This window comes from Hesperophylax consimilis, chromosome 30, assembly GCF_061612785.1.
Source record: "Hesperophylax consimilis isolate HC1 chromosome 30, BYU_Hcon_1.0, whole genome shotgun sequence".
Lineage (NCBI taxonomy): Eukaryota > Metazoa > Arthropoda > Insecta > Trichoptera > Limnephilidae > Hesperophylax > Hesperophylax consimilis.
This window is the reverse complement of record NC_142865.1, coordinates 18,668,408-18,740,496: the sequence shown is the minus strand read 5'-3', so window position 1 is coordinate 18,740,496 and position 72,089 is coordinate 18,668,408. Positions and strand designations below refer to the sequence as shown.

The window sequence follows — 72,089 nt, the reverse complement described above, 5'->3', positions numbered from 1 at the left end:
CATATGGACAATTTTAGCAGTTGCAGGGGATAGCTGACAATATTTTTAGTGCACCACCAATTTTTCTGAGTGCTAGCCGCCATTGGCCAGGCAACGTCTAAACAAAAAATATACTCACTTGGTTCATCAGAGCATTTGTTGTACCAACGCATGGAGCAGCGATTTTTGAATGTCCTGTGATAACCTGCATCATTGATGGCACAGAACGGTGCGTAAACATCCACGCAATAGCTTCCGCAGACGGTATTGAACTCCAGGAATCTCGTGGAGAAGAGTTTATCTCCGGCTGCGGCAGCTGTTTCACCTTCTGCCACCTTCTCATTGGAGTTTACTGAGTCGCCTTCCGCTACTCTTTCGTTGTTCTCAGTGGATTCATCTTGTGGGAGCATCTGTACTGTGGTTATTTGTAGAAACAGGAAACCTTTAGGAAAAACAGAGATTTTTAAGGAACTCATTCGACCGAGTATTAGACAAGGTGTAGAAAACATTTATTAAAAGCAAAATGGAACATGGAAGAAAGATCAGAAGAATGGCTTTTTACATTTTGTTGGTTTGCACGGAGCAAATTAGTCGTCCAGCAAGTTTGTCTCAACGCACAATATACTAGGTTTGTGATGATCAATTTTCAAACATGAATTTGATACACAATCTTTTAAGCGGGACCTCTCGCAAACTCTATCATTAACAATTTAATCATCTATATTTCGATACCCATTGACCAAATTAATCATTTTAATTCAATGAAATTATTGGATTTAAGTGACTCATCTTGCAGAAGAACTACGACCGTTTGGGTATTTCATTCAAATTACTAATGGCTTAATGGATGCACTTGACTTAACTAAACTAATAACGTTCCGAGTATCAAATCGTAACAAGAGACTTCCTGAGTTGTTCTTTGTTCATTAATCTGAAACCAACTATTTTATTAATTTCCCTGTCGAAACGCTACATTAACTTGGAATTAAATTCAGTTCCGTTGATATTTTCTTAGGAAAAGTATGTTAAATCCCTCGGCTGGCTAAGTCCTCCAACATTTTCGGCTTACTGTGATGGTAAAAGGAGATTTTCAAATACTGTAAGGTTATTAGTGACCTGGGAATATTTGTCTTCCTTTAAAAAAAATACTATTTGAAATAATAATTTGCCGGATATCGAGGCGGCTTATAAGAAAGGAAACAATTCAGAACAGAGGCATGAGATCTATGTTGTGCTCTAGCAGATATACTAGGATAAAAATTATGCAACGCCAACGCAATCTTCTAAGTTTTTAGTTTATAGTGCCATTGTATTTACTCGTGGGCTTATCTCTACATCTTGTAATGCGATGCCTTTTAAGGCTTGGTATTGTCCGATAAAATTCGTGTCTCAACTGCTTCCAACCATCTGGAGCCAGTGAGACTATGGCATTCCCAATTGTGGTATGTTGGGAAGCTAAAGGTAGTGCGGGGGAATGAGATTGGGAAGAGAAAGATGGGGGAGTACTTCGCTATTCGGATCTGGTCTCCAAACATGGCTAAACCATTTCAAGCATTTTTTTTTCAATTCTGAATGGTGGTTTTACACCAGGGCGATAATGAGAGTACTTTCACTGTGGAAAGTTTCGCAAGTATACTATATATTATTTTAACTGAATAAATTTTGAAATAACTCAAATTTATTAATTAAAAATTTACTTGCACACGAAAAAATGGCAGAAATATGCATTAATGACGAAAATAGACTCCAATAAAAGCGCTAAAATGCAAATGAGAATTATACGATGTCCAATTATATAAAGTAAATAATCTCTTGTGAGAATTAATTTATTTGATTCTAAGATCAAGAATTATATCGTGGTAGTTAAAACGTTGGTACGGTGTTGATTGCTTTTTGTTTATATTAACTAGCTAGCTAGCAAAACCTGTACAGTACACACAGCTTCTGAGAGGTTAAATTGACTCAGGCTTCCATGGAGCTGATCACTTAGATGTCCACGTGTGTGTACGTGATTGCCACTTAAAGTTGACTGAATGCAATGTTATCGACTACGAGTCTGTTTGCAAAGTTTCAGCTTGATCGGATAACGGGAAGTGCGTTAATTTCAGCTTCCAAGATTACTATTCATTCATTACCGAAAACGAACTCGAAATTAGAAAGTGGCATTATTTTAAATACATGATTGTAATTTGGGAAGCTGTTTTGGATAGCGCCGTCCTGGGAAACGTTTATTGGATAACCAACACCTCTGCCATAGGTCACCCCAAGTGGTTTGCTACGTTTGGTGATTAAGCAGGGGTGCCCGCGTTCATCGGGTGAGGTGTGTTCAGGATGCACCTGCCCACCAGCTGCGTGGCGTGCCAGATTGGTAGCGGCTGGTTTGGGAAGACCCTTTGACCTCTCCAACTGGTATCTCGACTCATCGCCTTGCGCCGCAGTGGGAGGGATATATTCATATACCCGTCACTCCTGGACACACTGATCCCTAGATTCCTACCCAACCCTAATACCCTTTTCCCTCCCAGAACTTCCTCTTCTTCCTTTCCTCCACCTCCACACAGAATGCAGAAAGATGGCATCCTGTGTGGAGTAAATGTAAAAAAAACTGTATTTATAAATGCCCCTTTTAAAAAAATTGTTGCTCTACTTAAAATCTAATAAAATATGAGTTAAGAAAATTAAGAGATTGTTGGAAGTCGAAATTGCAGTTAAATATGACCAAAGGAAATACACTCATTATAATTTAAAAAAAAAAGGATTATCTCAGTGGTAGAACAAAGCCCCGGCAAGGCTAAGGACCTGGGTTCAATTCCTACATGTGAAAGTATCTTTTTAAAAATTTCGTTTGCAAGTCGCTAATATTGCCTTCAATGATGAAATATTAAACTTTGAGTTTTTGCTCATTAAGTTATTCCAAAAATGAAATAAAAAGTTAATTTATGAAATAAAAAAATTCATTACCAATAGCGAGGCTTACGATTATCTTCATCGTAAGGATTGAGATGAAAACGTTGGACTAAACGTTACTGCCATAAAAATTACGCTTATATATTTAGAGGACGTATCAAATTTTGGTATGCAGGTGTTTTCATCCCTCGAGTCTACGTAGTATAATAACGTATTCTTTATTTTGTTTTTAAATAACATATCAATTTAGAAATATTTTCGCTTGACACTCAATTTAATTTTTTTAACGTTAAAAACAAGTTATTTAATTTAATTTGTATTTGTTCTTTGTTTCTATTTGATTGTAGTTATGGTAGTGAGTAAGTTTGTACGTGATATAAGAATAATCTATATAAATAAAAATTTAAATGTTCGTTTGTTCAAAATCTTAAATCTCAGAAAGTTCTGCAGCGATTTCCATGATATTTTGACACAAAGTTGCATTCGAATACGTGTGTGTTTTTATAATACGAGTATATTATAGATGTCGAGTAGTAATGTAGCGCCCTTCGTGGCAGCCGGACGCGTCTTAACGCGTCCTAAGCATCAACCGCTTTGTGTTTTTTTTTAGTATTTTCAAGGGAAATGAAGCAACATCCCTTTAAAATTATTTTTAAATCAATCAATCAACATTTTAAATAAACTTATTAAACATTTATTAGAACTTTATAATGTGTGATTTGAGTGCAGTGTGTTAAAATTGAATATTCGGATATTTTGCTCAAAATATTCGACATTCCAAACGAACGTCGATCGGTAAATGCACCCCAGATGTTTTCAACGGAATTCTTGCAAACTCTGAAGGGCCTAGCACGTGTTAGCAAGCTAAGCCCAGGGTAATTTAATATCCCGACCGTCGCCTTTTATTGCGGGCATAATGCACTGCTTCAATAATTACCAAGATGGACTCGCCGAACGTCTATGTGAGGTGTCAGCGCTTTATTAGCAGCAGAAACATATCTCGACAGCGGTGCTGCCATGGTTTGGTATCTGTGAGAAGATATTCTGTCAGCACGTTATTAACAGCAGACATATACCTGGACGGATGACGAACCTCGTGCTGGCACTGTTGGTGGACGAGGTGGACCCTTTCGCTGCAGCAGCTGATCCAGTTTCTTCACTACCTAGGATTCTCGCTGCGGAGTCTTCATCTTCTATCTTCGTGTCACCTGTCCCTGTACTTCATTTTAATTCACTTAATTTTTGTAATATTTATATTTTCTGTAATACCTGCATCAACTGTAAATAAAAACTGAGGAGATATCTCACAAAAGCGACGCTATACAATTGTCCAATAAAATAAATTTTACCTGTGACAGAAAAACATGCTTTAAAAAAACAGCTCCATCTAACGTAAAGACGTATAAACAACAAGCGCTATTGTTTCTGTATCTGCACATATAATATGAGCCACAGTAACGCGTGTTGGGGTACAGCTAGTATAAATATAAATTCTAACATTTATTTTCTGAGGTGGCCTGCATTTTTCACACTTTATTTCTAGTTTTCTTTACACTGTCTGCATAATGTTTGAAAGTTGATTATGCATATGTTAACTTAAGTTTTAACTACATTCATTTTTTTTGTTTGTTTTAGTAGAGAATTATATAGTTTCGTAGCATGAAATTTAATATTTCTCTGTCCGAAAGACGACCCGTTCTCACGAAGACAACATCAACTGAGAATGGGTAATCCACTCGTGACCGTCGAATTAAGGCGATGCACTACGTCGTGTAATATTTTAAATCGAGCCGCTATCAATAACAACCCTTACGTAGATGGCGATAAGGTTTAAATATTTAAAAATTTTTTCGATAATTTTATAAATAACTTAATTTTCCACATCATACAATTAAATCATAACCGAAAATGGGTTCGTAAGTAGGAGATTTTGAACTTTAAAGCAGTTTTCGTAGGCCTTATACATTATTTTTTCCGGGCTTATAAAAAGACTTATCTAAAAATACTCGATTATTTCAAAGGCCAAGATGTATTCTACTCGTAGTATTTTTAAAGCATCTGAAACATTTCTAGGCGACCAAATTTTCAAACCAAAAACACATGACTTTGCATTACTACGTATGGCATCGCCTTAGTGCTGCTAGCTACTTACAGCAGGCCCCATTAAAATGCCTGTATTACAGACTCAGCACGCTTCATTGCGTCATTAGCTATGGCAATGGGTCTGTTAACAACGGATCGATCAGACGGACCGCCCTCCTTTGCACAGAATCAACTATTCTGAAGCTCCAGCCCAGAGGTGGCTTCTAAATTAAAGTGTTGGGCGTACCAGTATTGAAAATTCGTCTATCCCTTTTACAAGACCCTCAGTTTATCAGAATTTTCTATTTGTTTGCGACCCAATTTAAGAAATGTTTAAACTTTTCTGCAAAATTTATTTAGCTCTAATTTCAAAAAATCATTCGCGTTAAAAAATATCAAAATTCAATAAATCTTTTTTTGTTGATAAATTTAAAAACATATTCAAAATAAATGCATTTACGACATGGTTTAATCCGTTTTACTTTTTTGATAAAAACAAATCAGCGTAAACAACAATAAATTGCTTTAACATGACGGATATCGGAAATTTTTCTTTACGCAAGTAATAAATATGATATGTTTAGCAGCCCGCTACACTAGCGACCAATTTATTGTATGCAGTCATATGAATTCTAAGATTCAAACGTAGATCTAAGAGTTGTAGATACTCTCAGTAAAAGAACACCATTCAGAATCGAAACGTTGCTTGAAGTAATTTCAGTCGGGTTTGGTGACAAGATCTGAATAGCCAGGTACTTCCAAACGGTCCTTTTATTCTCTTCCTTTTCTTCTATAGTGGTCAGACGCAGTTGGGATTAATAATAAAAATAATAATAATAATAATTTATATGAGTATGAAAAGGGATGAGGTTTATAAGTATTTAGGATACCCACAATCAAATAGATTAGACCATAGTAGTATTAAAAATGATATTAGGATTAAATTTCAAACTAGGATAAGGAAAATTTTAAAATGCAATCTATCTGCTAAAAATTTAGTAAAAGCAATAAATACTTGGGCAATACCTCTATTAACGTACTCATTTGGCATAATTAAATGGTCTAATACAGATTTAGATAACTTAGAAAGATTAATTAGAACTACGCTAACAAAGTTTAATTGCCATCATCCAAATTCAGCTATAGAACGAGTTAATTTACCTAGAAATTTAGGAGGTAGAGGTATAGTCAAAATAACTTCTTTGAAACATAATCAGGTAGAAATGCTAAGAACTTTTTTCCATAGGAAAGCTCATAGCTCAGAAATGCACAAAATAATTTGCAAGGCAGATAGAAATATTACACCTTTAAATTTATACGATGAGAATGCCAACATTTTTATAAATCCCAACCAGGAATTATTAGATTCCTGGTCAAATAAAATTTTACACGCAAAACACTTCAATTATCTCAACCAAACGTATGTTGACAAAATTAAGTCAAACAAATAATGGTTGAGTATTGGAGAGTTGAGCGCAGAAATAGAAGGATTTATGCTTGCAATTCAGGATAGAGTCATTAATACTAAAAATTATAGAAAGCATATAATCAAAGATACAAATCAAATTGATGATTTGTGTAGAAAATGTTTGGCTTTTCCGGAAACTATAGAACATATTATATCGGGATGTTCTATATTAGCACCGTCCGAGTATACATTTAGGCACAATCAAGTTTTAAAAATAATTCACCAAAATTTGGTAATTAAACATAACTTGATTGACTGCCGTAATGTAGTACCATATTATGAATACGAACCAAATTCATTTTTAGAAAACGAATTTTATAAAATATATTATGATAAAACTATACTAACAGACCGAGCGATTAGTCATAATAGACCCGATATAGTTTTACATGACAAAATTAAAAAAATAACTTATATTATTGATGTTGCTATTCCAAATTCCTGTAATATTCAAAAATCTGTTAGTGAAAAAATAAGAAAATACACAGATTTAGGAAATGAAATAAAAAGAATTTGGCATTCTCAGACTATAAAAATATTACCATTCGTTATTTCGGCTACTGGCATTATACCTAGCTCTCTAATTAAAAATTTAGGCGTATTAGATCTATCAAAAAATTTATATATAAAGATGCAAAAGTCGGTCATTTTGAATACATGTAGGATAACAAAAGATTTTTTAAATATTTATGTTGAGGGATCAGTAGGATTTATAGGCCCTGTTAGAAGTTCTACCGAGCCGAACCCTCTGATATGAAAATATCTGGAGACGGTGAATTTTTTTTCCCATTTGATATCTGGTGATTTGACGTGTTGTTGTTCTTGTATTGTTTTGTATTTATTTTACTTATATAATGCACTTACATAGTGTTGATTGACTAGCTGATCATTTGTGGAAAAGTGAGTGGAAGGGTTAAGTTTTTCCTTTGGGGAAGACTTAACCCGGACAACTAAATCGGAAGTTTAAAAATAAAAAATATTATTATTTATATTATTATATTATTATATTAATATCCCATTAATTTACTATGCCTTAGTTCAATCCACTTTACAATACGCTTTTATTAGTTGGGGATCCGCGTATAAATGTAACCTTCTTCCAATTGAAATTATACAAAGAACAATTATTAAAATTATATTAAAAAAACCCTTTGACTACCCAACAGAACGCCTGTTTGAAGAATTTCAAGTACCTACATTTAAAGACCTATATATTAAAAACTCACTAATCCAAATTATAAAAGAAAAAGATAAATATCAATTTTTAAATGAAAACAGAACGCGTCTTAGACATGTTTTTCTATGCCCAAAACTAAATACGTCTTTTGCACAACATCATTATACTTACCAGGGAAGAACCTTTTTCAATCGTCTACCAGAAGAAATCAGAAGCATTAATGATAAAACCCAAATACTGCTCTCTGTAAAGAGACACTTTAAAAATATTCTGAAAAAAAAACTACTGTCACTTAATTAATCTCACAAATATCCTTAGTTTTCTATAACTTCCTTTCTTTTTTTAAATTTATTATATTAATATATTATTCTTCACTATTATCAAAAAAAATACTACAGCAAACATACATTTATGTACAATGAACTATTTAAGTACTAACTAACAACAACATTTATGTACACTCCCCTTCCATACACAAGCAAATGCTTTCAATGGAAGAGTAGTAAAAACACCCAAGATGTAAAATGAATTATGTACCATGTAAACATATTATTAAAAATAAAAAATAATTAAAAAAAAATAAATAATAATAATAATAATTGGATGACTTGTATACCGCCGTTTTTGTGCAAAATCACCTCAAGGGCGCTGTACAAACTTATAATACATTGCTACAGGGATCTATGTTATAACTTAACTATTTATGGAGATAATATACAGTACAATACTTACCTGGTAAGTCACTTGAGATTAACACTTAATTAACATTATCTTATTGTATATTAGCGAAATTTAGATACAAGATTGAGGACATAATTGGAAAATTGAATATAACTGGACTTTCTCTTAGGAATGGTATATTTAATTTAAGGGTACGACAGCTTAAAAAGGTAAGTTTTTAGTTTAGAATTGAATTCTGTTTTACTTGTTATGGATCTTAGTTCCGGAGGGAGTTTTTTCCAAGCCTTCGGCTCAGATACTCCGAAAGCGCGATCACCAAACTTAGTATTTGGCTTGCGCTTAGGTTCTATCAGTCTGCCTACAGCTGATGATGTTGCTGATCTAAGAGTTGACTGCCTCATACCAGTGTTTTCCGGGACGCATAGTTCAGAGATGTAGGGTGGGGCCATTTCATTGATGGATTTAAACACCATCCAGAACAGTTTGTACTGGATTCTTTCAGGGCACTTGAGCCAGTAAAGGTTACGAAGGTGTTCTGAAATGTGCGAATATTTATAGACCCCGGTTATGAGCCGTGCTGCTGCATTAAACACTGATTGAAGTTTGTCAATTTGATATTTTGGAAGGCTTGTATAAATGCCGTTGCAGTAATCGAGACATGAGACTACGTAAGAGTTGATAAGTAGTTTTTTTGCTTTTGTAGGAAGGTTTCTTCGGTTTCTTTTCTTAGGTGAAAAAAACCGGTGCTTACAGTCCTATTTATTTGACTTTTAAACGAAAATTCTGAATATAAATTGACACCGAGAAGTTTGACTGTTGTTTTTGGGATGATATTGCTGCCGAAAATAGTAGTAATAATTGTGCGGTAATACAAGATTTTTTTACTACAACGCATCTAGTTTTAATAGATGTATTTAAAGAGATGATTATATATTTTTTGGTTTGACTGAGAATTGAACTTTCCTTCCCAGGGACTGGTGTCTGAGACAAATCACGATTAAGAGGAAGCTACAAGTCAAAAATGTGTATATTCTTGGTATACCTTATATTGTATGGTAATAGGCATTAAAATCGCTTGACAAATGGAGTCTAGAAACGTTCGATTTCAAGCACAAAACTGTTTTTTATTTATTTTGTAAATAATTTTATAAGAAAGCAAAAAAGTTCACCAAGTGAAACCGTCACAGATAATCTTAGCTATAATGCTGTATTTTTATTGAAAACAAATACACATTTATATTGAAAAAAAGAATCACATTTTTATTTTTACTGAGAATTTTTTTTTATTATTTGTATTCTACTCAAGCGAAACGATAGAAAAACCTTTAATTTATCTAAATCATATTTTTGATATTCATAATGTACACCAATTCGTTATAAAGATTAATCAAAATAGTGATTTGGCATTAAGCTTCGCCTTAAGTAGGGCCGACATTAAAACATACATTTAATAAAAATACGGGAGTCCATTCTACCTACCCCTCCACCAACCTGTCTTTGATGCTCTCTCCCTCTCACACATGCTTTCTCTTTTCCTTTTATTTACCGTGTAATTTTTCTCTGTATTTTATTTGGTTTATTTTCATGGTCTTGAATAAGGTTCAGAGCAACCGAAACCGACTATAATAAATTAATAAATGAAAAATGAATTCATTAGAAACAGATCTACAGTCTATCGTGTCTAGTATGAACGATGTATGTATGAAGAAAGAGTTAACGATGGATGGAAATAAGTCTTAAGTAATGCCGTTTGAAAGAGAGAGTACGAAAACAATGTGAATATAGTCGTGAATGATGAATACTTGGAGCAGGTGGATGACTTTATATATCTAAGAAGTATATTTACGAGAGATGGGAAGGCTAACAGAGATATTGAAAGAAGGGTAAATGTAGGTAACTCCATTAATGGAGGACTGAACGCATTTAGCGCTAACAAAAAAATGTCCAAAGAAGCGAAGTTAGCAGTCCACAATGGAGTGCTGGTACCTATCCTGATGTATGGAAATGAGGCAAAGAACTGGCAGAGAAAGGATGAAAGTAGATTGAATGCTGTTCAAATGAGATCCCTAGGGCGTATCTGTGGTAAAATCATGTATTATCGTATAAGGAATGTGGAGATCTGCAAAGAGTGCAAGGATGATGTTAGAGTAATGAGTAAGATCAAGAAAGGGACGCTTAGATGCTTTGGGCATGTAGAGCAAATGAGCGAAGAAAAGAGTGTAAGGAGAATGGTTGATGAACTGGCGTGTAAATAACACAGACCACCAGAAAATATTTTATTTCCCTATGAAAAAAATTGAATGATTAATAAATTCACTCTGCAGGAGAAAATAACTTATAACCCAGCCACCAAAAATACATATGAACAGAGGACTCACCAGAGAATACACTTGCAATTGAGTTCGGCTCCTTGATTTCCAAAATTCGGCAGCAGGCAGCAATTAGCACAATAATTATGCATTTGCACTATGAGATTATAATGTCGACAGCCCTCAAGAGAGTAGAGTTATTGATAGATGAATCAGCACATTGGAATTCCACACGTATGTCACATTATTGTCAAAAAAATATTTCAAACATTTCAGTCCTCAATAGACCTCTTTTGACAAATGATCCAAACTGGATGAATCCAACTGATCAATGCAAAAGGCGACTGCAATTCGTTATCACACCTGCAGAGCAAAATCCATCCAAAAATGACCAGAGATGTCTCTTTTGTCCATTATATATATATATATATTAAAAATTAATTAATTCATATATTATGTTTATATTTTTAAAAATAAATTCACATTAACTTTAAATTAAATTTTAAATCGACTGCTTCTCCAGAGAATATATGATGCGAATGCGAATGGTAGCAGAAGTCGGGGACGCCCGAGGAAGATATAGCACGATTGAGTGAATCAGATACTCGAGTCGGGCAATGTCAAGAGTCAGAATAATAGAAGAATATGTATGAGACGATGAATGAATGTGAATGTAACGTGTTCTATTACCCGGAAATGAACTGTAATTCAAATTCACAAGAAATACGACAGTGTAAAAATCTAAATTATGAATAAAATAATTTGGTCGCTACTGTAGAAGGCCTTTAACATCTGTGAAATTCAAACCATAGAAGTGGCAGATTTAAAGAAATTGAAATCAGCAAGATTAATTCGACGTAGTTATTTATCGGTTTGATTGTGTTCTAATGTTCTTGGCGGTCCCCGACTACGAATCCGGAGGTCGCGGGTTCAAATTCCAGCACGCCAGTAAATTACATTTAAATTAAATGGTGGTCTTTCAAATTTAATTCATATAAAAGTTACTTGCAACAAGTTCCAGAGTGGTAGATACTTTGAGTATCGCCCTAATGAAAGACCACCATTTAGCGTTGAAACATTTTTGCTTGAAATTGCTTTAGCCGTGTTTGGTGACGGGATCTGAATAGCCAGGTATTAGTCTCACCTGCATCTTCACCATTTTCTTTTCTTTCCCTTACCCTCCAGTCCCACAAGGGTATGCCTGTAGAATAAAGAAAACACAAGAAATGAGTTATTGATTTTTTTCGTGATCCAAAAGTCTGACCAACCTGGCCTCAAATTTCCAATACACAACAACTGTGTTTCATCATCAATATGAAATTCAAATGTGGGTGTATCGGCACGTACCCGACAAACTTTAACCAGCTATTCCTTAGCACATTTGGAGTAAAAAATGTTATGGGCACTTTGCTGTCCGGTAACATTTTTTTTAATAAAAAAATTACTATTCATATTTTCATCACATGTCACCACTGTTTTATCCTTTGTCAAAGTTTGAAAACCCATCTGGCAATATTTTTTTCGAGTTTCGTTATATAATGTACGTACGTACCTACATTAGCGCGCTTTTACAATCACAACGAAATGGCATGGCACCATGCGTCTCATTTTTAACTATTATTATTTAGTGTGTATGAAAGAGCGAAGACGCTTTTTGACACACTTGTTAATAACAGCTGTTGAACACGAGAAACAATGCCAATGACAGTGACGGAGTGTGGATTTTTTTATAATTTTTTGTTTTTAATTGAAAAAAAATGTTACCGGACAGCAAAGTGCCCATAACATTTTTTACTCCAAATGTGCTGAGGAAAAGCTGGTTAAAGTTTGTCGGGTACGTGCCGATCACAGACATAGGAATTAATAGACGAGAAGATAATGGCGAGGGGTAAAATCAACTGTTGAAGAACGAAGGGGGTTAAGCTGATTGTGATTCGTCAATAAATCAATCTGACAGTAAATAGGCATCTCGCATTATAATATCACCATTTAGTTCTTAAAAGTAAAATCTGCTTTTGAATGAATAGACATTTTTACATGGGAGCGCAAATTACTCGCCACGTTATGAACTAATTTGCGAAGTCCGAATTCGGCAAAGTAAATTTCTTCTGTTTGCAGAGTCGTAGTTAGTTTCAGAGTATTTAGTTAAGACACTTTTACAAATGTTTCATAATTTACCTACCCCAGTAAACAACGATGAGCACACTTGAGAATCGCTACATTGTGATGTGATAGTATATGTTTCTAAAACTGATCCATATAATACGGTGTGAATAAGCTTAAAATAAAGTAAAATAATGCTTACTTATGGAATGTAATACGACAATTGGGTTTATTCTCTTTTTCACATCTATTTTTACAAGTTTTCATATCACAAGTCAACATTTTGCTGTGTTATTTCGTAAAATGAACCGATGATGCCTCGACCATAGTTCGCACAAGAATGATGACGTCACGTTTTCAAATTTCACTTGAGGCCATACACGAGCCCAGCCGGCTCCAATGGAACCGGTATGGGGAGTGGGGATAATACGCTTTTAATCACTTAGGGCAGGTCTACTAATATTCATATGTCTATGGTGCCGATACACCCTGTATATTATAACTAACTAACTCTAAGCGGAATTCTCGCCTGAACAGACTATGAAATAATTACAATAGCGTATGATGTGTGACACATCTTCGGATCTACCGGATCTGCCCTGATGATGGACACTGCAACGCTGTCCGAAACGTTGGCTAAAGGAGTTAGCGCAACACGGCATAACACCCCAAAAACAAACAACAAAAATGCTTTTGGCCGTGAGAATCTAAAAACCTACATGGTATGTATTCTGAAAAAAATGTTTGTTATTGACAGAATATTACCAATTTTAAGAACATAAAAATGGAAAAACACACAGAAAATCAAAAGATTAGGTTGTGAATGTGTCTCGAACTCGGAACTTCCCTATCCAGTAAAGTCGAGTTCACCAATTTTGTAAGCAGTATCATCAGATTCAAATCATTAGATTTTTAATATTTTGATGAATAGTTAGTTCTGCTAAGGGTAGTTTTGTGATGACATAATTATCTACTGAATTAAAGACATAATACTTTAATCGTGATTTATTTTTGGGGTACTATGCCGTGTTCCGCTTTCTCCTTCTTTACAGGGTAACAAGTGTCCTACTTCAGGTTAGATGTATAATGGTTACAATGTATGATTACACATCTTCAACGATGATGGACTCTTTAACGCTTGTCTAAAGACGGAGACCCCAAAACTAAATAACTTTAGCACTTTTGGAAGAGAAATTTTCAAATCATATCTCAAATTGTTTTTTTTTTTTAATTTATTACCATTGTAAGGTAAGTAATCATTTCATGCAAACATTGTTTATTATTATTATTTCTAGTGTAAAGAATTGTAAACATTTCATGTACCTACCAAATGTAAATGCGACTAGACGTATTAGTATAAATAAATGGCCGTTGTTTCCAATCTTACTGATCAACTGTTGAGTCGAAATTTTAGCTCAACACTGTTCAAATGCACCAATACGCTCTTTCCAACGAAAATGTGACGATTGAGCGATCAATCAAATTAAGGAAGCCAAACTACTGGATTAAGCTTGCCTTTAAATGACTAGTTATAAAAAGTGTCGACAGAGTGAAAAATATTTGCGACGGCAAGACACGCTGGCATTTAAGTCAAGCTTACACTTTATTTTCAACATATTACTCGTACATACGTTTGTTAAAAAATATATGAAATATCGGTTTATATATTACAGTATTTAAAAACTGTGTGCATACTAAAAATAAATACAATAATTAGTTCGTTAATATTAATTTAACATTGATATATTTTACTTTGATATCATTTTTTTGTCTATGGAAGTGGGCGGGGCCACTTAAGATAATCAACCGTGAAGATGTTTGGAAAAAGGCGAGTCGAACGTTACTGACCAAATCACATGGCTGATCGGAGCCTGAGATTAATAGTTCGAAAATTTGGAAACAACGGCCGTAAGTCATGTACTGAAGCTAATGTAGATTAACATCGGGAGAGGGGTTTGAATGCAGGTTGTGGGAGGGGCAAACACAAATCATTGGTGAGGAGCAAAAGGGGTAGGAATGGGAGAAGATAATGATAATAAGTGGAAAATATTAAATAAAGGATTGAGTCATTGAAAGAAGCTTTAATTTGGATTTCAGGCCAAAACACACAAACTGAATAATATTTTTTTAATCACAAATTTAACAGCAGGTATATATTATCAATAGGTGGTATTTTATTAATTTGTGATTAAAATTATTTTATATCGGCTATTAAAGAATTCAGTTTTTCATGATTTTAGAGGCAATTTGGCATTTTTGTGAGTTTATGGTATTTATTAAAAAAATAATAATGTTTGTTCTTGCCATGGGAGTGATTGAACCAGTTGAACTAGATAAGCAATTCATTGAATGCAGCTAATGAATTGCTTATCTAGATTTAGCAAAGTTACGAGGAGACCTGACTAAAAATAGCGACGCAAGAAAATTCATTAACGTAAAGAAATTCGTTTTATTAGTTTTCTACATTTTAAATATTGGTTTATCGTGTGACTTATAATTAAAAACTTGTGTATTCCATTTCAATAAACTGGCGCAATGTAAATTCATTAATAACTTGACTTTCTTAAATCTAAAAATGTGATGATATTTTGAAACTAAAATATCAAAAATCATATTCGAGATTTTGACCACCCTTGTGATTAATATGAAATAACTATAGAGTCCTATTTAAATTCACTTTTTTACTTGTATTTTGCTATTTTTACTTGTATTTTGGTAACAGAACTTGCTTTTTATTTAGATTTTTAATCATGCTTTTACGTTTAATTTAATATTTTCTACCTAATTATTAATTATCGTGGGAAGATATATTGTGCTCATCTTGGTGAGATTTTAAAAGTTATTTAGACACGAGTCAGTATCGGCTACACACTTGTTACCGAGTGTCTGCCAGACCTCGTTTCCTATTCAAGCCAACTAGGGCGTGAATGACAGCATTTTGCCAAAAAACAAATAAGTTATTACGAAAATAGTGTCAGCCAGTTGCACGGCGGGTGATTGGAATTTTAACCCCAGAGTCTGCATTCTAAGGGTTAAACGAAATAACTTCGTAAAAGAAATCTTCCTTTACGGACTCACCATCTTTTCCATGGTTTTTACACGCGTCATTGTCCGCCTCACATTTGTTAGGGAAGGTCTCCCACACCCCATCACCTATGTAGCAGCAAATTTCACACCCTAGGCACCATTGGCCCACTTGGTCCACTTGGTCAACTTGGCCCACTTGGTCAACTTGGTTGTTACAAAATTTTTGTTTGCATGGTTGGCCTGGGGTCACGAAAGCCATCAACGTCAACAGTACGCCAACTGAAAAAGTTGTCATTTCATTAATTAAAACGAAAGAAATGAAAAATGATTATTTTTTTTATTTTTTACATTAAAGCCACCCGAGGAAAATTATTTTCGTCAAGGCCTGTGTCATCTTTGGGGATGCTGTGTGCGAGGTCTTTTTAAGGAACGGAAGGAGAGGAAGTCTCATCGCATTCGACTGCGATGCAAGACGATGATGGTCGAAAAAAACCACAACTCCCTCCCGATTCGGCCTGTCATGCAGCAGGTGAGCAAACGCATCCCGCCGCCAAGACTAGACTAACGTCACCAATGAACCCGGACTCCCCAATTTTTCAAATCAGTCAACCTTTTTGAAGGCCTGATGTAGGCTCTAATTTTTTTTTTTTTTTTTTTTATTAACAAAATTTTTGATACATATACAATTCAGGTACATACATAGTAATATAGAATGAAAGAGTAACAAAAAAATCCCACAAAGGCAAAGCCTGAGCGTGGGTATTATAGTGTAAGCATAAAACAGTGGTGTTTCAAATATATTTTTTTTAAACTTGTAAAAAGTATCTATAGAGATCAATGTGCAAATTATCTATAGAAATCAATTTACAAATATACACACACACACACACACCCTCACACACCCACACACACACACACATAAAACATAGATGCATGTATATTTCTTTGATTTACAGAAATTAATCTTTAATTTACAGAAAGACATGTGGTATTTTAATTATTTAGAAACATATAGCTTAAATAATAGAAAAAAGTGACTCGCTTCGAAATTATTTCTTATCCAACTTTTAATATTTTTCTTATATAAGTTCAGGTTTTGACACATGTTGATGGAATTGGGTAAAGAATTGAACAATTTTGGGGCAATATAGTTGATGTGCCTTTGGCCCAGCCTAGTTTTGCAGTGAGGGACTGTGAACACGCATGTGGTGTGTCTCTGGCTCGAGCGATTTGTGTTTTTGGTGAAATTGATAGGACGTGTAAATATAAATTTGAGACATTGAATATAATAGATCCGTCTTAGTTCCATAATTTCAGTTTCTTGAAATAACTGGTTGGTGGGATATGTCTTGGTCCTTTGGTACATTATTTAAATGATGGACTTCTGAGCGATTTCTAAGGGTTTTACGTGGTTATTGTAAGTTCCTCCCCAGGCAATTATTCCACAGGAAATAGATGAAAGCACTAACGCGTCATAAACAAGTTTTATGGTTCTTATATTGACAATGTTGCTCATTCGTTTGAATATGTAACTTAGGTATCTCAGTTTATTGACCGTCTTTTCTATATGGTAAGTCCATTTGGGTTGGATTATCGAATTATTGAATTATCTATATATATTCTGAATACTGTTTTAGAAAAAACTTTTTTTTCTATTTTTTTCAGTTCTGATAGAACCAGTAAGGATATCGCATAAAATATAATGTCATTGTTTTTCTCACACAGCCTTCCGAGGGGTTTTAAATCTGAAGCAGATTGAAAATAAAGAAAAAAATTCTCACCAATTGCTGCAAAATTCACAATGATCTTCATTTTTATTGGGTTACGAAAGACTTTTATTTTTGGATGAAACTGTGGGCAAAAGACTGGCTATACCTTCCAGGTCAGATTAAACTTATTGCTGCTTTCTGATTACAGCAGTGACAATTTTAATGAAATTTTTTTGAATCATTTTATGTCACTACAAACGAAATTGCTTTCATGTATTTTTTCAATAGCCGTGAAGAACGATTCAAGGTTAGATGGGTTTACAAATAAGGTATATTTCATTTATTTTTATAGTTTTTTCAATTTTCCCTTGGCATAATTCTTCGTTTTTCTTATCTAGTTTCGAAACATACATGTACAATAGCAAGTATAGAAACACGTTCACCCATTAGACATGGTAAAATCAGTTCTGAGAACTAAAGAAAGGGAAGGAGATGATATTCTGGGAAGGACTAAGGCATGGTGACTAGGAATCTGGGTAAAAAGTGTATCCAGGAGTGATGGTTGAATCCACCTCTCCCACTGCGGCGAGTCCTACTAGAGAAGTCAAGGGGTCTTCCTCGATTATCCAAAGAATGATTCTCGAGACGGTAACCATGCCCGCCTTCTAAATTAGCTAATTTAATCAATTACTTTTCAAAGAAATTCAAATTTCAAGTCATTTTGGGTTTTTTCGTCTCAGATTAACAAGTTTAGTAAGTTTCACTGACAAACTTTCCCCTTGAGAAAATGATCAGTAAAAGTTCGTTTTCTTGGTCAGATGAACCTCGCCCTCAGGAAACATTTAGATATTTTTTGATTCAAGGACATTTTTATTTTTATAATAGTTTTTTGGGTTTGTCTATTGTCTTTTGTCGCACCATTTTTTAAATGGCCTTTAGTTTCTCTACCTTGTCTATCTTGCCTGATCTAGTGAGTGGTTTATTTATGTTACTGGGACATGAAATCTATTTTTTTTTTTTTAAAACAAATTTAATTTATTCAATAAACAAATTTACAATGTGTGATATACATATATATATATATATTTCACTAGTAATAAGATAAGATATTATGATATGATTAATATTTATTATTTTTCAATGTTCTCCCATAAAAAGCAATTGCTTTTGTGTATGGGATGAGGTATTATTTGTTTAGTTTCTTAGATTTTTATTTAATTTTTTGTTTTTGTTTTTCTTTTATTTATTTATTTTTTTTAAATTTAGTTTAGGTTTTCAGTATATTTTTTTAATTGTGTTTTGAATTCTTTGAATCTATCATTTAGTGATCTTATATTTTCTGGCAATTTATTGAAGAAATTTGTTCCTAAGTATTTGTAGTTTTGCTGACCCAAAGTTTTTTTACAAATCGGAATTGGTAACATGTATTTTTGCCTGAGATTTGCTATGTTTTTGAATGGTACGGTTTTGTTTAGGATATCATCTTTGTAAACTTGTAAGGTTGCGTGATACAGGAAAAGAGTATTTAATTTTCTGACTTTAAATTCTTTGGAAATGAGTTCAGATGAATATAAAAATGATTTCTTTAATATTATTTTAATTATTAGTTTTTGCGCAATGTAAAGAGGTTGTGTGTGAGTTTTATAGGCGCACCCCCATCCTATTATACCATATTGGATTATGGATTGACAGAATGCGAAGTACGTCATTCTCAGTATTTTATTTTGAATATGTCTCAAGCAGCTAAAAATTAAGGTTAATTTTCGTACTCTGTTTTTGAGAATGGTTATATGTGGTATCCATTTTAGGCATTGGTCAATAGTGATCCCTAGATATTTGGTTGAAGTTTTAATTTCAATATTAGTACATAGTAAGTTACAGTGGTGTTGTTGAGTGCTTGGTGCAGAGTGAATTCGAATGTTTATTTCATGCGGCGTATTTGGTTTGTTTATGAAAAATGGTACGTAGTGTGTTTTTTTAGAGTTTAACGTTAGTAGGTTATTGTCAAACCATGTTTTAAATTCATTCAATTCAGTCTGAATTAGCCTTTTTGTTCAGTTCTAACCATGTGTTTGCTTTTAGAAGAAGCACTGTGTCATCTGCATATGAGACAATTTCCCCGTATTTAGCAACTTCAAATATATCATTTACATATAATATGAACAAAAGTGGTCCTAAAACTGTGCCTTGTGGTATCGAGAAGTTATTACTTTCGGAATCACTTAATTCATTTAATAATTTTACTTGCTGTGGTCTATTTTCCAAAAAGCTTATAATCCAGGATAGTACCGTTCCATTTATCTATATTACGAACAAGTATTGAGAACTTTAAATAATCATCTCACATCGGAGATTGTCTATCATCTTTTTACTCATTATCATTCAAGTTGACCTCAAACAGCTGGTATGAGCGGAACTTCACTCGTACCAGCTATCACGTAACTTTCGATGCCATCAGATGCAGCGCTTTTCGCAACTATTCCTTATGTAATGTCTACTATAGATGTAAATATAAAGCTTATATTTCCATATAAAACTGTTTTCCATTTAAAACTATTTCCATATATAACTTTCACAAAAGGGATGGCGATATACAATTTCAGGCAAGTATGAGGGAGACAGACCGCGTGCTTAATGGTCTACAACTAAAAAGGCATATTTGTTTTCACTTCTAAGGCACTTCTAGATTTATCTTTCTATTCTGTGATTATTACTGCGTTTTACCCTTTAATCCATTTTTTTAAATATATTTTTATATGAAACCGCACAAGAGTCCCAACTGCTCCGAACCATCAGGAGCAAATGAGATCATGACATCCCCAATTGGGGCATGTTGTGAGGCTGAAGGTGTTGAGGAGGGGAATGAGATGGGAAAGACAAAGTTGGGGTTTTTTGGCTTTTATTTTTTTTTTTTTTTTTATTTTATTATTATATACCCGGCTATTCAGACCCGGTCACAAAACACGGTCAAAGACATTTCAAGCAAGGTGGTGGTCTAAGCCACCAGGGCGATACTAAGTGTATCTTCAACTCTGGTAGTTGACGCAAATACACTGTAAATTATTTTTAATGAATAAATTGTGAAATAACACAAATATATCGAAATTTACTTGCGCACGCCGGGACCACGACCTCCGGATTGCTGGAGGACCAAGTGGTTCTAAACATTTTAAATTTTACCTCACCTGCATTTTTTTCTGGATCGGATAATTATATGTAATTTTTTAGTATCGAAAATTGTAAATTGTCATGAAATTTGGGAGACTAAAATAACAGGGATAATTTTAATGAATCATTTAATTACTATTTTATAATCTTCTGAAACTGCTTTGAAAATTGCAATCGTTCTGTGTTTTCGTGGTTGGATCGCATTTATGGAAAAATCCTTTATTTAAAAAAAAAATTACTGAAGACGAACGGAGCTACTGATATGCTGGGTTTTAACCTTCTCGTATCCAACAAGAGTTGTCTCGTTGCCAAAAAATCTATTAAATTACTCTCCTTCATATTATTATAAGCAATAATTAGTCGCCTGTAATATCAATAGATTTTGAAAATATACATGCGCAACATACATGTGGGTTCAATTCCCGTCGGCGGCATTTATTTTACTCGGGAGGTATTTTCAATTTGAATTGATATTTCAGCCGACTAATTATTGCTAATAATAATTTGTTATCATTTGTGCTATGCATAAAACCTTGTCTTATAAACATTGGTTTATCATTAAAAAATAATAATATTTGACAAGTCAAAATATTTTAATAACAAATGTCGATATAATATTTTTTTTTTTTTTAAACATACAACAAAACGATGTTGTATTCCCAAGAGTTATTGAACTCATTAAGGGATCGCCAATTGGTAGTTTTCAAATAGAAGAGTAAAAAAAATTAAAAAAAGCGTTTTGTACAGAAAAATTAGATTAAAAATTAAAAATTAAAAATAACCAACCCAACCCAATGTGCAGACACAATGTATGAAGAAAACATTTACAAAACATTTCACAGAAGCAACATACAGACACAACATATGAAGAATCACTTTACAGATATGTTACAAAAAAAATTGTCTTATAAGACTTTATGAATTTTTATAATCACTCATTTGATTTATGTACTGTTGGTGTCAAAAATTTGAAAAAGTATCCTCAATGATGGACTATATAAATGCATAAAAACAAAATCAGGAAAATACATTAAAAAGTACGGGGCCAAAAATAAACATACCTAATACAAGATGTTTTACATTCAAAATACATGAGAAGATTATAAAAGCTCATCATCTCTGGATGTACAAAGTTTGGTATTTGGAGATAATTAGGACGGCTATCAGAAACAGAGTTTGTACCTACTTATGACTCGTTTTCCAAATAACATTTGAAAAAATAGGATTTCAATATATCGTTTCGAGATTTGTTAGAGGCATATACCTGTCTTAATTCTTCAGGCAATTTGTTATAGTTAGTGTAGGCAATATATTCTAATGATTTCAGTCCGAACTTTGTTGAGTGTATTTTTGATATATGTAGTTTGTTGTGTTGTCGTGTATTATATTGGTGAACATCGTTGTTATAGTTCAGTTTTATATTTGTGTGGGTGTTACACTGAATAATATTTAAAATGGTGTTTGTTATCTCAAAGCTAGGAACCATCTTAAATGGCAAAACAAGTGCGTGACGGTAAATATCTTTAACAGGTATATCCCAAGGCAAGCCAAAAATGTTACGCATGGCTCTATTTTGGATTATTTGCACCTCCGATATCATTTTTTTGGTAGCAAAGCCCCAGATACTCGAAAGATATGCCAAGTGGGAGTGAATCATAGCATAGTACAATGATCGCAGTATGGCTGTGGGAAGCAATCTACGTAGTCTGTACATTACACCGGTCACCGGAGCAATCTTTGATTTAACATGGTCAAAATGGTTTTTCCATGTAAGCCGTGAGTCAATTAAAAGTCCTAGATACTTCGCGACATCTGTTTGTTCCAGTTTGTTTATTCCCAAGGAAATGTTTAGGCGTTGTCCTTTCCTATTCCCGAATAGCACATAGTGAGTCTTTTTAATGTTAAGGCTAAGTTTATTGATTCTCAACCACTCGGCTAGATGACCCAAATCCCTTTCCATGTCTTTTTCCATTTCGTTTAAATTAGTATTATGATAGAATAATATTGTGTCATCAGCATAAAGTTGAAGGGTACCTTTCAACCCCCATTTTGCAATATCATTTATATAAATCAAGAATAATAAAGGCCCGAGAATCGAGCCCTGTGGTACACCACATGTTATATTTCTATGATCACTTGATTCTTTTCCAATAACAACCGAAGAGCACCTACCCGTAAGATAACTAGATAAAAGTTTTAGATTTTTGCCCACGATGCCCAGATATTCAAGCTTTTCTAACAGAATCTTATGATCAACCGTATCGAACGCTTTTTTGAGGTCTATGAAAATGCCCGCTGCATATTTTCCTTGATCTAAGTGTTTTTGAAGAGTTAGTATAAAATCAAAGGCAGCACATTTCGTGTTGGAGAATTTTCTGAACCCATATTGTTGAGGCGTGAGAATATTATTAGTTGTGAGATATTTTGTTAGTCTATTTTTGATTACATGTTCAAATACTTTGGAAAAGACTGGGAGTATTGATATTGGACGATAATTAGATGGATTTTTTTGGCAGTCTTCTTTGTGAATTGGAACGATTTTTGCTAGCTTTAATTGATCCGGAAACAGTCCACTCGCTAATGATTGATTAATGAGAATAACAAGATGATCCGCTAATTTTTCTTTACAGAATCCGAGTAAGTTAGTTGTCATACCATCGACCCCTGGAGATGCATTAGTTTTTAGTTTTGATATAATTTTTAAAACTTCTAGTTTGTTTGTATTGGTCATGTAGAGGGACTGTAATGGCTTTGGTTCCACGTTTATTGTATTTACGTCATCTGAATGAGATGGGATGCTCGCAGCTAGATTTTCACCAACCGATGTAAAGAAGTCATTAAACGCTGTACATATCTGCTTCGGGTCATTTATGTCTATATTATTGATGGTAAGAGTTTCAATTTTATTTGTCAAGTTCTTTGGACTGTTAGTTATGATTGAATTTATTGTTTTCCAAGTTTGTCTTGGATTATGTATGTTTTCTTTAAAAATATCTGTGTAATATTTTGTTTTGGCGAAACGTCTGTAATTAGTTACCGAATTTCTCGACTTATTTTTAAGTGATATAAGAAGACTGTTTAGCGGATCTTTTTTCCACTGTTTGTAATAAGTATTTCTTTCTCTAATAAGAAGATCTAATTTTTTGTCAAACCATGGTGTATTACCTTGCTTAGGGTTTCCTATTCGTAACCTTGGCTTAAATTTGCAAGTGTCAATCGCTGTTTTGATATATTTAAAAAATTGATTAAAATTTTCGGTTATATTGGTAGTGTTGTGAGAAAACGGTTGGGTTTCAAAATATGTTCTCAGAGCCCTCTTATTGATACTGATGTTTATGTTTGGTGGTATTCTGTTGTTAGAGTGGTGTTTCAAAGAGTTTTGGTAGTCTAACATCATTATACTGTGATCACTTATCTGGTTATCAATATTGGAGGTCGTTGAAGATATGTTTTCTCTATTTGATATAATATGGTCTAAAAGAGAACTGCTGGTTTCCGTAACTCTCGTGGGATGTGTATTATTACATATGAAATAATTATATGAAAATAAAGTGTTGATGTATTTTTTTGTTGTGTCATTTTTTTTAAGAACATTAATGTTGAAATCCCCCAAGATGAGTGTATCTAGGCTACTTTTTTGTAATATAGATTCAAGAGATACTAGAAAATCATTTATATTGTTGTTAGGTTTCCTGTATATACCATATATATTTAATGGTTTAAAAGTCGACGCCATCTAGCGGGAAATTTAGCACTAACAAAACCTTTCATACAAAAATAAAAATGGTTGTTTACAGGTGAAAAAAATATAATAAGCACTAATTGTTGATTGAAGTACTGGTACATATTGAATTATTTGGCATGTTAGAAATAAGCCGACGTGGCTCAGTGGTCCAGAGCATCTGACTTGACATCAGAAGGTGCGGGTTCAATTCCCGTCAGCGGCTTTTATTTTTAATCGGGAGATATTTTCAATATGTATTGATATTTCAGGCGACTAATTATTGCTTATAATAATTTGTTATCCTTTGTGCTATGCATAAAACCTTGTCTTATAAACATTGGTTTATTATAAAAAAAATGTTATATAAATTTTCTGTCTTGGCACACACTGCTTGCCTTATTCACATTTATACGTGCTCTTCTATCATTCTGACTCTTGACATGGCCCGTCTCAAGAATTTGATTTACTTGATCGTGCCACGTCTTCCTCGGGTGTCCCCCATTTCTTCTAAGATTCACATTTCGGTCATATATTCTCTACTTTCATCCTTCCTTTGCCAACTCCATCCCTCACTGCCATATATTAGGGTAGGTACCACCACATCATTGTGGACTATATTATTATATACGCTTTATGGGTTTCTTTTATTGGATGTATATTATCGTAATATTATTGTGTGTTCCTTATTATTTCTCAAAAACCTCCCCACAATCCGGAATAAACACATTCTTATGATTATTATAAGATAAACCAATTTGTTGTTATCTCAATAATATTATTATCGAAGCCAATACGTAGTAAAAATAGAAATAAACAATCTTCATGTACACAAATCGAGCCTGCGTATATTTGCGCTCGCAAAACTCGAAAAGTAGTCGATCGATATCGCTGAAAATTTCAACGTTTGTTCTTATTAGTGCCAGTAGTGTTTAGAGATTGTTTTGAATTATAAAAGATGTTGGGGAAGCCCGAGGAATACTAACACAAATTAATCAAATAACATTTACTTACTGCGGCCCCCAGTTTTGCTGGTCGAGTGTTTGCTAATTTTTTTAAAACCATTTATTTCCAGTTCAATGAGGAGAATATATGATGCAGATGCAAATGTGAATGGTAGCTGAAGTTGGAGACGCCCGAGGAAGAGATGGAAGTGAAACTGATACTTGACTCGGGCCATGTCAAGAATCAGATAATGTATAATTAAATTATTGATGAATAATTAAAATATATATGAATCAGACTATTAATATAAGATTATGTATAAATGTGAATGAGGCAAAGAGTGTGTGCCGAGACCGAGTTTTTTTTTTTTTTTTTTTTTTTTTTTTTTCGGTCCGTCCTCTCTGCCTACCCCTGCGGGGAAACGGCTTGATGGTTAGTAAGTTAGATAGGTAGTTATTTAATACCAGATTACTAGATACTGTATTTTTCAGTGGCCACTAGAGGCCAGAGAGTATTATTCTTGAATTAACTTCTGATGTCTAGGGCCATTTACCCATTTACCTCAAGTCAACATTTAGGAGTTCCGTAAATGACACAATAGACCTAACACAAATATAATAGACTGAGAAATTACTCATTTGATATTTGTATTTTTATAAATCGTAAAGTTGTTAATTGAGGTAAATAAATAGAGTCTACGTTCATTTTCTCGTCAGAATTAATATATTCAAGCAAAACATTGCACATTGGAAGCCGCGAATTTTCCTAGTTAAGGGTTAATTTACTCATTCCATATTATGCTGTCTCAGTAGAGGTAAAGTCACAAGGAGGTAATCCATAATTGGTTTCATTTATTTATTTTGGCAATATAATGTAATCTGTCGATTTCCCGAAAATTAATAAAAAAAATTATATCATTGATTAGTTGTAGCTGAAATTCTAACAGAACTTGAAAAAATCTTTCACAGAACTTGAAAATTAACTTTGGAATTTAAAGAATTCTCCGAAACAACCCTAAGTCAACCCTAAACAACCCGTCCTAAGTGTTAATCATCCTAAAAACGCGTTAGAGCCTTTTTGCTGTTTATAATAATTACATTAGTAAACTTCACCCAGAACCTACTTTTTGGGTTATTTTCACCAATGTTGATCGAAGTACAAATTAGAAATCGCAAAACACCGCCACCAAGTGCGAAATAAATTCAACATGCCGCTATTGAAAGGAACGTCAAAGTCAAAATCATAAATAAACCACTCACTAGATCGATATCTTTGGGCTTTTTGTATGGAATAAATTGTTCCTAAAATCCATAGATATGCCAATATACAGGGTGTATCGGCACTAACCCGACAAACTTTTTACCAGCTATTCCTTAGCACATTTGGAGTAAAAAATGTTATGGGCACTTTGCTGTCCGGTAGCATTTTTTTTTCAATTAAAAACAAAAAAATTTAAAATTTCCACACTACATCACTGTCATTGGCATTGCGTTTCGTGTTAAACAGCTGTTATAAGCAAGTGTGTCAAAAAGCGTCTTCGCTCTTTCGCACACACTAAATAATAATAGTTAAAAATGAGACGAATGGTGCCGTGCTATTTCGTTGTGACTGTAAACGTGCGCCAATATAGGTACACACGTGCATTATTCAACGGAATTCGAATAAAATATTTGCCAGATGGGTTTTCAAACTTTATCAAAGGATAAAACAGTGGTGACATGTGGTGAAAATATGAATAATAAATTTTTTATTAAAAAAAAACGTTACCGGACAGCAAAGTGCACATAAGATTTTTTACTCCAAATATGCTAAGGAATAGCTGGTTAAAGTTTGTCGGGTACGTGCCGATACACCCTGTATAGACAGTAAAATTCTCATTCGGAGCCCACTTATTTTATTATACACCAATGAAAAACTCTGAAAGTTTATTCCATAGACTTTCAGAGTTTTTCATTGGTGGATATAGTTAGGCAATCATATAAGGTCACAATTTGCGGTTCCAATTTTCGATCGGAGTTATACCCTCTTTGTCAATGCTACACTAGCGCCTCTAGCGGCTAGCGTTGTTGATTTTTTATTTTTTAGTTTTATGCCCAGCCGGGCTTTAGTATTTTACAAACAGAAAATAACATTAAATAAAATGTTAATATTAATAAATAAGAATTAAAACATTTGTAGAAATGTATTATTTTATTAATTAATTTATTTATTTATTCATTTTCGGGAAATCGACAGTTTACATTTAATCAGTTTTTACATAAGTATTATTTAGTAAAATAAAATCAATTATTGATTTCCTCCTTTTGACTTTAACTGAGACAGCATAATATGGAATAAGTTATTTAAATTTGTGAGAAAAGAATATGAATTAAAAAATTTATACAAAAAAAAAGATTATATAAAACCAAAAATTTACAAAACAATACATTTATAGCCATGGAGAGAGGTTGTAGATATAAATCAAATCATAATAGAGATATAAACAATATAGACATAAACATTATTCACAAACCATCAGAGAAATATTCTTTTGTGGACCTCTTGTATTTGGTAAGTTCGCAACTGAAAATATCAACCTTAGATAATACGCTATTGTAATTATATATTTGTACAGCGCCCTTGAGGTGATTTTGCACAAAAACAGCGCATACAAATCATACGAAAGTTTGTAAAGCATGAATTAACGTTAATCTGATAAACTGAATGTGAAACAATATTTTAATAAAACATGTAACAGTAACATAAAATAATATATAAACTAGTACCAAACTAAGGTGGAGCTAACTACATTACCAAAGCTACTATAATTTGTAGGATTCAACAAAGTGCTGGTATAGATTACGCTTAGTTCTATAAATGCAGTTAGTATATATATATATATATATATATATCAATAGTAGCCCCAAATATCTTAATATCTAGCCCAAATCATTCATTGGTAGTGATCGGTTGTGTATGTATTGAAGAAGAATGTTACATTTTGTCTTGTGTTCCTAGTCGATACATGGAATTTAATAGTGGTGACGATGGCAGGGCTGTCAATTAAGTTGTTATTGACTCATATTTCATATCATTGTGTAATACAACCGGGACTGACATAATTCTGATATTGCCACCATTTTACTGGAGTTGGAGATATTTAATACTATAGGGGTATTCAATGCAAGACAAACTAACTAAATACAAGTTGTTTTTAGTTCTACTCTTCACCGTTTAGAAGGTGCAGAACCGGGCTGAAAGTTTGTCACTATGCGAGAGGTGGCATTCAAATTATCTATTTCGGCCATAAAGATGGCGTCATTAATTATTTTTTGACAGAAAACCGCCGTCGTTTGTGGCATGGATCGCAATTTTTCTGCCACGTGCTCCCCAAAAGCGGAATGCTTCAATCTTGGCGAAGGATTTCTTGAATATCCTATCTTTGAATGCAGCCTTTTTGCATGGTTTGACTGGACATTTTGCACCATTCCTCTAGGCCTGGGTCGTTTGCGTACAGACACAGTTGTTCGTTGCGACTCCGCTGGTGATACAGAACTTTGATCCGATAATTGCTCGACATCATCACCCTCAGAGTCGACGAAATTGGTAGCGGTCTGTGAAAAGAAATGACATAATTAGATAACTGGAGCAGATTTATTTTTTATGTTATTTTGGCAAACCAATAGTTTTAGTATTTACAATGTGTACTGAAATATGTATAATTACTTAACCAATAAAAGGTTTTCACTACATATTCAAGACAAAAGAGTTACACTAGCTTATGGGGTTGGGATGGTGGAAGGAAGAAAAAGGAGAAAAAAGTGGATGAATCTAGTATGTGTTGAGTACATATATTATTATAAGTATATATACTGTGTGTATGTAATTTATTTATTTTGGGTTTGCATCAAATAAATTGAATTCGCTGTGTGAAGTGTTAAACATGCCCGGAGCGCGGTGAATAAATGTGTTTTGTTTTGAGTTAGTGTTGCATTAAGGGATGTTTAGTGTGTGGTTTTGTCTGGTTTGTCTGATGGGGACTCTTCATTAGATTCTTTAGTAGTTACAGTAAGTAGTTTTGGACATTCTATCATACAGGTGGCTATTTTTTGTGAAAATACTACGTCTGCTGAATTTTTACGACTTTCCAGTGACGAAATCCTAAAAAACGCGGCTGACTCCTCAGGATTCATTTAATGAATATTATATATATTGTTTTATGAAGACGATAACCCCAAAATTAAAGGTATCGTAGAAAATGATTTTGTATTTTCTCAATTCTTTCCATGTGCGTAATTTATTTGGGTTTTCAGACTTGAGAGACGTATTCCAAAGAACTACGTACTTACGCAAAGTACAGCATTTTCATTGTATTTATTTCTTTGCATGTTCTGAGAAAAAGCAAAGAACCTTGAAAGCTTCTGCAACCGTAACGTTACTCCCAAATCCTTGGCCTCCGTCATTTCATCAGTATTGTGCCTTTAAGGGCACAATTAAAAGAAATTGCGATTTTATTTTAAAAGTTTTTAAAGCTTACATTGATACAAATTCTGATAAAAGTCGGCCGCAGAGCGCTCCTTTATAACAAACAACTCTTTCTGTCACCTGCGTCATTTATGAGAAAAGCAAGATCGACTACATTACAGACCATTACAGACCTTGACGCGCGACGGATTTTGAAGTGTCACTTTTGACTGCACACTCTCTACCATTCCTCTCTGCCTGGGAAGCTTGCGTACAGACGTGTGTTTTCGTTGCGAATGTGGTCGTGATGCAGAACTATGATCCGACAATCGATCAACATCCTCTCCCTCAGAGTCGACGAAATTGGTAGCAGTCTATGAAAAAAAATTATGACATTTAGAAAAATGAAGCAGATTTAAAACTAACATCGATTGAAACTTTGATAAAGCTCGACTGCTGGGAGCTCTTCTGCAACAACTCTTTATGTTACCTGCATCATTTATGAGAAAAGCAAGATCAACTCAGCGCCATCGAGCAACGACAGTTTGTAGACGACGGCGATTGTTGTTATTACTCGTTGTTACTGCTAATTTAAGTGTTTTTTACCGCATAAACGTAGTGATATGACTATTTCAAACAACTTACTTAGCGACAGCACAGACATCAAAATTTGGTGGTTACGCGTTCAGGCATATACTAAAGTCGGTCTTTTGAGGAATAGGAAGAGATGAAAACGGAATTAGCAGCGGAATTTTGGACTATGACTTACCTAACTGGGGAATATTGTAATGTTCTGAATCTGAATGTGGTTAAAAGGGTACGAAGATCGTAAAGAGGGTGGTTTTGAAGTACCTAGCTATGCGACTGTGGTTACTATACACGCCTAATGGGGGACACCCCAGGATGTGAATTGTCTACTTGAGTCGGGCCATGTGTAAGAATAATAGAACAGTATGTATATATCACGAGTTATTCTCAATTAGGGAGGTGTTAATTAAATTTACAGCTTAGAACTTGTTTTTTTTTTGCCTTGCTTATATGTCTCACATTTACGTTTTATATCATTTTATTTCTTTTTATATAACCTAATCATTGATAATTACCTATGATGACTATTAATTTTTATATGAAAATGTAAGAATTATATTTCAGTAATAAAAAAAAACATGTATGAATGTGAATGAGGAAAGGAGTGTGTGCCAAGACCGAGTTTTTGAAAATCCGTCTTTTCAGCCTACCTCTGCGGAAACGGCGTAATATTTAGTTAGTTTAACAAATAACTTTAAATAATACCTTGACGTCGACTATCTCGATGGCCATCTCGTTCTGAAGTGGTTGAGATGCTGGAGGGGACTGCGGCGTGTCTCGGTCCAGAAAGGTGAGAAGGTCATAATACCACAATTTGGGCACGTATACCTCCTCTTGGGTCGATGCATTCCGGAGGGACTCTTTCACCTGTGGTCAAATAATAGAAAATTACACCTTAAAACAAGGAAATTTGTCTGCAAAACCTCTGTAGCAATAATAGCTCTTTTTTAGCAATAAAACACAAGTTAAAAAAATTAAAATAATTCAAAACAGAGGTACTAGGTCTATATTATGCAGCTTTCCTAGTATATTATGTAGTAACGCTAACTCAATATTCTAACAGACTTTCTAATAAAAAAAAAACTGCTTCACAACCGTTAATCGGTGTTTTTGTACAAAGATCGTACAGTTTCTATTTCGAATTATTACTAACTAACTGACGTATCCCCGGTGTTGTTAGACTTTTCTCTACATTCAATAAATATAATATCCATGTATTATATGTATAAGCCTTCCGGAAGAAATTCTCCAAATGATAGTGCAAACCCTATCAAACTCGATTGCATAGTTTAGAAGTCCTAAGCGCACAAACAGATATGCGCGAATAGTGACTTTGTTTTATACTATTTAAAGTATGCCTTTTACTAAAATTATATCAGGAAATGGCCTGTTATCCCGTTTTTAGTTCAGAGCTGGGATGTTCCGGTATGTTCCCAAACATTCCAGACTATTCCCGAACATTCCATAATGTTCCGGGATGTTCTGGAATGTTGTGGAATGCCCTCGAATACTCTCAAGTGTTCTGGACTGCTTTAGAAATTTTTAGAGGTCGAAACTTCCACCCCTTATATCTTCAAAAGCAATCTCTTCAGGTAAAAACGGGAACCTTCTGCATGAATTGGGGATAGAGAGGTACCACACACTATATATCTCCCTTGATCTTCCTCCTTGATTTTTTTTTGAGTTTTAGATGCATGCACATTGTACATGTACTTTTATAATATATATTGATTATTTTTATTATTTTTTGGCAGTCTTAATGAATTAATAATGTTTTGTGAATTTAGTTTCATGTTATTGTCAGAAGCAAGGTTCGAGGTCCAAGGTATTTTTATTTTATGGACTTTTACCGCGTGAATTTATTAGAATTTCCCTGAAGGTGATTTTTTTTAATAACATCAAAAAAATCTACTTTTATACTGTGCCAAAATGGATCCAATATGTCAGATTCTTTGTGAAGAATTATTATAATTTTTAATTGTAAGAACGAGATAAAAAATGGAGTGACAGCTTTCTTGCAATTTCCTTAAATAAAAGGACTGTGTTGTACGAATTTTGATTTCTCTGAAATTTTGCGACGTTTTGATCAAAAATGTTAGTGATATGCTTTTTTCAAGTTTTTACATGTTTGACATTAAAATATTGCACTTTTTAAATACTATATTTAAAATACAAAAATCTGAAAGGTAATTTTATCTAGTTTCTAAAATGGTATTTTTTTTAAAGAGTTACAAAATATATATAAAATAAAACAATTGAAAACAATATATTTTGCACTTTGCCAATCAATAATAGAATATGGAATTATTGCTTGGGGAGGAGCAACAAACTCGGCTATCAATTACATAGAAACCGCACAGAAAACGATCTTAAAGGTAATACTAAAAAAACATAGACTGACTGATACAGACCAAATATTCAACAGCTGTGACGTACTAGATATACGCCAATTATACGTTAAAACACTACTAAACTACATTTTTGACAAAAAAAATAAATTTCAACATACACAAAATAACACTAACAGACCAGTTAGACAAGCGTACAAAGAAAACATAAAAAATCCGACAGTAAATTCAAGCTTTGGACAAAGACACTACCAATACCATGCTATAAAAGCTTTCAACAGTGTAAAACTTGAAATAAAAATTGAGGAAAATAAAAATAAATTCACACACAAAATTACAAAATGGATTAAAGAACAAAAAAGACAATATTACCAAAATTTCATAGCATAAAATAAAAATAAAACCTACACGTAACAGACATAACCAATATAAACACACATCACTCACAAACACACAAGATGTGTAATTTACATATTATAAAACAATTAACGTTTTTTAGTAGGACCTTTAGTGTGTAGCTGCGTTTTGTCTGTAATATCCTAAGCGGCCGCTACACTACTCGCTTCGACGCTTCGACGAAGTCCTCGACGAAGTTAGCCGAAGTCCGAAGTGCGTGCCCACACACTCGTGCAACTTCGCGAGTAGCTCAGTCTCTCGGAGTCCGTGCACTAGGCAACATGGACGTTCAAGTGGCAAATAAAGGATGAAAGTAGATTAAATGCTGTTGAAATGAGATCCCTGAGGCGTATAATAATAATAATAATAATTGGATAATTTGTAAAGCGCCGTTTTTGTGAAAAATCACCTCAAGGGCGTATGTGTAGTAAAACCATGTTTGATCGTGTGAGGAATGTGGAGATCCGCAAAGAGGGCAAGGCTGATGTAAGCGTAATGAGTAAGATTAAGAAAGGGACGCTTAGATGGTTTGGGCATGTAGAGCGAATGAGCGAAGATAGGAGTGTAGGGAGGATATATGATGCAAATGTGAATGGTAGCAGAAGTCGGGGACGCCCGAGGAAGACATGGCACGATCAAGTGAATCAGATACAGTCGGGCCATGTCAAGAGTCAGAATAATAGAAGAGTATGTATGAGACGATGTATGAATGTGAATGAGGCAAGAAGTGTGTGCCAAGACCGAGTTGTTTGGCGGTCCGTCCTCTCTGCCTACCCCTGCGGGGAAACGGCGTGATGGTTATTTTTTTTATTTTTTTATAGTGAATACCTCTCAAGAGTCCCAACTGCTCCCGTCTGGAGCCAGTGAGACTATGGCATCCCCAATTGGGGGATGTTGTGAGGCTGAAGGTAAGTGGGGAAGGGAAAGAGGAAGGTGGGGAAGTACCTGGCTATTCAGATCTAGTCACTAAACACGGCTAAAGCCATTTGGAGCAACGTTTCAATTCTGAATGGTGGTCTTACACCAGGGCGATACTGGTAGTATCTTCCACTCTGGAACGTGCCGCAAATATACTATATATTATTTTAATTAATTAATTGTGAAATAACACAAATTAATCAAATAAAATTTATTTGCGCACGCCGGGTTCGAACCCGCGACCTTCAGAATGGCAGTCCAATGCGTTACCACTGGACTATGCCGGCCGTCAAGTTTATTCAAGGTTAGTTAGTTAGTTATCTTTATGGTCTCTTTCAATTGGGTCCCAAATAACCGCCTCGGATTGGAGTGTTTCTAGGAACAAAAAAATTAGGTCCTGTGACCACAGTGTAGAAGCCATATTTTATTACGTATAGTCACTATGACTCTGCGCACGCACAACCACCAAACACGACGTCTCGAAGCGAACTGAAGTGAACCGAGTAGTGTGGGCAGACACTTCGTGTTTGAACTTCGGGTCCTTTGACTCGGGCGCATTTACCGACAACAATCGGAAGTCGGGCCAAGCGAAGCGAAGATGCCCGAAGCGAAGCGAAGTTCGTGCCCACACTATCGTATAGGTCAACTTCGATCAACTTCGCGAGTAGTGTAGCTGGGCTACTAGAATATAAATAAGTTAAAGAGTAAAATATTACCAGATTATGTGTTAACCCTTAAATGCATGATTTATTTATTTTTCTGGAAAAAAATAAATTTTGTAGATATTTACATGCATATGCAAGGAAATATAAAGGATTTTAATTTTTTGTAATTTTTTAATGATATTTGATTAAAAAAATTTTTTTGCAGGTTTACAACACCATGTATTTAATAAAAATTAATATGAACAATTTACGTATGAAAAAAAAAATACCTAAAAAAAATTCTCAAAACTAATAAGTGTACCGGAAAAATACGAGTTATTACATATAAGTATTGTATTATTGTATCTACTTACCTAAGAAAATCAAAATAATAACAGCAAAACAAAACTGTAATTCTAACCTCCAACCAAGTTTCGAGAATCTTCACTTTGTTAAAGAAAAAGTGACATTTAACATTCGCGAAAGAAAAAAAAGGTGATGCCACTCGATAAAATATATTACCGTGAACTTGATAATTCTAAAACGGCATGCATTAAGTATACACCAAAGAGTTAAAGGTGGTTTGAACGGTATGTTGCAGTTTTGCAACAGTATGCATTTAAGGGTTAAAAGTGTTAGTATTAATAGTTAGTAGAGTTCATGACTATCCTACGAGAAGCTGTAATTATTTTAGGCTTCCTAAAAGACCCTACTCACGATCCGATTTGCAGAATCCCGATATATCGGAAGGTAGAATGGGGGAAGTTGAGGTTAGCGATAGTAAAATAAAACATTCTAAATAATGATTGATCGAAAGATTTAACCCGAGATTTTTTTTTTGACTTGTTTATAAAACATCAACTTTTCTCTACTTATTATAAATACAACATGCATACATTATATTTAAAATCATTCAGGAAGAAATTCTTTAAATGATAGTTGAAACTGAAAATCCGTTGCATAGTTTAGAAGAATTAAGCGAACTAACAGACAGAGACAGATAGCAACTTCTATTTATTTTTTCATATGTAATAAGTGTAATAACAATCGTACAGCAACAAAATAATTACTTGCAAAAAAAAGGTGTGTAACTTACTTTTCGCATTTCTCTCTGATAGGATGTTCTCATGTTATCAATTTTTTTTTTAAAGAGTGAGACCGTCATGTCATCTTCGATAACTTTATATTTATCTACTAATCTTTCCATTGCTCGATGTCGGGTATGTCGTCGCAAATAATCTTCGTGGGATACATCCCACAAGCATCGTAGGTCCTTGTAGAGTAGTAAAATTTCTACCCAAATTTCTTTTTCCTTTCCGAGCATGATGAAATGTAAAATGATAACTGCAGGTTAAGCTAATCGTCGATAACAAACACGCGCGGCACTCCCGTATGCTCTCGTAACTCGTAATGATAAAATGGCGTTCGGTCGGATTCTTGCTTAGTCACGTTCCAGCTTGCTGTAGATTGGAGGGGAATTGGACGGCCCGGCTGTGGAATAATAATAATAATTCGGCTGGCGGTTTGGCCTACAGACGATCCAACCCAGCCTGTAAATTGTTCTGCAAAACCATAGATGTACAATACCAAGATATGCCCTAAGGCCATTAAAATGACCCGGTGTCTGGTAGAATCTACTAGACACATCACGTGATACTGGATGCAGGACGCTACGTCACGCTAGTCATAGTGTGTGTGCTTTGCAAGTATCGCCGTTCCACGAGCATGATTGTGGATTTTTCTTATAAAAATGCCGAAATGTATCGTTAATCGATGTCATAATACAAATCGAGGAGAAAAGGTTTTATTTTTATATCCTCCTTACACTCCTTTCTTCGCTCATTCGCCATCACACGTGATATTTGTATGTTGCCGTTTTTGTGCAAAATCACCTAAAAGGCACTGTACAAGTATATAGTTTAAGTCTAAAATGATCTTTCTTAAAAGTTTTTATTTGAAAGTACACTAAATTATTAATATTTTATCAAATTTCAATAGAATAAACATATAAATCTTAATGTGCACGAATTAAATACGTGACTGGTGTTATAATGATTTATTTTTAATTTTAGTTTATTGTGAAAATAAATACATATTTCATTTAAATAATTACATGTTTAAAAATTAAATGAAAATGATAAAGTCACTTAAATATTATCTTACACTCAGAGGCGTATTTGCCCTTAGGCCTATGTAGGCCCGGGCCTAGGGCGGCCAGATATTAGGGGCGGCTAATCGTGACAAAAAAGTCACAGATGATAACAAGAAATTACTTCCTAAGTACCTAAATATTCTACGTACGAAATAGCGATATGCAAGAGCGTGTTCACACACAGAACAGCATGAATGATAATGGCAGGAAAATTAAAACGGTTTTGACCCTAGGAACTCACTGAAAAGTTTGGATACTCCTGGTCAATATGATGGGTACTAAGAAAGGGGCGGCTACATGGTCTGGGGCCTAGGGCGGCCAAGACTGCAAATCCGCCTCTGCTTACACTTATGTTTGGGGTATTACGCCGTGTTGCACTAACTCATTCTTTATCCAACCTTTCGGACTGCATTTGTCCCGTCCAGTATTACAGTCAATTATTTGAAAACTTTTTTTACAAATCATTATTTATGGACTTCGATATTTTGTGAACAGTTTCGAACGTAATAATTAAATTATATATTTATTTATCTAAGAGGAAAAACATTAAAGTTTTTTTTAAACATGTACATATTAGAATTTCACTTCTGTTTTGAATGAATGAATGAATGAACATCTTGGAAGCGGAAATTAACCCTTTTCTGACATCCGATCGAGCTGAAACTCGGCAAATAGACTTGTTGTCGATGACAATGCACTCTATCAATTATTGGTGTCGATCATGTACACATACGCGGATATATACGCATTCTACTGAAATCAGATGAAATTACATGTGGGACCCATCCGATTAGTATCTGGCAAGGTCAGAAGCGCGGTTGACCCCAGTGCATGGGAAAAAAATGTAATCCTCAGCCAAACCAATTTTTATATTAAAAAAAACATAGATTTTTTACAAACTGTTTTATTTTAAGTTTAAACGTTAGTTTATCAGTTGTGTAAAATTTAAAACAACTTTTCTTAGTTTAGCTATTAATAATTTAATATTATTATAAGGTAGGATTTGTAAATTGTTTATAATACATTTTATATTGATACATCAGAAATATTATGTAAAAGATATTTTTTTTGTAATGTGGGCCTCTCTAGGTGCTTACCATGCCGAGGCCTCCCATTCCCAGTGTGATCATGAATATACATGTGTACCTAGCATTATAACAAAAAGTAATTCGTGTATTCTATATGAGGCAATAATGTTACGCGGTAATGAACTCTAAAATATATGTATTCAGTGACCATAATCGCATTACGTCGCTGCGTCAGATTGAACCTTGTTATTCTGAGGGCTTCTTGTAGACGGTACGATCCGGTCGACTGTACGGTCAACCGAATTGGGCGTTCTGTACAGTCAAGTCGGACCGATTTGAAAAGTTCGAAAATGATTTGTTGAAAAAATAATAACAAAATAGTATATATATAATTTTACGGGTGGTTTTTTTAGATTTTTAATACAAATAAATCTTAATTAAAAAAATATAACATCAGCAGTACGATGAAGATGAATATTTGGAGCAGGTGGATGAGTTTGTGTATTTAAGAAGTATGCTTAAGAGAGATTGGAAGACTGATACATATTTTAAAAGAATAATAAATACAGGTAGCTCAATTAATACAGGACCAAATGACTAAGTCTACAGAAGCGAAGTTATCAGTCCAAAATGGAGTTCTAGTACCTATCCTAATGTATGGCAGTGGGCATGTCACTGGCAGAGGAATGGTGAAAGTAGACCGAATGCTGTGAAAATGAGATCCCTGAGGAGTATGTGTATAAAATTACTGTATGATTGGGTGAGAAATAGAAATGTGGAGATCCGCAAATAGTGAAGGAAAGAAGAAAAAAGCGAAGAAACGAAGAAAGCAGTTGTAAGTTGTAATGATAATAAATACATGACGCATCACGTTCAGTAATCACAATGGATTGTATATATAGTTTTGTATTAGTTATCATCGAACCGGAGGATGAAATCTGTTAGCCATAAGTAGATAATAGTTTGACTGTCTGTAGGTAGTCCTTTCACACCCGCATTATTGTTTGCAAAAATATAAAATATGTAATGCTTGATAATACCTCAGAAAATTTAATGTACTTAATTTTATTTTTTTATTATTCTATGTTAATTTGAATTAACATTGGGTGTCAGAAGGTATTTTTTAAATAGTAAGGTATAATAAACATAACACAAAAGTAATACACATAACTGTTTCATGTCAAAAATGCACATTTGCAATGTAGTGATAATCTCTAAGGTACAAACAAATAACATTTTAACAAAAATTCACTCAGAAATAAAGAAAAAATCTAGATTAATAAATCGTTAACAATTCGCCATACTAGTCGAAAACATGTCCCTCACTACCAGTGTTAATTTGAATGAACATTGTAATTCATTTACAATATTCTGGCAAATGACTGTGAACAGTGAATTGAACTGATGTTATTATTATAGGACACATCTCAATGCGTTAAAATATTTCTAATCCGAGTAGAAAATATTGATATCTCACCTAAAATTAATTTATCAATGACGGCAGAAATTCGATGAAACTCACAATCAGCAGATGTCAAAATATTTATCGCTGTTGTGGTGGGAATAAGGATTTCAACAGAGCGGAAAAAATAGACGCCACAGAAAAAGATTACAAGCTATAAGAAAACAAAAACATGGCTTTTCTAAATCGCTACCGTTACGGTAAAAAACTCACAAAGTTCATGTTAATTTGAACACTGGGGGTGAAAGGGTTAGTAATAAGAAAGTTCATTTTAGACTTAAACTATATACTTGTAAAGTGTCTTTGAGGTGATTTTGCACAAAAACGGCAATATAGAAATCATACAAATATCATGTGTGAGAGCGAATGAGCGAAGAAATGAGTGTAAGAAGGATATATGATGCAAATGCGAACGGTAGCAGAAGTCGGGGACGCCCGAGGAAGACATGGTAAGATTAAGTGAATCAGATACTCGAGTCGGGCCATGTCAAGAGTCTGAATAATAGGGGAGTATGTATGAGACGATGTATGAATGTGTATTAGGCAAGGAGTGTGTGCAAAGACCGATTTGTTTAGCGGACTGTCCTCTCTGCCTACCCCTGCAGGGAAACGGCGTGATGGTTAGTTAGTTAGTTAGTTAGTTGGTTACAAATATCATTATTGTTATTAAATGTGAATTGTAGAAGAAGTCTGGTACGCCTGAAAAGCGGCACAATCAAAATGATCAGTTACTTGAGTTGGGCCAGTTCAAGAGTCAGAATAATAATAAGTCAGCGAAACGGCGTGATGATTTGTTAATTAGTTAGTTAACACATATACATATAAATAAACTTAACTCAATAAATAATACACAAATATGACGTTTTTAGATACAGAAACAATATTTTCAATATGCATACTTACAGTATGTAAAATAAGATTAGTTATATTGGCAATACATTTTTATAAAAACATATTTTCAGTGATATTTCATTTGAATAACGTACAGTCTATCGATTTGCAGAACGCCGATATGTCGGAATGTATAGGTGGTAGTTGTGGCTACACACTACACAGCACACCATCCGATTTGTAGTTTTGCAGTCTGGTGATTGGTGATAGAGTTTTTGTGACTAAAATTGGTAATTTTTAATTTTAATTTTTGAACGAAGCATGTTGATTTCAAGAATTTAGTAAAATAAAATAAACATGTTAATATTTTAATTGCAATTTTTAACTGCAAGTTGTGTGAGAAACACATTTTCAAGAACAATATTATGAACTTAATTTTCTTTGAGAATACCTCACAAGAGTCTCAACTGCTCCAAAACGTTTGGAGCCAGTGAGACTTTATCATCCCCAATTGGTTGGTGTTTGTGATTCTGAAGGTATTTGGGAGGAGAAAGACTTGGGGAAGAGGGAGGTGGAGGACTACCTATCTATTCAGATATGGTCACGAAACACGGCTACCTCAAAGATTGGGTTTCATGCCTTTATATCTGGTAGTGCATTCATTAGTGCATTAAGTGCAGTGTACCCGAATGCATGACAAATGGTTTTAGTTTATGTTTCAAAAACAGAAATACTTGATATTGCCTATTGTCAACTACTGTTGAAGAGCGCATCTAGTGTAACGAACCTACGCATCTTGCCATTAAGGCGAAGCTTAATGCTCAATCACAATTTTGATTATTATTACCCGTGGCTCTATCCTACTGACTTTCTCTTGGGCATGCTCGGTATGAACCATCTACGGGTCAGAAGAGATGTGCATATTGTATCACACTTCTTCAAACTGATTCGTGGATGGTTAGTAAATCCGACTATCATGGAGAGTATTAGTCTCTATGTTCCTGATGGTTATCTCCGTCACCGACAGCATAGACTGTTTTATCTCCCGGCCTGCAGGACTAACTTGCCAATGGTCATGCCGGTGGGGAGAGCAGTCTTGCTGTTGAACAGAATTAATTCGGATATCGACATATTTAGCATCGGTGAAGCTGCCTTTAAAAGGCAAGCTCTATTGATACTGGTATAGTTTATACACCGCTAACTATTATGTAATACCATTTTACAAATATACTTAAAAACGAAATAAAATGTGATTTTGTAATGTTTTTAAAGGAATAAACAAATTGAATTGAATTGAATTGAATTAATCTTTATAACGAATTGGTTTACATTGTGAATACCAAAAAATATGCTTTTGATAAATTGAAGGTTTTTCTATCGTTTCGCTTGAGTAGAATACAAATAAAAAAATAAATTACTCAATAAAAAATATAAATGTAAACTATTAAAAAAAAACATTTTTCAATATAAATATATGAACGCGTAAAGGAAACAACTTATAAAAAATACAGTATTATAGCTAAGATTATCTCTGACATTTTCAATTGATTAACGTTTTTGTTTTCTTATAAAATTATTTACTAAATAAATAAAAAACATTTTTGTGCTTGAAATCTAACGTTTCTAGACTCCGTTTGTCAAGCGATTTTAATGCCTATTAACTTCAATACAAGTATACCAAGAATGTACACATTTTTGGCTTGTAGCTTCCTCTTAACAGCACTTTGAAGTCTAAAATAATATTACATTTTTATATCTATTTCCGGTGTATATCAATGAATATGTACACAATACAATGTAAACATTATATTGTAATAATATTTCTGTCAACTTTGTTATAACTGATCTAACTATCTTTAATTGTAACTAACTAACTAACTAACCATCACGCCGTTTACCCACAGGGGTAGGCAGAGAGGACGGACCGCCAAACAACTCGGTCTTGGCACACACTTCCTGCCTCATTCATATTCATACATCGTCTCATACATACTCTTCTATTATTCTGACTCTTGACATGGCCCGACTCGAGTATCTGATTCACTTGGTCGTGCCATGTCTTCCTCGGGCGTACCCGACTTCTGCTACCATTCGCATTTGCATCGTATATTCTCCTTACACTCCTTTCTTCGCTCATTCGCTCTACATGCCCAAACCATCTAAGCGTCCCTATCTTGATCTTACTCATTACGCTTACATCATCCTTGCACTCTTTGCTTCAATATCATACATGGTTTTACCAATCATACGCCACCCTGGACCTCATTTCAACAGCATTCAATCTACTTCCATCCTTTCTTTGCCAGTTCCATGCCTCACTTCCACACATTAAGGTATGTACCAGCACTCCGTTGTAGACTGCTAACTTCGCTTCTTTGACAATATGTTTGCTAGCGCCAACCGCGTTCAGTCCTCCATTAATGGAGTTACCTGCATTTCCCCTTGTTTCAATATCTCTGTCAGCCTTCCCATCTCTCTAGAACATACTTTATAAATACACAAACTCATCCACCTGCTACAAGTATAGTATATTGTTGTTGTGACAAACCATTTGTATGATTATTTGGCAGCTCACCTTAATCCTGACCGATATTAATTTACATTATAGACATTGATGGTTGTAATACATATTTTATTATTACATTAACAGTTAATATCAGTTGGAATAACGTTACGCTCCTGGTATAGACATTACTCTGTATAACTAAAATAAATTAAGAACAAGTGAATAATAGTGTTTTACTTGAATAAATCCATAAAAATGGCGAAGGACTACGTTGTGTAACATTTGGAACATTTATTATTGATTACTATTTCACAATTTCATTTAAGATAAAAATACAGTAAAGTACATATAAAAATGATTTCATCAATTTTGTAAAAAAAAATCAAATACAAATATTCGTTGATGACGCTAAGCTATGCACGCCAATAACAAGATAGGAAAGATATATCACATAGATAAGAAATAAAAATTAAATTAAATAGATTATTATTTATTAGATTGTAATTAGTCAATGGTCCTGGGAGTATATAAGGCTGTATTTTGTACACAGTTTCATCAGAATAGGAAAGTCTTTCGTAAACCAACAAAAATGAAGATTTTCGTGGACTTTGCAGCAATTGGTAAGAATTATTTTGTTTGTTTTATTCACGAAAATTTTCTTCAAATTTAAAATCATTTATAAAGCTGAAAGTGTCAATTTACATACGGGAAATATTTAATTCACCTAAATTATTCGTTGAAAGTGTAGTGATATTAATTTAAACTAGCTGTTTTGCCCGTTGCAGGTAACTAATTGTTTGATGTTTGAATGTGGATGAAGCAAAGAGTGTGTGACTACACTTAGTCTTTTACCTATTACAGGCAACTAATACCTACTTTTATTATTTTCACGGTTAAGGCGATGCACTACGTCGTATAATATTTTAAATTGAGCCGCTATCAATAACAACCCTTACGTAGATGGCGATAAGGTTTAAATTCCAGCTTAACACCATCCGCCTGTTTTGATTTATGCAAGAAAAAAACATGGCCAAAAAGTGCCTTTAATTTTATTTTGTGGATGTTCAGGAATAAATATTTAATTTTTTTTGATCATTTTATAAATAACGTAATTTGCCACATTATACAATAAAATCACAACCGAAAATGGGTTCGTAAGTAGGAGATTTTCAACTTTAAAGCAGTTTTCATGGGCCTTTACATTATTTTTTTCTGGGCTTATAAAAAGACTTACCTAAAAAATACTCGATTATTTCAAAGGCCAAAATGTATTATACTCGGGGTATTTATTTAAAGCATCTGAAACATTTCTAGGCGACCAAATTTTCAAACCAAAAACACATGATTTTGCATTACTACGTACGGCGGAGGCACAAAAATGGCAATAAGCTTTCTTTCCTTTTCACAATAATGCTGCATCTCTTTTTACACACTAAATAATGGTGAGACAAACGATGAGATACACAATGAACGTATTGTCTGCTTCTTCTTAATTTATTATTTTTTTTTCTTTGGAGGAAAAAGATATAATATGTCCATTGTGTATCTCATCGTTTGTTTCGCCATTTAAGAGGAAGCTACAAGCCAAAAATGTGTACATTCTTGGTATACTTGTATTGAAGTTAATAGGCATTAAAATCGCTTGACAAACGGAGTCTAGAAACGTTAGATTTCAAGCACAAAAAAGGCTTTTATTTATTTTGTAAATAATTTTATAAGAAAGCAAAAAAGTTAATCAAGTGAAACTGTCTCAGATAATCTTAGCTATAATAATGTATTTTTTAAAGTTGTTTCCTTTATGCGTTATACATTTATATTTATTATTGAGTAATTTATTTTTTTATTTGTATTCTACTCAAGCGAAACGATAGAAAAACCTTCAATTTATTTAAAGCATATTTTTCGATTTTCATAATGTACACCAATTCGTTATAAATATTAATCACAATAGTGATTTGGCATTTAGCTTCGCCTTAACAAAAAAACTTACCGGGATATTTTTACTCGAAACGTCTGCCTGAGAATACGCATTTCAGTACAATACGAAAATCTGTTTTTTTTCTTTCATATTAAGTAATGCATATAAAACCTTTGTACAGTTGGCATGCTGGTGATCCTGATGGCTCTGGTGACCCCGGGAACGGCTGCACCAGGTGATAAATGTCCCGCGAATTATGACCCAATTTGCGCCTACGTAGGAAACGGAGTCTGGAAGAACTTCCCTAACAAGTGTTCTGCCGACCTTGAAGCGTCGTTCTACGGCGATAGTGGTAAGAATGGGAAGGAGGGTTTCTTTCACGATGTTCTTTCGTTCAAAGCGTGATTCACGGGAATATCTACACAATGTGTGGCGGGGTTTACCTAACAGACACACAAAATTAAAGTAGATGTCACTTTTCAGGTGCAAATTGTTTTTTTTTAAACACCAAAAAAAATTACGATACAAAATGAACGCATTTTTTTTTTTACACTAAGACACAAATTTGTGGGACGAAAATGAAAATTTCTACCCAAGATAATTATAATTTTATTTTTTTATTAATAGTAAAGTAATATTTTAAATCGAGCCGTTATCAATAACACCCCTTATATAGATGGCGATAAGGTTTAAATTCCCGTTTAACACCATCCGCCTGTTTCGATTTATGCAAGAAAAAAACATGTTCAAAAGTGCCTTTTATTCTATTTTGTGGATGTTCAGGCATAAATATTTTTTTTTTCTGATCATTTTATAAATTACTTAATTTGCCACATTATATAATAAAATTATAACCGAAAATGGGTTCGTAAGTAGGAGATTTTGAACTTTAAAGCAGTTTTCATAGGCCCTATACATTATTTTTTTCTGGGCTTATAAAAAGACTTATCTAATAAACACTTTATTGTTTTAAAAGTCAAGATGTATTGTACTGGCAGTATTTAATTAAAGCATCTAAAACATTTCTTGGTGAACAAATTTTCAAACCAAAAACACATGATTTTGCATTACTACGTAGTGCATCGCCTTAACTTTTGCATACAACCTATTCTGGTGAATAGAACATTGTTTTTGTAAAATGTAGATTTTTTTAACGTTTTTATAAGCCAATAAGTATTTAAATTGAATACATGAAATGTTTATTAAACTTTACATAAGGATTTTTTATTAATTTCAGAATACAAACCATATTACGAAGGAGTATGTAATAATACAAATTGAAGCAAGTTGCAGTAAGAGTTCCTTATGTACCTATGTACTACGAGCAAATCAAATTTAAACCCGATTTCAAAACTGCAATAAACTTAAAATTCAATTTAAAAAAAAAAAAATTAAATATTTTGAAAGCATGTTCAACCAATTAATATTTTGAAATAAACCATTTTTTTAGTACTATTTTCCTCATTTTCCCATCCACTGTACATAAGATTTATCCCTATTTTTTATTGATTTGAAAAAAAGTTATAAAATGTCTAGATTTAAATTATTTCGGATTTTTTTCTTCATATTTTTTCCCATTCTATTAAATTTGCTTCTTACCTTTTGGATGCGTTCAAATATATTGGTGACGTGATCTCCACGCTGTACCTCATCTCTATCTCATCTCGCCGACCAACAATACTTTAATTAAACAACTTTGAAATGATCCTTGCTCAAAAATCGCATTCATATCTTAACTAACCAGAAATAACTGAATAAAATTATTTTTCGACGGTGTTAACATAAACTATTTGAAATATTACCGAGAAGAAAAAAAATTGTGAACAGTAATGAGATACTTAACCCTTTCAGCCCCAGTGTTAATTCTGTAGCGAGAGATTAATCTATATTGTCTCGCTGAAAGTATACAACGCGACCTACCTGTCTACGAGTATCTACTTGCTAGTGAACTACCTACTCGCGACGTCTAGAGCTACCTACGACAATACGTTGCGAGTTGGTCTACGCGAACTCACTAGAAGGTTCTAACCTGTTGCCTGGCAATAATGGGACCCAGACTGAGCAAGTTGTCTCCGTTTTGCCTGCGATCTCGCTTACCTACTGATGCCATCAGCCGGTCTGTATAAATAGGCCCGACGCTGCGAGCAGTCAGTCAGTTATCAGTCAGCCGTCATTTAACAAGGCTCAACAAGTGATAAGACAACATTCCCGGCTCCGCACGGATTCAACCATGGACTCCATCGGGATATCAACATAGCGCTTTGGCCCCGGCCACCGTCCCTGGCCAGCGCTACACCGGATCATAGCGCCCTGGTTCCAGCGCATCTGACTAGCGCTACAACCGGACCAGCAAGCACCTAGACAACGCAGAATCCTCCCTTGTCTACGCACCTCCCGTACAACCGCCTGCAAGGTCCACCGCACCTTCGGCTTTCCTGTCAGCACTCCAGAAGACCCACGCTCTTCACCAGTTCCTGACAGTCAACGAGTCCGGTCACCATCAGCGGCGTCGACTCACTGACCCGCGCTTGACCAGCACATCACCGCCTGCATCCGGAGTGTTCAACATCCCTTTCAGCCACAGTGTTAATTCAAATTAACATTAAGTTTGTGATTTTTTTACCGTAACGGTAGCGATTTAGAAAAGCCAGGTTTTTGTTTTCTTATAGCTTGTAATTTTTTCTGTGGCGTCTATTTTTTCTGCTCTGTTGAAATCCTTATTCCCACAACAACAACGATAAATATTTTGACATCTGCTGATTGTGAGTTTCGTCGAATTTCTGCGGTCATTGAATACTTAATTTAAAGTCAGATATCAATATTTTCTACTCGAATTACAAATATTTTAACGAATTAAGATGTGTTCTATAATAATAACATCAGTTTAATTCAATGTTCACAGTCATTTGCCAGAATATTGTAAATTAATATCAATGTTCATTCAAATTAACACTGGTAGTGACGGACATGTTTTCGACTAGTTTGGCGAATTTTTAAAGATTTATTATGCTAGATTATTTCTTTATTACGGAATGAATTTTAGTTTAAATATTATTTGTTTGTGCCTTAGAGATTATCATTACATTGTAAATGTGCATTTTTGACATGAAACAGTTATTTGTAAAACTTTTGTGTTATGGTTATTTTACATTACTATTTTTAAAAAAATACCCCCTGACGTCCAATGTAAATTCAAATTAACATAGAATAATTTCTAAAAAAATTAAATACCTAAAATTTTCAAAATTTTTTATAATTATTTTATATATGTAGAAACAATAATGCGGGTGTGAAAGGGTTAATGACTACGTATTGTCGTCCCAGTGAGAGGTCGTAAGTGACGTCATCGTTCAGTATATAATTCGCCAACTAACCGCGCTCTTCACACCTTCCCAACTAGATTCTGTGGATTAAATTATTCATCGTCCTGTGTGAAAATTTCTCAAAAAAAAATTGTGATCAGGCAGATAACCGCCCATCTGACGAAAAATTAACTCTTGTCAAAGTACCGATCAGCTTAGAGGAGGTACCATTCTACAGATACTGGACTACTGAGTGTGTTGTCAGATATGATACTTGTAAATGAGTCAGGTAAGCTAGCTTTGCTATCATTATTAGATTTGAGTGCAGCGTTTGACACCATCGACGACAGGAAAAAACTTTTGGACTGGGTGGTGAAATTATTATGAGTGGATAAAATAATACCTCTGTGGCTGAACCCAATCTGTACAAGCGGATATTAAGAACTCTCCTTCATATGGTCACATGACTCTCACTTCTGGAGTCCCCCAGGGTCCAGTAATGGGGCCCCTATATTTCATTTCGTTCATCAAAGATGTTGCAAAAATTATAGAATCATTCGGATTTCTTTCCCTTTGCAATGCTGACGATCAGCAAATCTATTTCTACTGTACACCGGATGAGAAAGACAAATTAAAAGTTACATTTTAAATACATTGCTGCCATAACAGTGTGGATGTCTTAGAATAAACTAAGACTAAATCCATCCAAAACGGAATTTCTCTAGAAAGCAAATGTAGTAAAAGTAGACAAATCTTCTCTCATTACTTGTGGCTGCAAAATCATCCCTAAACATAGCATTAAACCCCTAGGTTTTAATTTTCCTTGCCGGGGCACCTAGTCCTAGGAATCGCTAATATTGTCTTCAATAAGTATATATCATTTTTATTATTAGATGTGAATTGTAGAAAAAGTCTGGTAGGCCCGAAAAGTGGCAAAATCAAGTGAATCAGATACTTGAGTCGGGCCAGTTCATGAGTCAGAACAATAGAAGAGTATGTATGAATTTGAAGGAGGAGAGGAGTGTTTGCCAAAACCGAGTTGTTTGGTGGTCTGTCCTCTCTACGTACCCCTCAGGGAAACGGCGTGATGGTTAGTTAGTTAACACATATTTAAACAGAAAACTTAAAAAATAATATACAAAAATACCGTTTTCAAATACAGAAACAATATTTACAATATGCATATTTTCAGTATGTAAAATGAGACTAGTTATCTTGGCAATACATATTTTCAATTACAATTTCATTTAAATAACGTACCCCCATAGACTAAATTAGACTAGACACGGCATAATCATTTAAAAATAACCCCAACACAATTTTGGTTTGGTTCAGGTGCGCATTTATGAAAAGGCCCACGCATTGTGTCGCAATGCGAAATGGGCACTGTGCATTGCATTTTACTTTTTGTTGGTCTAGAGCAGGGGTCTCCAAACTTTTCAGCCGGAGGGCCACATTGACTACTCCAGTGAGTTCGGAGGGCCAAAACCGTTTTAATTTCTAGACACCGATATTTTCTGTCCTAGGGAGGGGGGGGGGTAGACAATAGAATTTTCAGGGATGAAAATATAGCTTTAGATAACGTAGCTTTAAAGATATTTTTTGATACTCGTTTCTCAGACCTAGATATCATTGCGAATCAAATAAAGATTTTTCAAAAAAATCCTCTTGATATATTCGCGCGATACTTGTGGACGCAATGTATTGGTGCCAAGTACCTCGCCAACGAGAATATTTATGGTCAATTTATTTATTTACGACAAATGGTTTTATGCTTCAAAAAACGAACTACTTGTCATTGTCTATTGTCAACTACTGTTTGAAATTTGGCATCTACGCGTTGAACAATGCATTTAAATAATAAATTATACACAAATTCAGCAAAGACAGAGTGTGGTAAAAGAAACATAGGCCATGAGGGTGTACACATATATAATCTCCTTCCTGATAGTCTGACAACCGTAAATAGAATAAATATATTTAAGAAAAAGCTGTTTGCCCTCAAGATCAATGAGCAAAACCAAAATGCTCTTACTTAAGAAAAATATGTTACTTAGGTAGTAAACCATAATTATTAATATATACCATATTATTTTTGTTTTAATCAATGTACACTTAAGTTAACAAAGCGAAATATGTATTTCTTTTAACTTAATAAATAACAAAAAAAAATATATGAATACAAAACAATGTCAACATTATATTGTAATAAGTTATTATTTGAGTCAATTTTGTTACAACTGATAGAACTATCTTTAATGGTTGTTATGTCTAGTTGTCAATGGTCCTAGTAGTATATAAGGTGGTATTTTGTCCACATTTTCATCAGAATAGGAAAGTCTTTTGAAAACCAACAAAAATGAAGATCTTCGTGGACTTTGTAAAAATCGGTAAGAATTATTCTGTTTGTTTTACTCACGGAAATTTGCTTCAGAGTTAAAATCCTTTAGAAAGTAGAAAGTGTAAATATACGTACGGGAGGGATAGAATAAGAGATTCAATTATATTAATTCGTCTAAAGTATTCGTTGAAAGTGTGTACTACCATTTTAGAAAACAGAGAAAAATATCTTAGAAATGTTTGCATTTGAAATAAACATTGATTTTTCTACAAAATACTTTTTTAATACTAAACATGATTTTCATGTTTGATATTAACCAAAAAAACTTACAGGGTTATTTTGTCTCGAAACTTCCATGACTTTGAATGAACTCAATATTTAGAAAACACATTCCTCATGTGTAGCGAATTAGTCAGAGAACTGTCACTTTACTTTTAATGCCGTTTGATAAAATCCATTTAATCATAATAATTTGAGATAAATTGAAAAGAATAATTATTTTTCTTTCCAACGAAAAACATATCACATATCCACGAATTACTTTTATAATACATGTACGCCCCGGTCAGATCCGTCCTTCAGAGACTAATGGAATATGATGTTTAATATTTGTCTTATTTATTTAGCGCCGTTTTCGTGAAAAATCACCTTTGTGGCTAGTAATGTCCTTTCGTATTAAGTAACGCATATAAAACCTTTGTACAGTTGGCATGCTGATGACCTTGATGGCTCTGGTGACCTCGGGCACGACTGCACCAGGTGATGATCAAATTTTATGTACCGCGGACTGGGACCCAATTTGTGCCGACACAGGAAACGGAGTCTGGAAGACCTTCAGTAGCAAGTGTAAAGCCAAAGTTGCCGCGAGGTGGCACGGTAAATTAGGTAAGACTGGGAAGGGGTGTTTCTTTCAAGTTCTTTCGTTCAAATCGTGATTCACGGGAATATATACACAGGGAGCGGCGGGGTTTACCTGATAGACCCACCAAATTAAAGTAGATGTCACTTTAAAGTTACCCGGTGTAGCGATGCGCCAGTGTATTTTCACTGTTTTTTTTTATCCAGAAGAAAAAATTACTCTTCAAAATGAAATCATTTTTATCGTATTATATCTTTTAATGTTGATGAATAAATTTTACACTTCGTTTTAAAACATGGTGTTTTCTAACTTGCTGCTTAAACGTCATAATCGGTTTTGTTCAACCACGGTGACCCGTCTCAAATGACGGTGGCGTCTTCTTTTACTTAAAATAAATTAAAGATGATTTATTGTTAAAAAACAAAAATCATTTTAAATTAAACCGATTTTACACTATGATACAAATTTGTGGGACGAAAATTAAAATTTTGACACAAGATGATTTTAATTTAATTTTTTATCATGTTTTCACTGTAAGTAATGCCAAATTGCCTATAAAATTATCAAATTCTTTATTTATTCATTTATTTAACGCCCAGAGGGCTTTTACATGGTTGGTAGTATAATTTTAATTTGACAGATACTTTGAAACATAAAAAATAAGAATAAAATTACATTTGATAAAAGCTATGCAACAAGTCATACAAACACAAGAAATAAAAACAGAAAATTACAGCTATTTGTAGGTTTACATGATGTGTTTAGGAGTATTGTTGGAATAAATGTTTTTAATGATCCACAAAACTTGCCAAGTTGGTATTGAATATGTCAACATCACCCAAGTAATGATTTCCCATGGTGTGAAGTCGTTGTATCGGAGAGTGGGCAATGTAGTTATGCTTATGTGTGCTGCTGTAGAATATTGTATTTTGTCGTGTTGTTACTGTCGGTGTATGTATATTTATAAGTTGCAGGAGTTCACAACAGTCGAATTTAGAGTTAAGTATTTTGAATAAGAACGTTAAATCGTTTATTTTACGTCTATCTTCTAATGTATGTATTTTTAGAGTATTTATTAAGAAATTGTATTTTAAGTCTTCGACAGGGATATTTAATTTAAAATTTATAAAACGTAGAAATTTTTTTTGTATTCGCTCAATGTTGTTAATGTGAATTTTGCAAGATGGAGACCAAACTACTGAGTTATATTCAATTAGACTTCTTACTAGAGATACGTATAATAGTTTAATGGCTTGTAAAGAATTAAAGTTTTTAGTTGTTCTTAATACGAAGCCTAGTGTTTTCATACCTTTGTTCACAATTTGATGGATATGATTGGTGAAACTTAGTTTTTCGTCCAAAATAATTCTAAGATCTCTCCTTTCCGTGACTCTTTCTAAAGCTATGTTATTGATGGAATATTCGAATAAAACAGGATTTTTGTTTCTGAAGAAAGTCAAGGTTTTGCACTTTACTACATTTAAAAATAAATTATTTTGAACGCACCAATCTCTAAACTTACTAATATTTGACTGTAGTATATGGCAATGATTTATATCAGTTATTTTCTTGTATAGTTTGATGTCATCTGCAAAGATCAATACCTCGACATCGTTGAAGCAATTGGTTATATCATTGATGAAAATGAGGAACAAAACCGGGCCAAGGTGACTACCTTGCGGTAGGCCACTGGTAGCCCGGAAAGCTTTCGACATCCAAGATTTTATTTTAACGAACAGTTTACGGTTTGACAAATAGCTACTAAACCATTGTAGCATGTTATCCCTTATTCCTAGAGCAAATAGTTTTTGGATTAGTAGTTTATGGGATAGTTTTTCGTCCATAATTCTTTAATAGTCGATGCATCATAATTTATAACACAAGCAATATTTTCCGCTTACTGTGCTGGTAGTAGAAGATTTTCAAATATTGTCAGGTTATTCGTAACCCGGGATTGTTTTTCTTTTTTTTTAACAAATAAAAACAGCACATCGTGCTGTATATTTTATGACCCTTTAATTTAAAAAAATCTTAGTTATTTTGGTCTCAAATCCTAATTGAAATTCTGAATCCTGTATTGAATATTTCCCCACTTACCCAACATTCCACTTGTAATGTCCATTATATTGTATTTCCATAATTAAGGTCCCCCGTTCATTCCTTATCAATTCTTCTGCCGATTTGGCTTTGTCCCTCCCTCCATCCTTCAACTCCTCCCCAAATGTTAATCTGGTGAATAGAACATTGTTTTTGTAAAATGTTAATTTTGTATTTATTTACTCTTTTATAAGCCTATAAGAATTTCAATTGAATACATGAAATGTTTATTATAATTTACACTAGGATTATTTTTATTCCAGAATACTCACCATATTACGAAGGTCAATGTATAAGTCTAAATTGAAGCAGGTTGCAGTAAGAGTTCCGTATGTATGTACTACTACAAATCTAATTTAAACTCATATTCAAAACTTAAAATCCAAATTACAAACAATAAATTATTTTGAAACCATGTTCAACCAATTCATATTTTGAAATAAATCATTTATTTGAACACAATTTTCCTTATTTTCCCGTCCACTGTAGATACACGTTATCCCTATTTTTATTTCATTTGAAATAAGTAATATAATGTCTAGTTTTTTTACATATTTTTTCCCATTTTATTCAATTTTCTTCTAACCAAAGGCATTGTCAAGCGGCAACATACTCAACTTCGCAAGACCAACCAACAATACTTTGATTAAACATATTTGACATTATCCTTGCTCAAAAATCACATTCCTATCTTAACTAGTCAGAAGTGACTGAAAATATTTTTTTTCGTACGATGTTAATAAAAACTATTTGAAATATTACCGCCCTGAAAAAAAAAAGTTAATGTCATCACGGACCGAGCAGTAATGAGGTACACATTGTCGTACCAGTGAGAGATCGTACATGACGTCATCGTTCAATATCTCAGTATAGTCTTACGTCTCGATTACTGCAATGGCATTTATGCTAGCCTTCCAAAATATCAAATTGACAATCAGTGTTTAATGCAGCAGCGCGGCTCATAACCGGGGTTTCTAAATATTCGCACATTTCAGAACACCTTCGTAACCTTCACTGGCTCAAGTGCCCTGAAAGAATCCAGTGCAAATTGTGCTGGATGGTGTTTAAATCCATCAACGAAATGGCCCCACCCCACATCTCTGAACTATGCGTCCCGGAAAACTCTGGTCTGAGGCAGTCAACTCTTAGATCAACAACATCATCAGCTGTAGGCAGACTGATGGAACCTAAGCGCAAGCCAAATACTAAGTTTGGTGATCGCGCTTTCGGAGTATCTGGGCCGAAGGCTTGGAATAAACTCCCTCCGGAACTAAGATCCATAACAAGTCCAACAGAATTCAGGTCTAAACTAAAAACTTAAGTCCAGTTATATCCAATTATGTACTAAATCTTGTATCTAAATTTCGCTAATAAACAATTAGTTAATGTTAATTAAGTGTTAATCTCAAGTGACCTACCAGGTAAGTATTGTACTGTATATTATCTCCATATATTGTTAGTAATCACATAGTAGAAATGAATTATATACTTGTACAGCGATTTTGCACAAAAACGGCGATATAAAAATCATCCAAATATTATTATTATTATTATTATCCAATTCGCCCATTAACCGTGGAGTTCACACCTTCTATAATATTCGTCTAATCTCTAATATCGAAATTTTTTTTGGATTCACTACCCATATCTAAAAGTCGCATCATGTCAATAATATAAACTATTCAAAGTGCACACATATACACAAATACACTCACACATACAAATTTACATATGCACTATAATGCACCACATAAGACACCTACATACACATATTACAAAAGAGACATATACATGTACTAGACAGAGACAGAATACTTGAAAGAGATGACCAATTGATAATTAATAAGTGAGAGGGAGAAAACAATACACAACTGTGATAATGAACCTATGGTATAATTTACATTATAATAACAATTACAAGAATTACACATATAATAATAATTAAATACCTAAGAAAAACAATTTACAATGGTTGCATGATAACTCAACACAGTGAAGTGACAATTCAACACACTTTTAAAAGGTGATATAAAGTCATTAGAAACGATGAAATTTTTTTTTAACCTAACCTAACCTATTAAAATAGAAAATAAAAAAAAAATTAACTTATTTCCACTTGTTTATTTTACCAGTACCGGTTTCGTCCTATTATGGACATCTTCAGGCTGGCAATTGAAATTCTTTTGTTACAGAATTTATACAAAATTAGGTACACAATGTCAAGGTAGGTACATATGTTTGGGTTATTAAATTACAATGGTTCTTTAAGGTTAATATGTCATAAATAAGAAATAATAATATAGCAATGGTCACTATAGCAGAATAATCGATAATTTAGTAAATAAAATAATGAATTTTCCTGCATATCACGCAGGACAATCCGGAAGAGAGGAATCAAACTGTATAAAAGAACACCTCCTTAGTTGGGCAAATCAAAAAGTAAGGGGGGGGGGTTATGATCTATTGAACATAATTTTGCATTTACCAGAAAACGAAAATTATTTCCACAAAGATAGAGATGTCAAAACTCTTAACGTTTGCAACAAAGGATCAGAAGATTACATAATTAAATTACACAACTGTTATTTAAGGTAAATAAGTCATGAATAACAAAATGTTCAATAATCATCAATACATACATCGCAAATTACTTAGAATAAAATGTTACCTCAGAGACTAAGGTAACATTATTCAAATTAATTACAATGGATATATTAATGGCGACTGAGCACCATGTTCCAACTGTTTATTCATGACATATTTACGATCAATTTTCTTCGTTAGGCGATTAATTTCTAGTAATTCTAATCTGTCTAATTTCTGTCCCTTTTCACAAACGTGAAGAACCTTGACATCTATATCCTTGTCAAAAGTATGTTGGTTCTCTAGCAAATGCAAGGCTACGTTCGATAAATCTCTCTTTCGATTTACCCAACATGCGAAATGCTCCTTTATACGGGTCGATACTGCTCTTCCTGTCTGTCCCACGTAACATGCAGGGCAATTCGAGCAATTCACTTGGTAAATTCCAGAGTTCTCCAATTTATCTCTCTTATCCTTATTGTTTATTAATATCTTACCCAAAGAATTCACGCTACAAAAAGCTGTCTTACACTTCTTGTCACTGTCTATCAATTTCGAAACTTTATTTGATACTTTCCCAAGGTATGGTATTTTACACCATTGTTTTGTTTCAATTTCATTTTAGATTAATAATAGATAATTTAATAAAAAAGAAAAATAAAAAACTCACTGTAACTTCAATTACATATGGCCTTACACCAGAAAATGAAATTGAAACAAAACAATGGTGTAAAATACCATACCTTGGGAAAGTATCAAATAAAGTTTCGAAATTGATAGACAGTGACAAGAAGTGTAAGACAGCTTTTTGTAGCGTGAATTCTTTGGGTAAGATATTAATAAACAATAAGGATAAGAGAGATAAATTGGAGAACTCTGGAATTTACCAAATGAATTGCTCGAATTGCCCTGCATGTTACGTGGGACAGACAGGAAGAGCAGTATCGACCCGTATAAAGGAGCATTTCGCATGTTGGGTAAATCGAAAGAGAGATTTATCGAACGTAGCCTTGCATTTGCTAGAGAACCAACATACTTTTGATAAGGATATAGATGTCAAGGTTCTTCACGTTTGTGAAAAGGGACAGAAATTAGACAGATTAGAATTACTAGAAATTAATCGCCTAACGAAGAAAATTGATCGTAAATATGTCATGAATAAACAGTTGGAACATGGTGCTCAGTCGCCATTAATATATCCATTGTAATTAATTTGAATAATGTTACCTTAGACTCTGAGGTAACATTTTATTCTAAGTAATTTGCGATGTATGTATTGATGATTATTGAACATTTTGTTATTCATGACTTATTTACCTTAAATAACAGTTGTGTAATTTAATTATGTAATCTTCTGATCCTTTGTTGCAAACGTTAAGAGTTTTGAGATCTCTATCTTTGTGGAAATAATTTTCGTTTTCTGGTAAATGCAAAATTATGTTCAATAGATCATAACCCCCCCCACTTTTTGATTTGCCCAACTAAGGAGGTGTTCTTTTATACAGTTTGATTCCTCTCTTCCGGATTGTCCTGCGTGGTATGCAGGAAAATTCATTATTTTATTTACTAAATTATCGATTATTCTGCTATAGTGACCATTGTTATATTATTATTTCTTATTTATGACATATTAACCTTAAAGAACCATTGTAATTTAATAACCCAAACATATGTACCTACCTTGACATTGTGTAACTAATTTTGTATAAATTCTGTAACAAAAGAATTTCAATTGCCAGCCTGAAGATGTCCATAATAGGACGAAACCGGTACTGTTAAAATAAACAAGTGGAAATAAGTTAAAAAATGTTTTATTTTCTATTTTAATACTATATAATTCCACCACGTATAACAGTGTAATAAATAAACTCATAACCTAACCTACTTAACCCAATTAATAAAGTTTTTGTTCCATCACTTTCCATGACTTTATGTAACTTTTTAAAGATGTGATGAATTATCATTGTGATGATTTATCCGGCCACCATTAATAATATCATGGAGTGGAATGGATCGTAGAAAAAAATATTAATATCGGGCCATAGAGTGTTTTTTTATTATTAGTTGGTCGATTATTTGGAAAGTAATCTAATATATTTGTATATAAGACTTCCTAATTTCTAATGATTCTAAATTGTCTAATTTAATATCTACACCATTTTTATTTAAAACAGTAGTACCTGCTAGTAGTAAATTATGATCTGATGGTAACAAATGATTGGCAAGTTCAGAAAAACCATTAGTATTTAGACAGCGTAAGTGTTCCTTTACTCTGATGTTTACATTACTTGCTATTTTACCTATGTGAAAGGCAGGCTATGTTCCTAATCACCCGAGTGGCTTCATTTATCGTCTTTGTCTTTAGTAATGATCAAAAATTTACCGAGGTTATTGTTCATGTAAAAAGCCGGTATAATGGCAAAAGGAAGGTTCCTAAAACTTAGTTTGGAAAAATTATTTATAAACAATATCCTACGCCAATGGTAATTTGGAGTGTTGTTTTTAAGTGACGGAGAATTATTTTTGGAAATTTTTTTTTGTTTTTTATTTAGGATTTTATCAAGTATGTCCGAGTCATAACTATACTTGATGCTATTTGTTTTATTAGGGATAATTCATTTGTTCAATTTATGCTATATAGTGGCGCGGACATTAAGATGAAGCTACAAGCCAAAAATGTGTATACTCTTGGTATACCTTATATTGTGGGTAATAGGCATTCAAATCGCTTGACAAACAAAGTCTAGAAACATTCAAATTCAAGCACAAAACTGGTTTTTATTTATTTTGCAAATAATTTTATAAGAAAGCAAAAAGTTAATCAAGTGAAACTGTCACAGATAATCTTAGCTATAATACTGTATTTTTTAAAGTTGTTTCCTTTACGCGTTCATACATTTCTATTGAAAAAATTTTTTTTTTAGTAGTTGGAATTTATATTTTTTACCGAGTAATTTTTTATTTATTTGTATTCTACTCAAACAAAACGATAGGAAAACCTTCAATTTATGTAAAGCATATTTTTTGGTATTCACAATGTAAACCAATTCGTTATAAAGATTAATCAAAATAGTGATTTAGCATTAAGCTTCGCCTTAATCCATGTATCATTGAGTGGTAAGCTGAGTGTTTATGAGAGATGAATTGGTTAGATGTGTTGTGAATAATTATGTCTGTGTCAGTTTAGGTTGGTTTGTGGTATATTTTGAATTCAATTCTATTATTCTTCAGAGTGAACGTGTGGTCTAGAAAATTTAGAAAAACATTAACATCTATTTCTAGAGTAAACTGTATTTGGGTAGGTATGAAAAGAATTTAAAAGCTGAAGGACGGCATTTAATTGCTAAACCCATAGACATATGAATATTTGTAGACCTGCCCTAAGTGATTAAAAGCGTATTATTCCCACTCCCCATACCGGTTCCATTGGAGCCGGCTGTGGTCGCGTATGGCCTCAAGTGAAATTTGAAAACAATGAACATTATTTGTGATAAAACATTTACTGAAGATGACATCGAATCCGCTAAAAGTGTTTTGTGCAAATGCGTACCGGAAAAAACCTTTGCCAGGAGAGTTGGCGATGATAAAAAAAAAAATAAAAAAAGAAACCGACCCGAACAATATGCCGAAATTTGCGGTTTTAAACGTTAACAAACTACCGCCGGTCACATTCGATTATATTGACGCAACTGCATTTCTGAGAGACTTAATAATAATCAAAAGTGATATTCAGAAACTAAAAGATGAATCCGACCATAGTAAGAACATGGCAATTAAAGATCAAATTGATTTATTAACTTCGGAGATAAATAATCTGAAATCTACTGTTAATGAACTAACGAAAGTAAACACAAACAGTGCAGTGCCATCTACTAATGAACCGCCGAAGCTTCATATCAAGGTCAAAACTTTGGAAGATGCAATTATGTCAACGCCATCTATGGAGACAAGGTCAAAACACGATTACCCACTTCAGGCCGAAAAACCAATTGATCGCCCAAATTCGTTTGCAGATGTCGTTAACGACAACCCTTCGGGTGAAAACGAAAATCACAACGGGCATGGATGGAAATCCGAAAGGAAAAAGACCTACAAAAAACACAACTTTCATTTAAAAAGAAAAAACGTAGGGAGTGTGGCGAACCCATCGCTCAGGGAGTGGAAACACGACCTGCAATAGCCATCCCAAGCTAAGGTGTGGGATACCGTGCCCAGGGCTGAATGACACTGGGGAACAGTGTCACAAACGGTTCCTCCGAGACACAAGGTCGCATCTCGGAGTATACAGACCTTACCCCGGCATTCGGGGCTCTGCTGGGGTGGACCTTTTATTTCCCTAGATACTCGTGGGACCAAATATGGACTGCAAAAACAAAGACAACACTGACGAGGGACCTTTAAGGAACCTAGGGGGAGTGGAAGGAGGAGTTGAGGCCGCCTCGGTGGACTCATCCCTCTTGGGGCCTTTGAGGAACCAAGAGGAAGTGGAGAGGAGAGATGGGACCACCCTGGTGGACTCTTCCCTTGAGGGGCCCTCTGGGAACCGTAAAGAAGGACCTCCGACGGACGCAACGTGGCAGGATCCCCCAGGGGATCCAGACGTGGAAATGCAGGGACCATCAGGGGACCTGGAAAATAGCGCATGTCGGGATAAGGAAGGCCACTTTCACGGTGCGCCCTCCTAAAACCGAGGAGCGTAAACAGGAGGAATGACCTAAGGATTAGGCAGTAATGGCTAAAAACTTACAGTTCATTCAAATAAACTTGCACCGCAGTCCGGCAGCGACTGCAGTGCTTAGCAGTAGAGTCAACCGGGACAGTGTGGACGTCGCGCTGATCCAAGAACCCTGGACTTATAGGGGGAAGGTCAGAGGACTAAACATGAACCAAGGTCTACTCTATTATAACGAGTCGGGGGACAGACCCAGGGCCTGTATTCTCATCAGAGGGATACCTGGCACACTGCTACCCGAACACTGCAGTAGGGACTTAGTGGCTGTGAAGCTACAGGTCACGCTGGACCAAAGAAGCAGGGAAGTAGTTGTGGCATCAGCATACATGCCCTATGACTCTGTGGAACCACCACCCTCAAGGGAAATAACGAGACTCGTCCAGGACTGCAGGGAGAAGGGTAGGGAACTGATACTCGGAGCAGATGCTAACTCGCACCACACTGTGTGGGGGAGTACGGACATCAACAAACGAGGACAGGACCTCCGGGAATACCTGATGACAGTGAACCTTGAGATTCTTAATAGAGGTAGGGAACCCACCTTCGTTATAAGTAACAACCTGACCCTAGGAACATTAAGAGTCTCAGGATGGAGAGTATCGGACGAACCATCCCTGTCGGACCACCGACACATAGAATTTAAACTAGAGGGAGAAACAAGCAAAACGGGGACCGATACATATAGGAGCCCAAAAGCAACTGACTGGACTAGATACTCGGAGGAACTAAATATAGGAATGACAAGATTCCCAGCTAAATACGGCTGCCCCGAAGAAATTGAAGACGCAGTAGAAGTACTGAGGGACTCAATGATAAGGGCATACGAAAATAGCTGCCCTCTGAAGACAAGTACCAGGGACAAAACACCGTGGTGGAGCAGAAGACTGCAGGAGCTACGGAAAATAGTAAGGCAAGCTTTCAACAAGGCCAAAAAGTCAGGAAACTGGGATGCCCACAAGCAATACCAGAAAGAGTACAAGGTGGCAATCAAGAAAGCCAAAACATGCTCCTGGGAGAAATACTGTGGGGAGGTGGAAACCATCCCACAGACTGCAAGAATCCAAAAAATTCTTGCAAAAGACCCAGGGGCAGCAAAAAGCCCATTCAAAAAATCTGATGGAGGATTTACCAACAGTTGGGAGGAGGAGTTGGAGGTACTGCTGGGGAAACATTTTCCCGGCTACAAAAAGTTAGAAGCAGATGACACCGGTCCACCACCAGCCCGAGTTACACGGGAAGGTAAGGACTGGGACACTGCGGCTAAAATAGTTACTCCCTCCAGAGTTAAATGGGCAATCAGAGGGTTTGACCCTTTTAAAAGCGCATGAGAGGATGGAATCTTTCCGGCACTTCTACAGAGGGGCCTAGATACAATCCTACTTCCGGTGACGAAGATCCTGAGGGCATGCTGTGCCCTCGGATACATCCCCATAACATGGCGGAAGACAAGGGTAGTGTTCATACCCAAACCGGGGAGAGCTGACTACGACCAACCAGGTGCATTCCGCCCAATTAGCCTCACCTCATTTCTTTTGAAGACAATGGAGAGGCTAATGGACAGGCACATAAGGGACGGGGCACTGAAAGAGAAGCCCCTCCACGAGTTACAATTTGCTTACCAAGCAGGTAAATCAGTCGACGCGGCACTGCACAGGTTGGTGTACAAACTGGAGCAGGCACAAGCGACTGGGGAACTGGCGGTAGGGCTATTCCTGGATATAGAGGGAGCATTTAACTGCACCACTATTAAATCCATTGATGAAGCGGCAGAAAGACATGGACTCGACAAAACCACCAGAAGGTGGCTGAGGAACATGCTCTCAGGCCGGATACTTACGGTGACAAGGGGTGAGGTAAGCATCAAAGTGCTGGTGACACGAGGGTGTTCACAGGGAGGGGTCTTATCACCCTTGCTGTGGAGCCTGGTGGTGGACAACCTCATCCGGAAACTCAACAACAGGGGCCTATATACGCAAGGGTATGCGGATGACATTGCAACCATAATAAGGTGTTGGGATGCAGACACAACCCGAGGCCTTATACAGTCAACACTGGCAACAGTGGAAGAATGGTGTGAAGAAACAGGACTGTCAGTCAACCCAGACAAGACAGAACTAGTAATCTTTACGCGTAAAAGGAAACTAGAAGGATGGAGCAATCCAACCTTCTATGGAAAGGAATTAGAACCCTCTGACACGGTTAAGTACCTCGGAGTCATCATAGATGCCAAACTGAGCTGGAAAAACCAGGTGGAAACTGTAGGCAGAAAGGCCTGTGCTCTGATGTGGGCAACTAGGCGAATCTGCGGCAGAACGTGGGGTCTCAAACCTAAATGATACAATGGCTTTACACAGCCGTTGTAAAACCAAGGATCATGCACGCAGCCCTGGTCTGGTGGAGGAGAACAACACTGAAAACAGTGATGGTCACACTCAATCACATACAGGGACTTGCATGCAGAAGCATCACAGGAGCCATGAGAACCACTCCAATACTAGCCATGGGAGTGCTGCTGAACCTACCCCCACTAAACATAGAAATAGAGGGGGCGGCGATGGCGGCAGCCTACAGGTTACATTGCAATGGCCAATGGAGAGGAGAGTTGCCCAGAAACAGTCACACGGAAATAGGAATAAGACTGAGGGCAATTAGTCCGACGGCTGGGATGAAGCAGGACGGCAAGCAAGCCGAATACTTCTTCGGACAGCTGTTTAAAGTGACGTACCCCACAAGGGAGGAATGGGACTCGGTCCCAGGTCCAAACTCCAAACAGGAACTAATCTGGTTCACAGACGGGTCCAAGATGGAGGAAGGAACAGGGGCCGGGGTCTGTCTGCAGGGATCTAAGAGGGAACTCAGGATACCTCTAGGAATGCACTGCACTGTGTTTCAAGCTGAGATGACAGCCATCTTAGCCTGCGCACAGGAGAATATGAGTATCGGGTACAGAAATAAGAACATAAACATATGTTCGGATAGCCAGGCGGCCTTAATGGCACTGGAAAGTAACCGATGCGACTCCAGACTGGTGATGGAATGCAGGACTATCCTAATAGAACTGGCGACCATCAATAAAGTAACCCTGCTCTGGGTACCAGGACATTAAGGTATTGAGGGCAACGAGCGGGCTGACGAACTAGCAAGGAAAGGGGCGAAAGCACCACTTGCGGGATCCGAGCCGGCCGTAGGAGTAGCAGCATGCCACACCAAACTACATATCAAGAGGTGGGTCAAATCCCAACACTGGAAGGAATGGAAGAAGGCACCCGGAATGAGGCAATCTAAAGTACTCATAAACGGACCGGACCCTAACCGAACCAGGCAACTACTCGATATGGACAGAAACTCACTGAGGGAACTGGTAGGACTATTAACGGGACACTGCCATCTCAGGAGACACATGCAACTGTTGGGAGTGGAAAACACCAACATCTGTAGGAAATGTGAAGAGGAGGAAGAGACACCAATTCACCTATGGTGCCAATGTCCCGCTCTGCTGGGAATAAGGCTCAGATACCTGGGAAGACACAGTGTGGAACCAGAAGACATCGCCACATATCCAATGACAGCCCTGGTGAACTTCATAAAAGGGACCGGGTTACTGGCAAGGGAATGAGGTAAAATGAGAGATAGTACAATGGGCCTATGGCCTAAGTGCTCGCGGGGAACGTAAGTAAACCGCCTCCGACTTTAAAAAAAAAAAAAATAAATAAATAAAAAGAAAAACATGATTTTGGGCAGCAACGAAAATGCAGAAATCAAAGGCCTGCAGAGAATGAAATATGCTCTCGTCACAAGACTTGAGAAAACCACAACTTGTGAAAATGTGATCTCTTTTCTTAAGACAAGGGGTATTGATGCAGTAGTTTACGAACTACAAACTAAATCTGGCGAGTATCGAGCGTTTAAAGTTGGGACCACCGAGTCAGCATACGAAAAACTTATGGATGCGAGTATCTGGCCAAAATTCTCGGTTGTGAGAAAATACATTTTCCGAATGCCGAAAACGCAAATAAATGATGCAAAATAATATTACAAATACCAAGCTTCTGAAAATTGTATCATTCAATTGTAGATCAATTCGTCGAACAGAGCACTTCATAAAGGAATTATGTACTTGTAATGACGTCATTGTATTGCAGGAAACCTGGATGTTACCTACAGACTTAGGATATCTGTCGTCAATACACCCGGAATTCTCCAGTCATGGGACATCCGCTGTTAACCTCTCTGATGGTCCATTAATTGTCCGCCCCTACGGAGGCGTTGGTATCTTATGGCGCAATACAATTAAAACTACTCTTATTGATTGTAGAGAACCTCGAATCGCGGCTATTGAAATAGAGTCAGACAATGGAACTCTCCTTATAGTAACAGTTTATTTGCCAACCAATTCAGCCGAAAACTTACCGGAATTCTCAAACTGTTTGGGAAAAATAAACGCCATTATTGAGGAACAAAAGAGTTCCAACTCAATTATTATACGAGATTTTAATGCAGATCCGAGATCTCTTTTTGGACGTGAACTTGCACAATTTTGTACAGAGAATAACTATACATACACTGATATGGTGCATCTAAGCTCTGATACTTTCACTTACGTAAGCGCACTGAAAGAAATGTTTAGGTACGATTTACCAAATTTTCAGTAATTATCTACTAAACAGTTTAGTTGCTGTGGTGACTGCCGAACTTTTAGCTACTGTTTGCTAAACAGCAGTTTATTTATAACAGCTTAACGATTCAGATATTCTAGCTAAACTAATCGGTTGAGACAGCTCTCTAACTTTCTGTGTTTAGTTGTGTTACCTAAACTGTATTTATGACAGCTTAACGATTCAGGTATTCTAGCTAAACTAATCGGTTGAGACAGCTTTGTGTTTAGTTGTGTTACTTAAACTAAAAATTATATACCTAAACCATTTTGTAGTGTTCGGTTAGAAAAACTTAACTATTTAGATGTAGTAACCTTATTATTTAGTTAATATTACAAAATGGTTAGCTTGATTAACTAAATTTCGGTTGGAATAGCCCTACCGATATAGGTGTTTTAGCTCTATACTGCTAGCTAGCTTTAGGTACTGTAGCTTAGCTTTTTGGTTAGATTATCTTTATTAAATAAGAAGTGCAGCTTTGCAGTTTAGCTGAAAACAATACAGGGTGTAAATGTAACCACCATCAACTCGAAGGATTATACCCATGATTCAGAATAATGGGTTAAATACTTTGAGTTGCAGGTAGTTTATTACAACCCTTTTGAGAGATGAAACCTAAATAAATAAATATTATGTTTTGTAAGACTAGAAAGTACTTATTAAGAACCTCATTCATATAAAAGTTATTTTGTTAAGAATCGTCTCTCAAAATATTGTTTCCAGCTACCAGCAAAGCCTCAAAAAAGAAAACACGTTTGATCATACACACATTTACATTATCATTTTTTATTATTTTTTTTTTTAAATATAGTAAAAGATGTTTGTGTCCTGATTTGGCAAATTCTTTTCGGCGCTGCCTGTATGTGTCTAGTAATTTACCTTTAGCAGCAATTTTTTAGGTAGGCCCAAAACACACATATGGGGTGAAATATACAGCTGCGCTTTCTTTATTAAAGTCTTTGGTGATTTGAAAAGCAAATTCATAAAATCTCTTGCTTGTAATGGATCTATCTGGATTACCCTGCAATTCCTTACTTATAATAGTACTGCACAGTCTGGCAGAATTGTCTAACAGACCCTGTGATGGTTTGAACAATCACATAAATAAACTAAACGAATGCACTCCAAAAATTTTTTTGGAGTAGACTAACGACATAAGATTTATTGACAGGCGGGTCTTGAAGTAAACACGTTCCCACGGGAAGGGAGAAAAGAAGAGATCGCAGGAGGGGCAGTCGGTTTTTGAACTTGGATACGTTGACAGCTCCGAGAAATCAATACAGTTAATTAGTGAATTCGAATGGTGTTAGAAAGTATTGTTGAATATTGAATTAAAGTGAAATATTATTGAACCGGTGTTTGTGAGAAGTGAAAGTGGTTGTACTCAGTGAGGATTAGAAATGATACTAATAACAGTGATAATGATTGGATAATTTGTAGAGCGCCGTTTTGTGAAAAATCACCTCAGGGGCGCTAGGTGTTGTGCGATCGCGATTGTGTTATAAAATTGTGTTGATTTAAGCGTCATTTTGTATACGGTTTGAATTAAATTACTTGTCTTAAAAACATGGAAATAATAATGAAAATGATTGCGTTTAAAACAGAGTGAAAGTATTTAAAGGCAGGAAGTGTTTGATGGGATTAGGGAGGAATTAAAGATTGGCGAGATGGCGTTCTATCCACGGAGACCGTAAACCAGAGAATCAAACAAATCATAAACTGCGGGTTCGAATCCTGACAGAAATTAGGGAGGTACAATTTTATTTACAGAATTAGTTAATTGCCCTTTTATAGGTTTAGGGAGGGGATCAAAAATTGAACAAATTGCAAGGATTTCGATAAAAGGAGAAAATGATTAATGTAATGGAATGCCGGTAGGGAGGAGACCGTAAAACTAAACTGATTTAGCTATTTAGTGTGTAACCAGGTAAACTTTACGCTGAGATTGGGAGATGACTAACTGGGTGAGTTTTTTAATATTATTTATTAAATTCCAGAGGACGGATTCATCCGAACAACAGAAACCAAGTTTACAACTCCTGACACCCAAATTAATGTTTCAAAAAGGAATGTGCCCGACAATATTATCTATCGGCTGTGAGCGGGGAACGGGCCAACGACCTTTTCATATGTAGGCCGATAACGTTTGTGTAGGGGAATGCTTCGGACCGAGGGTCATATTGAGAATTTACCTACTGCCGATCTGTTATCCTTTAAAAAACTTAACGAATCAAATCGTGGCGTTGTCCCTGCGATAGGTATTGAATAGCCGACGAAAACATTAAAATAGGTACTTATTACAAATTAGGCCAAGCATTGAAGGTACACCCACCCTGTCCCACCCTAGTATAGGTGACTTATGGTCACCCCTTTGGAGCTCTCGCATGAATCTAATTTTTTTGAATCAACGGCTCTACAATTTATATAAATGAAGCAAGGCCTTCAATGTCCCCGCATACGGTGTTATGAAGCGGTATGCAAGCGCTTACAAGTACTAAACTAAGGACAACACAGAAAAATAAACAATAAAAAAATCAAGTTCAAGTGTCAGGCAGATAGTTGGTGGAGGGGACCCACACTCCAGTACCTGTAAACACATAAAAGTAAAGTAAAGAATAAAGTGACGGGGGAGTTTCGCCGAACCACGACTGGCAGTCCTGTTGAGAAATTGGTGGTGGTTGGGGCGACTGGTGCAGGTCAGGACTTCCACACCCCTTAACCGACCACCCGGTGGTGCCCTGAAGATAAGTATTGGAAAAAGAGGGATAAAACCCTAAAGAACCTAGGGGAAAGAAGCGTCAGGAGGTCAGAGGCAGGGTGGAGGTTACTCCAGCCCGCACAGTCACCCCTCTGACCATCAACGCTCATCAGGGGTGGCGCAGGTGATTGGCGGAGTCCCCCGGTAAGAAAGAATAATAAGAAGCTCCAGTCATGCATGCGGGGACGAGGCCCGTTATCCAACCCCTGATGGGGAAAATAAACAAAACAAAACAGACAACGGAGTTCAGTTCTCGCCTGTAAACTCGTTGCTGTTACTAAAAAGAAAAGAAAAGAAAACCGGAAAAAATACATGTAAAAAGAAGAGAAAATAAGAGGGAAAATGAAAAACAATAATCAATCCAAAAAGTGCCACATAAGGGCAACGGTAAATAAGTAAAAACAAAAGTAAAGGTGTAAAAATAAGATCTGCATGGTCTGTAAAGAGGACAGTAATTATTGAATAAGATAACAAAGCAAAGTAAGAGAGATAATTAGTAAACACAGATATATAGAGTGCTTACAGTATCTGTAAAAAGAAAAACAGTGTGTTAACCTTAGACAGGGAAAAAGAAACATATGAAAAGAAAACAGAAAATAAGAATTAAAAAGTACAAGACAAGTTAATTAAAAAAACAAAAAAACAAAATATAAACGAATGGACATCATCTGCAACAGCTGGTACAGTAAAAAAAGAAATAAGATAAGAATAATAAAATAAGAAAAACAGAATAGCATATACAATAATGAAAGAGTTGTAAAAGAATAAGTTATGGAGCAGGAGCAGTACACCGGGGGTTCCCAATTATTACACTAGTCTAATCTCTCAACCCAGATCCTAGTAAACTTCCTCAAACATTCGAAATTCACACTGTTAGAAACAAGATCGGTGTTCCACACCGGTCTAATGGGGACATTCAGACCTTCTATCATTTCGTCTCTGGCATCCTTCAAAATCTCACAGTGCCACAGAATGTGCTCGGCCGACTGGTAATTATTGCCACAAGCGCAATTGGGGTGGATGGACAGGGCAAGGCTGTGAAGCCTTCCCCTGAATTCCCCATGTCCTGAAAGGAGCTGCGTAACGTGATGGTCCAGTTTGAGGAAGGCCCCTTCTATTCTGAGTTTAACTGAAGGGAAGAAGGAGAAGGTCCATCTTCCCTTGCTCGACCTATCCCAACGGACCTGCCACTCTTTGAGCGACAGGTCCCTCATCGTTAGGAGCAGTCCTGGGAGAGTTCCTGGTCCACCCGGTGTCAGGACGACACCAAGGTGGTTGGCCGGGGATCCACGGATCAATCGCTGCTTCGCTAACACCTCCCTAATTTCTAGATCGATTGGTAATATACCAGCCAAAATTGGCAAAGCGTCCGAAACAACGGTTCGATATGCCCTAGATAGTGCCAGCAGGGGAGTGCGCTGATCCCTAGTGAGAGCAAGAAGTATTAAGCAGTTATCCAGGCGATGCTCCCAAACAGAGGCGGCATATGCGACTTGCGCAACATATACCCCCTTGTAGAGAGCGTGCAAAGCCGGTCTGCGAAGTCCCCACTCTGCCGTGGAGATTCTTCGAAGCTTCAGAAACAGCGACTGAGCCCTGCAGGATACATCTTTGACATGAACCAGAAAGGATGACGATCGATAGTGACACCTAAATATTTAACGTTATCCACAAATTTGATATTAGTGTCTCCCATACGGATGGTAGGGTTTCTTGTCTTATTGAAAGAACCCTTCATCAGGAGGCCCATAGTCTTCTGGGGAGCGAAGGTCATTTTATTCCTCTCCCCCCATTTAAGGAGGGTGTCCAAACCTTCACCAGCCTTACGTTCGACTTCTCTTCTACTGTCCCCAGAGACAAGATACATTTTATCATCCGCATAGTCGATCATGATACATCTTTCAGGTAAGGGTAACCTAGAGGAGTCATCGAAGGTTATATTCCAAAGTTTAGGACCTAGGACGGAGCCTTGAGAACACCCCATATCGGTCTCACGTTCAATAACAGTGTCACCATGAGAAATAATGACAGTTCGGCCCGATAAATAGTTGTCTACTGATTTAAATAGAGTTTTTGGGCAATTCCTATTTTTAACCTTAATACGTATCATGTCCCACCATGCGTAGTCGAAGGCACCAGTGATATCTAGGAAGATTGCAACTACATACCTCTTTGTACAAACCTTCACGCAGTTAAGCGCAAACGACATGGCGTGCACGGTGGATCTACCGGAGACGAAGCCAAATTGGAGATCACTAGACGGGGAGAGTGATTGTTGTAGCCTATGCCGGATAAGTTTCTCCAGGATCTTGCCAAGCACTGGAAGTAAGGTGATGGGCCGATAGGCCTTGACATCAGTTAGTGGCTTACCGTTCCCCTTTGGTATGACCCTGAGCACGCCTCTCTTCCATTCAGAAGGGAAAATTCCTCTTCTCAAACACGTTTCCATCACTTGGAAGAGCTCCTCCCTAGCGTGGATCCAGACTTGCTTCACTATCACGCCATTAAGTCTGTCATGCCCTGGTGCCTTCTTAGGACCCAAACCCTTAATTATTAGGTCGATTTCTGCTCTATTATTATTTTGTATCTTTTTGACAATGTCATTTAATGTAATGAAATATTTTATGTATCAAAAAATATGTAAACATTAATTCATGTATCAAATACGTCTGTCTCGACACAGGTTTATCCTAGTGAGACAGACTTCGAAAAAAAAAACCTGTAAAAAAACTTTATATTGATAATAAAAAAAAAAAATTTCAAAAAAGTGACTGGAATGACTCTATCCTCTTGGGCGAGGTCTCTAGGTGGAAGCCGTGCCAGGAGTATAACCTGTTTATGGTGCTCACTTTCCCCAATTACTGATTCTACAGGAACTAACTTGCCCAAAAGTGTATTGAGAGTAGAGGCCACGTCTATCGTCTCAGCGTTCCTACCTTCTGTGTTCCCAATGAGACTAGACAAAAACCGATCCGATCCTTTCCCGGATTTTTCAATTGCGCTGTGGATTTCCCACGGGTTGGCGTTTCCCACATTTTTAACCCAGTCATGCCAAGCGGCTCGTTTCGCAAGGAGAACCGCATGTTTGAAAGTTGCCCTGGATCTCCTGAGAGCGGCCAAAAGGGTAGCTGTCTCCTCCTCCGTACAGCATCCCCTCCTGGACAGTCCCAGGGCCCTATAGGCTCCTTTATAGGCCCCCTTTAGCGAAGTCAGCTCAGGTGACCACCACGGCGTTCTAATTTTCGTCTTTGGGTTTGATCTGCCCAGAGAAGAATCAGCCGCAGATACAACGGCAGTATTGAAAATGTTCCCCAAATTATCCGGATCATTAGCTGCTACGTGATGAAAATCCCTTAATGTATCTCGTAACGCCTCCCCAAAATTATCCCAATTCGCCCTAGAGGTGTTGAAATTCCAGGAGGATCTCGGAGTTTCAGTTTTATTAACACCTATTGTAAATGTGATTAATCTATGATCCGAAACTATTGCGAATTCATGGACCCTCCATTTAGATATACTGGCCGCAACTGATTAAATTAAATTAGGCCAAGCAATATAAACTCGCAGTATAAAAAACACCTATCTACAAAGTACCTACCAAAACACTGGCGTACCATTTAAAACGGTGATCACCACCAGCAGGGATAAGACGCAGGTACAGTCAGTCGAAGGGGAAGTTTTGCTAGCGTATGACCGCCCAAATAGAAAGCGATCGGATGCAACCAGACAGAACAAAAATGAATACTTTTCTTCTGTTATTCGACTTTCTAATTTACAAATTGGGATGCACAAAAACAAATCTAGAGTCAAAAGAGGGAGATGGTAATCTCCGAAATAAAACTACCAACCCAACAACTTTTCTCAACAGGTCCCTTTCGAGAGGTAGGCAGCCTCATAAAATTAAATGCCAAAATTAAACCAATTATCCATTTATACCTACCTGAGAGGATAGGTATTCAATAGAAGTTACCCATACCTAATACACGAGGATGCTAGTAACCTCATAAAATAATTAATGGAACCAAATACTAAAATACAGACAGTCCTCATCCTAAATTTGGCATTTCGAGTAAACCTTGCATATATTTCACATGATAATTGGCTGAATGGATAGGCACACAACCTATCGATAAAAGCAGATTAAATGTCGACAAGATCATCGTGTGTTATCTATGTTATTGACCTAGAAAGGGATGTAGGTTCCCGACGACGAGGAATTTACAGCGTTTTCTGGAGATGGCATGTAACTTAG

The 72,089-nt window shown here is 35.4% G+C and overlaps 2 protein-coding genes and 1 non-coding gene across 3 annotated transcripts; all 3 read left to right on the top strand.

Annotated features, from left to right (window-relative positions):
* The first annotated feature begins 24,484 nt into the window (after positions 1–24,484).
* TRNAS-UGA (transfer RNA serine (anticodon UGA)) lies at positions 24,485–24,557 on the top strand. The gene has a single exon. It is a non-coding gene; the product is annotated as a tRNA-Ser (tRNA).
* Positions 24,558–43,181: 18,624 nt separating this feature from the next.
* LOC149409731 (uncharacterized) lies at positions 43,182–45,861 on the top strand. Its single transcript, XM_089649479.1, has 3 exons — positions 43,182–43,212; positions 44,692–44,862; positions 45,748–45,861. The coding sequence occupies exons 1-3, from the start codon at positions 43,182–43,184 to the stop codon at positions 45,789–45,791; spliced, it is 246 nt and encodes an 81-aa protein (XP_089505605.1). The 3' UTR covers positions 45,792–45,861.
* A 14,562-nt stretch (positions 45,862–60,423) lies between these two features.
* Positions 60,424–61,752, top strand: LOC149409730 (uncharacterized). Its single transcript, XM_089649477.1, has one exon. The coding sequence runs from the start codon at positions 60,424–60,426 to the stop codon at positions 61,750–61,752; it is 1,329 nt and encodes a 442-aa protein (XP_089505603.1).
* Positions 61,753–72,089: the final 10,337 nt, after the last annotated feature.

What these genes read in the sequence shown, in the direction of transcription:
- LOC149409731 (XM_089649479.1), top strand. Translation starts at nt 43,182, where the DNA reads ATGAAGATTTTCGTGGACTTTGCAGCAATTG. An exon ending in CGTGGACTTTGCAGCAATTG is followed by an intron (nt 43,213 to 44,691) that starts GTAAGAATTATT and finishes ACCTTTGTACAG; the next exon opens with TTGGCATGCTGGTGATCCTG. An exon ending in GTCGTTCTACGGCGATAGTG is followed by an intron (nt 44,863 to 45,747) that starts GTAAGAATGGGA and finishes TATTAATTTCAG; the next exon opens with AATACAAACCATATTACGAA.
- LOC149409730 (XM_089649477.1), top strand. Translation starts at nt 60,424, where the DNA reads ATGGCTAAAAACTTACAGTTCATTCAAATAAACTTGCACCGCAGTCCG.